Here is a 60948-nt window from a genome sequence, read left to right on the forward strand (position 1 = left end):
CCTTTTATCTCAAAATACTGGGACCAGATATATCCCAAAATTCAGAATTGTTCACTACTTAACACTCCTAGTAGTGTCTGGGGCAGAACCGTGTAATCAAATACATTAATAGCTTTGCAACAAGACATGTGAAGGGTCCTACAAAGTGTGATAAATAATGCTCAAGTAACCTTTTCTCTCAAGTGAGAGATAAATGTGAAGAGCGTGGGTTTTGGAATTGTGAATGAGGGCTGTAGACCTGTACTAACATGGGGAGGTCTGTGCCATATCTCTAATAAAATGGGCTCCCCACATTCCAGCAGGCTAAAAAAAAAAATCCCCGATTTAATGCATTAGTTTAAAACATCTATTTTCTTTTCAGTATGGCTGAAATTAACGAAGCTTTTATTATGTGTCAGCCCTTGTGCTAATCTCTTTAAATATGGACGTAAGAACTACCATTTGCCCCGGTTTTATGAGGGAGGAAACGAGGGTTTAGTGAGGCTTAGTGACTTGCCTGCAGAGCTAGTTAATGGCTGAGCTGGGTCCAAACTGAAGCTGTCTCGCAATCAGAAAACCATGCTCTGGACCCCCTGATCATATAGTTCAAGCTAAAAATTCTTCATTCTTCCTGACGTCAAGCCAAAGGAAAGTTCCTGTCATTCAAGTAAGGGGGAAAACCCCCAGGCTCCAAGCCCCTCATTGTATCAAAGAAGCTGGCTATCTGTAGCCAACATTGAACTGATATTTGTAGAACAGAATGAACTTATTTCCTCAGCTAAACCAATGTTTTAAACATTTGTAAGGAAGATCAAGTGATTCCAGGTAATTGAAAACAAAATTATTTAGTCACACCAACTTGCCCCAATTTCTTTTGCAGAACCATGATCCAAGGTGTGCTATTCCCTGACAGATGAGAGTAGGAATGGTAGAAAAGATCAAAAAAGGCACTATCATAGGTGATATGTAGTTTTCTTACACTTGTCTCTTTCAAGGACATCTTAGCTGTTTAAATTTCCAAAAGCCAGGTAGAAGTTAATCAAATGTATTTATGACTGAGTCCTGAAACTCTTTTGGAATTACCAAAATATAGTAGTGATATTTTGGGAATAAGGAGTTAATTATATATAAGAAAACTTTTTTTAAAGTACAATTCCTGCATAGAGCTACAGCTTCAATGGAAGACACAGTGTTTTGGACTTTTACCACACTTGTGTGACAGCTTCAAATTATGAAATGTAGAGCAGCAAAAAACACAACACATTCATTTTATGGTACAGAAGCAGATAATATGAACATAAAGGTCAGGAAATGAAAATAACAGATACACTAAAAATAAAAACATCACAACAGAAACGGGCTTTATTTCAACCAGACAGGTGAGTATTTCAATTAACATCAACTTCTTCAAGAATTGACGATATGGAAATTAAAGACGCTGCTCAGAATGCAGAGAAGGAAAGATTCGCCATGGAGCAATGTCCAGCCCTGACCAAATCCCCTTCAACAAAATGCTCAATTTCAAAAATGAATTCGTTCTAACTCATTAGATCTCATGGATTTCAATGATCACCTAAGATTCAGATTTGAAAGTTACCCATCAGTCCCAATGATGTCTTTTAAAAAGAAAAACTATACATAGAGATCAGTATCATAATTTTTTTAATTTTAGAAACGGAGATTGAAATAGTTTTTAGTTGAAAAGACTCCAAATGAAAAACTTTCTTATTATTTAAGATGACTTGCTACAAAGTTCCTAGGTATATACATGTACCAAAAAAAAAAGATATTACTACCTGACACCTCAAACGCGACTTCTCTTTAACCCTCACAATGTGAACAGTTCATCTACTGGGAGACGCTGTCCTAAACATTTTAATGTCCTGCACAAGGATTTGCTGCCATTGGTACTTTGTGCATGGCTGAGGACATTTCGGCATAGAATATTTCCATTTAATATAACCTAACATAAAATAAATCCGACAAGACACTGTGTATGACAAAATTGCATAATTTTCAACTTTTGCCAGACTCCTTGAATTCATTTACACTTTCAGAGTATCCCCTGCGAGGGCACTTTTGAGAGCTTTAGTCTCGTGTTTAACTTTGTATTGAGTTGGACAGCACCTTGATTAATATGAACAAATACAGCACAGGAAGGTCTGGTGGGGAGGGGGAGTCATCCGAGGACAGAAACGGGGGCAAAGACTCCTTTTCCATAAGACATTCAAACAGAGAAAACAAGACAATAAAAGGCAAACAGACAAACAAAATAGTGTTCACAGTAAAACATGCCAGATTGGTAGTTTCATTTGAAACCAAACAGCAAATCATGAAACGTCATGAAAAATATAAGTAAAGGTAAAATCTCCTAGAGTAATTACTAAACGAACTCAAAATTACCACACTGATCAGTAAACCCCAGAAGAAGTATAAACAACACTTACATTTCAGGTCCTTCTTTTAAACATAATATAACTTTACAAAGGTTAATGCATAAAATTGGTAGGTTTGGCCACACTGCACAAAATGGTGTTTTGTTTTCTTCTTCTTCTTCTTAAAAATACAGTATACAGAAAAAACTCTTGTATTCCCCATTTTGAATCATAAACTCAAAACCCAAGAGTAAAAGATCAGCTAGAAGGATTTTAAATTATTTACAAATCCAGCAGGTGTGTCTGCCGTGGATGGCTTGGCTTTCGTCTCACGGCGGCTTTCACCTCCTCCAGCAGCGGTTCCCAGGTCTCTGTTCTCATGTAAGGCTGTTCCATCACCTAGGGCTCCTCTCTACTGGTCATCAGTCACTTTGAATAGTTCCAACAGTGCCCCAACAGCTCCAAAGTAACCCTACAAAAACAATGGGAAAGCAGTATGATTACCTCTGAACTTAGCCACAAATACCTATTGCTGTTAATAACCTTAGGATTGCTGCCCCCTAACGTTGTAAGAGAAATTTAAAACCTTAACTCTGCTATGAAACATGGTGAAGTAAATAATAATAATTAATAATAAAATGTATTGGATATTGGCTTATTATACATATTAAATAAGTTGATGTAAAATGTTTAGAAAAATGTTTAGAAAAAGTGTGTGTTACAGAGGGCTGTGTATTGTTAGTATTTCATTTTTCATTCTTGCCATGCCAACATTTTTATGATTACCCCCATTTCACAGATGAGAAATGGAAGGTAATCAAGTAAATTACCCTAGCAGGATCACATGACATGTGCCTGGGCTCACCCTCAAATCTATCTGACTTCAAAGCTGTAATATCCCACTGCTTCCCTCAGTAGATCTTGGAAAGGCAGCTAAATCAGCCCAGTTTCACTTTGCTCATCTGTAAAAAAAAAAAAAAGAGTCCCACGTTTCTGTGAAAATGACAGAAACTGAAAAACGGAAACTTTTAGAGAAACTGATTTCCAAAAGGCACGAGACTCCCACTCCTCTGGTGTATGCCTGACTCATCAGCTACTGCAGAAGCACGTGCCAAAAAGCCAGAACGCTGTATGCATGGCAGGATCTTTGCCTCTGTTGCCGGTCACCAGCTAACACTTATTGAGGGCTCACTCATTGTTCTAAGCATTTTACATGGACTTAGTCATTTAATCTGCACAGTAACTTTAGGAGACGTACCATTACACCCCACTTCACAAGTGCGAACACAGAGATGGAGAGGTAGTCGCTGGCTAAGGTCTCCCCGTCACGAAGAGGCTGTGGTCTTAACTGCTCTGCTAGACTACTTTCTCTTAGGAAATGCTCACTAATACAAACTGAGAGACTGTGAGTGACGCCACTTAAGGCAGGGCAGGAAAGCCCCCCTACCAGGCAGTGCTCCCCCAAAAGTTCTCTCTCCATAGGAAGGCCTGCCTAAGCCAGAGTGAACTTAAGAATGTAGAGAATTTTCCGATACTTAAACGGGGTTATAAAATCATCCCAGTTTCATTAGCTCTAGAGGCTTGAGTTATGCGTGATCCACAGTAACAAACCAAAGCCATCGTGCACAGAGGCCGAAGGTTGTACAGAGTGACATGCATTTTTACCCAGAGAGTGGATTTCCCCAAAACGTTGGCTCGTGTTCCCTATCTGACCACCAGTGTGGCTTTGTAGATAGATGGCTTTTAACCCCTGGTGGCTTCCAGGTTTGTTTTCTGCTTTAGTCCAAGAGAACCTGCACTCAGGGTTGCCAGATAAATGCTGGATAAAATAACTGTGTCCTGTATTTTTAATGGCCAAATATGGCAACACTAGCTGGACTAGAACAGTGGTTTTCATTTTTAATTATTTTTAAAGCTGAGGTGATTTTTTCTTTTTCAGACAAAATCTATGTGGAAATCAATACATAAGCAGATAAAAAAGGGAGCTGCTCACCCTACCTAGTTTTGCTCAGTGGATAGAGCATTGGCCTGCGGACTGAAGGGTCCCAGGTTCAATTCTGATCAAGGGTACATGCCTGAGTTTGCAGGCTTGATCCCCAGTAGGGGGCGTGCAGGAGTCAGCCGATCAATGATTCTTTCTCATCATTGATGTTTCTATCTCTCTCTCCCTCTACCTTCTTCTCTGAAATCAATTTAAAAAAAATTTTTTTGTTTGTTTTAAAGGGAGCTGCTCTATCTGGGAAAGGGAAAGGGAAAATTCTGGGACTCTATTCCCATCACCCCTGCCCCCACCTCCAAAGTTATATCACTTCATACCTTAAGTGTGCTTTTTTTTTTTAAAAAAAAAAGAGGGGGATAAAAAACATTTTAAAGGGGGGGAGGGAGGAGGGGGCTTCCTATAGCATTAATTTCAATCATTGGGCCTTAACTATTTAGTATTTAAGTACCTTTTGTTTTATGCTCTTTTTTAAAAAATATATATTTCTTTATTGATTTCAGAGAGGAAGAGAGGAGAAAGAGACAGAAACATCAATGATGAGAGAGAATCATTGAGCAGCTGCCTCCTGCACACCCCCTACTGGGGATCAAGCCCGAAACCCAGGCATGTGCCCTCGGCTGGAATGGAACCTGGAACCCTTCAGTCCGCAGGCTGACGCTCTATCCACTGAGCCAAGCTGGCTAGGGCTGTTTTATGCTTTTATAGAAGCAAACTATGGGCTCAGCTCTAAAGAACTTACAAATGCATCAGCAACTTTTCAAATAAATAATTCAGTTCAGCGACCGAAATTTATACCAGTTCTCAGTATTTTTTCTGCAATATTCCCTTGGACTTAGGTACCTCCTGTGATAAATAGTTGCTCTTTATAGTACTGAACTTCAGTGCTGTAGCAAGAGAGGAGTGCCCCTCACTCACTCTCAGAAGTCTCTGGTTTGTACTAGTGTAGAAACTTGATGTAAGGGGCTCTGAATTAACTGCGGCTCTTCATTCCTCTGTAAACAGACTGCTTATGTCCTGGTACACCAACCGCTCAAGGTCATGAAGCTACTCTCACTGGCCAAACACTTGTTTTCTCACCAGCTGGCTATTTATTTACCAAAAGTCCATTGTGTTTTTCCCACAAATTTGTTTATGACAGTTTGATTGTTAGTGTAATAATCTAATTTAACTATACACAAACTCAAATAATAAAAGGAGTATAAAATGGTCACTTCTATAAAAATCTAGTTAAATTGTTGAAAATGGAAAAAGGCAGTTAATACTGAAAGGTGCTAAGTGAGTAAATCTTTTTTCTTTTTTAAAATATATTTTTATTTATTTCAGAGAGGAAGGGAGAGGGAGAGAAAGATAAACATCAATGATGAGAATCATTGATTGGCTGCCTCCTGCATGCCACACTGGGGATCAAGCCCGCAACCCAGGCTGTGCCCCAACTGGTAATCTAACTGTGACCTACTGGTTCATAGGTCCATGCTCAACCACTGAGCCATGCTGGCTGGGCACTAAATGAGTAATTCTTAAAATTTCTCATCACAAGTTAAAATAATCTTTAAAAATGTGTGGTGATGAATGATAACTAAACTGGTAATATTTTGCAATTATACATATATCAAACCTTTATGCTTTATATATAAAACTTATACGGTGATATATGTCAATTATATCTTAACAAAACTGGAACCAAAACAAAACAAAGGTCAAAAAAGCTAGTCACAAACATTGCTACTTAGGTGGGTGTCACATATGACAGATGGAGGGGAAAATCTACAATTCTACAACCAAATTGCTTTATAAGTGTCTTTAACTTCTTGATCCACTTTAAAGAAACAAACCAGACATCAAAGGTGCATAATATAAAAAAAACAGGATAATTACAGAGCTCCAATCAGCAGAACTCATGCTCAAAAATAGGCCTTGGTCTGACATAAAAAAATTGGTGCACAAAGGAACATGTATGCATTTCTCTTAAAATGGTTAAAGTAGGGAGATATTTTTTTAATGACTATGCATTTTAACTGATTTTTATTTTTATTAAACAACTACCAGTCCTGATTGTTGGATAAGAGAACTTCCATTTTGTATATTGTTCTTCATTATCCTCTGCATAAATACAAACGAAGGGACCCACTCATGCTATGTAAACCAAAAAACTTTCACATCATACAATGAAGCCCATGCAAGCTCAACCTACCTCATGTTCCAAAAACAGAGCTTTCAGCTGTCCCTTGGACCAAAAATCCATGGCGTACGCTAGCAGCTTCATGGAAACCATATTGATTCTGAGAAAATTCCCAACAAACACAACTCTGTCGATATTCTGAGGGGGGGGGGAAGAAAAAAAACACAGTTGAACCATAACATAAATAGCATTTAGCAAAAACCTAATGTTCCATACATCACTGTGATCCCAGAACCTCACAGAATACATTTTTATTAAAAATGGAATTATTCCAGCATTTCCAAGATGACTTTGAGCAGACCTCAAAGGAGAATCCACAAGAACAAGACGGTGAGATTTTGCTTGGACTAGGCAGAGACTGACATTGGGCTAATTTGCCGTCATGTTAGGTTGCCTTAAGTCTGATATGAAACCCAGCTGCCAACACTCATATATAAAATTGTAACTGGTGCTCAATGTCAGCTAAATTTGCTATTGCATTCCTTCAATCCTCCAAATTTCTGACCATAAAATATTATTATAAGCAACTCATACATAAAATGGCCATGGCATGGGTTAGTCATCTCATGTATTTGCTCAGTTCGCTCTGTGCCTAACACAGGGAATACAAAAAGAAACACTACTTACTACTTTTAGAATATCCTGTTTGGTCAACATGGGGGTTAAGAGATGGTAACAAAAAATACATTTATGTATTTTTGTTGTCATGGATACAGACTTGCATTCTGAACAACACACAGCACTGAGCTCGGCCTGTCTCCCATGCAGAGGCTGCTCACCACTCACTCACTCGCAGAGCCAGTTGCTATGGTCACTCATATCAAAGGGAAGAGAGCTTGGAAGCTGGCATTATTTTCTGTTCAGTCTATGAAGAGTAACAGGGTCTGGGAACATCACCTTTTAACCGTCTCGAGTTTTAACCATGCATCTTCATTAACCCATTAACCACTGTGAGAAATTTCCATGAGTAGAGGGACGGGAGGTGGTATTAATAAATTTCCACAAATAAGAACTGTAGCCACAAACCACCCAGACTGAGAGGTGGCAAGGAACACTCAAAATAAGAAACTCAGGTTAAAGAGGAATTTAATTAAATTTAGGAGTTTCACCTTCCCCCCCAAACGAGGGAGTCAATCGCTTAAAACCCCAGTCCTGCTTTACTCAGGTAGAAAGCAGAAGGAATAGAAGCGGCACTAAAAGCTGATGGATATTCCCTGTTTCAAACAAATTTCAAGTGGGTGAGAGATATGGATAGAGTGTTGGCCTGTGGACTAAAGGGTCCCAGGTTCAATTCCAGCCAAGGGCACATGCCCAGGTTGCAGGCACGATCCCCAGTAGGGGGCGTGCAGAAGGCAGCCGATCAATGATTCATTCTCATCATTGATGTTTCTATCTCTCTCCCCCTCTTCCTTTGTCTCTGAAATATATCACAATAAAAATAATGCTGAAGTAGTAAAGGTGTAATACCCATAATTCATGAAAAAGACACATTTACTTAAAAAAAATCAAATATTTATTCTGGAGAAAAACATTACCATTAACTAACCCAAATGGAAAGCAATAATCAGAAAATATTTTTAGTACATATAACATAAAATGTATTATTTTCCTTCAGATTAATAAGAAAAGAAGACCAACCATCCACTAGAAAAATGTGTGAACAGTAATGAGTTCTCCTTCAGGGCTATTAAATAGATTTGTAAAATGCTCAGCCTCACATAATAAAATACAATTTTGAAACCAAAATAAGGTAGCATTTCTTTTCTTATCTATTACATTGGAAAAAATAAAAAGATTTAATGACTCTCTGTGGAGAAACAAACTCTGCTGATGGGAAATTAATTAGAACCAACTCTATCTGTCAAAATTACAGTCAACACATTCTTGACTTGGCAATTTCCCTTCTAGGAATTTATCCTATAGTTATAATTCCATGTATGCAAAATGGTGTGTATGTGTATATGTAAAAAACAATTTTTTAATAGTGGCAAGGTCTAGAAAACCCTAAATATCATTATATCATTAGGAAAATGACCAAATCTAGAATAGCATATCTACATGTTAGGATGCTATATGGCCATTAATAAAATGAAGCAGTCTTAAGAGGTTTAGCTCAGTGGATAGAGCACCGGCCCGCAGACTAAATGGTCCCTGGTTCAATTCCAGAAAAGAGCATGTACCTCAGTTGTAGGCTTGATCCCTGTGCAGGAGGCACCCAATTGATGTGTCTCTCTCACATCTATGATTCTCTCTCTGTGTCTCTCCCCCTACACTCTCTCTAAAAATCAATGGAAAAATATCATCCAGTAAGGATTAAAACAAACAAAAAAAATGAAGCAATTATAAATATATGAACAATCTCAAGATGTATTATCATGTAAAAAAGCAAGAAGCAACATTTCCTGGAATGTATATTGAAGTATGTAGGTTAGGCTGATAATGTCTGGGGTTTGCTTTCTATTATTTTAGCAAAAAAGAGAGGAAGAGGAAGAAAAGAGATAGGTGAAACATGTATGGCAAAGTCTTAACTGTTGGGACTGAGTTGATGGCTACATGGAGGTTCTTTATTATTCCTCCCTCCTTTCTGTATCTTCACCAATTTTATACTAAAAGGTGGATAACAACTGAAGCAGGATGTAGAACAGTATGTACAAAGTGAATGGCATGGGCGTAGCATGTGATTCTATCTCAATAAAACTGTTGTTAAAAAAATGTTATATGGAGCTTGCTACCTTTCAAAAGATATGTTTGTCCTATAGTACATACAATATAGAGTTAAAAAAACACAAAACTAAACTAAAACAAATGGCTGCCTTAGTGAGATTAACACTGAGGGTCAGTGTGGACATGGTGACACCCTTCCCCGAATACCCACCTGGTGTCTCAGAATTCTGTATTATGTGTTTGCATTATTGTCTCTTCAATAAAATGACTGAAAATACTTTAAGTGGATGGAAAATGTCATGGCTTTCCAATAACCACAGCAAAGGTAATTTAGATTTAGTGCATGTGGTTGAAATCAAATATTCTCCCATCAGTGACTCCAGGGAGCAAAACCATAACAGAAGAACTTGCATCGCTGCTCTCACGGGGCACGTGGTGTGTCCACAGGGAGCCTGCCCTGGCAGGACACCAGCTAACAGAGCCCTTGCCTGAGGCAGTCGGCGATGCCTCTCATTCATTCAACTCCACAGAAACTTCTAAAACAGTTTCTCAGACGAGTGTGTGACACTTTCATACAGCATCTTTGGTATGGTTTTAAAATAAACTGAAACTGAAATCAGAAGTTGAAAATAAAATCAGTTGTCCTCCCTCTAGCCTAGAGTGATTACGCTACCTGTGAAAAAACCTGCTGGCTCACTCAAGCTCTGAGGAAAGCAGGGGAAAGGGCATCCATTGCTCTCTTCCCATTGAATTGACCTTTGAGAGTCTATGACTGCAGCCAACTACACACAGATTGGTCTTAGGGCTTGTTTGGCTCCTTGGAAAAACTCTCTTTAAAGGTTAATATAAAAAAAAAAATTCTCTGTTCCAGTGAATCCCATGACCAAAGTGGACTTTGAAAAGGCAGGACTCCAGAAAACATTCTTTCATTGGAATATCAGCTTTGCATTTAATATCCATCTGAAATGGGGAATCACAAAAAACCATGAACCTGACCAACAGGCCAGTGGCATATTCTACTCAATATGGTGAAAGGAGGGTGTCTCTTGTAACCCCAGAGATCAAAGGCAGGGCTGGCCCCTAACTGGCATAGAGGCAGCCTCACACCCTGGTTAACACTCCACTATTCAATAGGGATTAGAGGGGGTTTCTGCAGTACTTATAATGTGACTGTACCTGAGTGGTGACTGTACAGGTGTGTGTGTGATAATTCAACAGGCTATACACTTATGATTTGAACCTGCTTCTGCATGTATGTCATATTTATTAAAAATAATATTTTAGACCGAGCCAGTTTGACTCAGTGGGTAGAGCATCGACCTGTGAACCGAAGGGTCCCGGGTTTGATACTGGTCAAGGGGGTGTACCTTGGTTGCAGGCTCCTCCCTGGCCCAGGCCCTGGTCGGAGCTCGTGCAAGAGGCAACCAATCGATGTGTTTCTCTCACACCGATATTTCTCTCTGTCATTCCCTCTCTCTCCCACTCTCTCTAAAAAAATCAATCGAAAAATATCCTCGGGTGAGGATTTTAAAAAATAAAAATTATACTTTAAGAAACTCTATTACTGATGCTACTATGATTATTTAATACTTCTCCTATTACCTGTTCCATGCCCAACCCCCCTTTCTTGTTCTTCCTAACACTGCTCAGTAAGAGCCAGTCCACTTTACACATCTTACATTTCAGAAAAAAGGTTCCTTATTTTTCCCCAAAGGAAATTTACAATATTTTGTACATTTTGTCTGTGACCAGCTCTACCTCTTCCTGCGCCTGGGGCCTGGCTGGCCTTAGCTGTAGCAAGCTCTCTGTGCTTTGATAGCCCTGTACAATGCTGCTTGAACTCCATGCCACAAGGCAACACTGTAAAGAAGCTGAAAGCAGAGAGAATATCAAATATTGCAAGTGGAACGCTTTACCCACGAATATTTGCAAGGGTGCACAGAGCTTTTCCTCACACTTCAGTAGGTACATGGTACTAATGATGGGTAGAGAGGCTAAGGCATGGTTTGTCATTTTACCATGTTTCTCCCATGGATGGTTTTGTTATCATCCAATGCCTACTTAAAAATAAAACACATATTCTTTTGTCCTCCCCCCCACCCACCCCAACATATACCCTTCTAGTTCTACAAGGTGTGAGTACAACAAAGGACAGGTTTCTCGAAGACTGTAATTTGTAAGGGTCAATAGTCATTGCACTGCCAAAGGTGATGTATATGAATGACACACGGCTTTCCCCAGGTGAAGGCCTTACCTCATTCAGTGCACACATCCGAGCAATGGAACCAATGTTGTTGGTGATGGTGACCAGCGTGGCTCGGGCGAGGTCTTCCTTGCTGATGGACTCTCGCTTTTCTTTACTCATCATGTTGCCAAAGCTACGTTGGAAATATTAGCGAGAGTGTTCAAAATCATCCTCAGGCAGACCCCATGCTTCCACCAAAGTACTGTGGCAAGCTGTATGAATAACTCCGCTCAAACTCAAATGACCTGATTTCGCTGCCATGGTTTACAAGCAGACAAGATTACAATATGAATGGTTGGCTGCCCTTTTCTTAATAGGAACAAAATAGCATGGCTATTAATGGGGGAGAATTTTTTTTTTTTTTATGCCTCTAGATATCTGGACAAGAATGAAACAGGAAACTGTTGCCATTTTCCAGAACCTTCTTTCAAAGCTGCCCTATTTTAAGCACAAGCATCAAGAGCTAAACATCTTGGTGCATCATGACGGGCAGGAGATCAAATCTGAACTCCAATCCCATAGGTAGTTGCACCTGGTGGGTTAAAATATTTAAAATTAACTAAATGAATAGCCAGGGTGGAGAGGTTGCCTTGTGTTTAATCATGACTGTTCCTAGCCACTTCGTCTCTACCTTGATGCTACGGCAGATCCTTGAAGGCCAAATCGCTCATAGTCTCCTCCGTAAATGTCCTTCACCAGCTTATCAACATTGGTGCTGTCGCCTTTAGCTGCCATTTCCATAGCTTCTTCAAAGGTCTCACAACCAGTCAGCAAGCAACATAGACCTAGGAATGTTCCACCTCCAAGACTGAAGGAACAATAATGTTTATTTTTAAATTTTACTTAAAGATATGCCCATCCAACTCCCCAACGACATCAAGACCACTAATATAGGTTAATAAAAACAGAAGAAAAACAAAGAGGCACTTGCATGAAAGTGCTAGGGTACAAAGGAGCTTTAGGGTGGACTGAATAAAAAAAAGAGGAAAAGAAACATCAAGGGAAAGTTGTCCCTGAATTCAAGAGCAAAACCAGGGGCATTCTCACTGATTTCTGTTGTGAGACCTTCACCTTAGCCACTAATGTCTCAGTCTCCCCACCTATAAAAGGAAGCCAAATCGATTGCTTTTATTTGGGTGGTCTGAACGTAGTAGATAACTAGCAGAGAAATAATGGAGCCAAACTCTGATGGCAGATATGAGCTGGTACTCAGGCAGGAACAGCCAGCCCCAAAGCTGTACCTTTCACCTGACCTCGCTTGACTCTAGCTGAGATCATCTCATGTAACCTCCTTGGAAATTTCTGAAAGGAAGCCACTAGTTGATCTCATATTATATTTGTTTCTAGGAGACTCTGGAAAAAGTTTTTAATATTTTACTTACCACCAAGAGTCAAAACTAGTTTTTAAAAAAAGGGGGCGGGGGGGGGGGGGGGGGTGGCACAAAATGGTTCCAAAGCTCAAACTATGTGCTAAAATAGTGTGTTAATAACAAAGTTACCTGAGGGAAAAAACAGCAGATTCCAAGTAGAGCTGACTAGTGAACTCCAGGTAGCACAAGGAGCACTGACATGGCCGTGAGCATTACTCCCTATTCACCTCACAGAACGCTAAAGGTGAAGAGTTAATTGCTCACATCAATTTGTTCTGAAGCTCCAAGAGCTGTTAGCCCTGGAAACCCCTTATGTGTTTGGATACTAGCTTCTAAAAGAAAATTCAGGTTGAGATTAAGGTTATTTCTAACTTAAATTTGAAATAAGAAAACTTAAGGTACTGTAAATTTACTGTCCATAACTACTAACCAGGAGGTATCAGATTGTAGATAGGCACTTTAAATCACAGCTAACGCAAACTGTATGTAGTATTTTATAACTACTGGTTCTTAGAAAAATACATACTGGATGAAAATTAAGGGTCCTCATGGAAAAGCTGTAGCTAGGCACCAGCAGTGGCAGCTATCCAACTGTAGGTGCAGTGCCATCAGGATATAAAGAGCTCCATGGACACTGTTGCCTTGACAACCCAGTCACAGTGGAAATTTTGGATTTCCTCTGAGAAAGTTTACCTTCATTTACATTTAACATGGCGGGTTATGCTCTGGTGTCAGTTTCAGTCTAACCTGCAAAGCTACTGTGTTTTAATGGGAACACTGTTTTTTTGGTTGTTTTGTTTTGTTTGGGGGGGTTTTTTGCTTGCCCGATGGATTTGTCTTGTTTTCTCTCTGCATATATTAAGTGTTTGCTCCTATTTCTTTTTAGCTTTATCTTTCATCGATACAACCTTTCTTTGAACATCAGAGACTGGTATTCATCAAGGCATTCAACAACCTACTCCAAGCATAGGCAACTGAAGTTACTGGCTGACTTAGAAAGAAGGCAACTCATCAACTGATGTGTTGGTATGAGTGAAAGAGAACAAGTGCTTTGTATGACTGGGAAATGACAGGTGACTCCAGACAAGACTCGGAGCTGAATGGGAGAGCGAGCATGCGTTTGCACAGCTGGCACACTGCAGATAGCAGGGAAGAATGCACAGTCGTAGAAGAGCACTTTATTAATATCCCCAGCCTGCTAAGCGTTACTTAATCAAGTGATTCTCTTGTTCATAGTGACACATCTGGTTGTTTCGGCAGGCACACAATAAGACTCTCAGCAAAGGATAGACAAAAACATATCGCTAGAAACAGCTGTTGATTTTAAAAAAACAAACCAAGCAACCTTGAAAGTAAGAGATTTTAGGGAAAAGTAGAAGAAACCTTCAATTACCAAGTGCTTGTGCTCTTAAAATAGATTCCAGAATAATGAGATAAGCTGCACTACAACTTTCACAGAAGTTTCAAAATTCTTTACATTCCTCTTTTAATAGGCCACAAATTCTAACAATGTCAATTGTAAAGTCCTGCGGTTTTGGCTTTTCACTGACTCCAATAGTAAAATTGGAATGTGTTGATAGAAAAAAACACATTGGCTACCTAATTTAAGATGCATTAGACTGCACAGAACACTGAAGCAAACCATTAGAAAGCATATTTAAAATAAAACTGTTATTCTGTAATGACGTGACTTCCTAAAAATAAAAATGCTTAATGAGGAAATAGGATAGTAAAACAACCTGGAATTACAGCTATGGGCTCACAACATTTGCTTAGATCAATGACTGCCAAAATCTGTTCCACACACTGATGGTCACTGCTGACCACAATTGTTTTATATCAGTGGCTTCCTAACTTGGATCAAAAGAAAACATTGGTATAACAACTCCAGTTGGACAAGAAGGATCTGAGGCCCAGACTGGTGTCTCGTTCGCCTGCCCTACCTGTGGCAGCCCCTGGGAGGGCTGTTTATTAACAGTTATTCTCCTGTAGCCATTCCCACAATGACTGGTTAGAGAGAGCTTGTAGCTAAGCTCGGACATCCAGGCGGGATTTGCTGATGACTGCAAAGCGCTGGTCATTAATGGAGCATTTACCAGTAACTGAAATTTACAGGCATTATTACACATGGACTAGAAGGCAGGCACCACCATTACTTCATTAGTAGCTATTCAAGAAGATGACCCCAAGTCCCTGGATGTCCCAAGTTTGAGAAAGTTTACCTGTAATTCATGAATTTAAGTGTTAACAATATTTTATAAATATCTCTAATTGTGGAGAATGTTTAGCTTGTTGTTACCTTAGGAGTCAACAACTCCTGGGAGGAAGTCTGTAGTTTCTTAAGAATTGTGCCTTTGTCAGAAAATCACTCTGAGGTAAAACCAGCTCAGCTGAAATATTCATTTGCCTCTAATGGGCCTGACGGTCCAACTGAGGCCCTGGGGTCAGTGTGATTATTGTGGAGGCAGGAAGGCTTAGTTCTGTATTCTCAGCTAGAAAATGTATGCCTCGCGGCAACTAACTTACACACCAAAACCTATGTTCTGGACACAAGCAGAATTCAGTCAGAACATGTATGTACTAGTGTGTGTGTGCACGTGCGCGTGTGTGTAAGCCAGGGTTTCTCAACACCAGCACTATTGATTTTTAGGGCTTAGTACTCTTTTCTTTTTTGTTGTAGGGAGCCCCCTAACCCCTAGCCACTAGTTGCCAGTAATATCCCACCTCCAGTTGGGAAAACTAAAAAAAAGTCTCCAGAAATTGCCAAGATGCCCTCGGGGCATTAATCTTCCTTTCCCCAATGAGAACCACTGATTTTTATAGATCCATCACAAGTCATGGAAATGGTGTAGAAAGCAGTGCTCTCGTCCTAATGGGTGAATAATACTACAGAATTCCAGTACTGGAAAAGCCTGTACAAACTCTCTAAGAAACATCCCCCTTCACGGTACAAATGAGGATAACTGAGGCCCAGAGAAGTTACACACTATCTTCATCCATCAAAAACAATGGTTTCAATATCATGTCCCAAACCATATATCATACAGCACTAGTTCCTTAAGTTGTTCCTCCAAAAATGGGTTCTGTGGTCCAAGAACGTGGAGCAACATTCATACCAAATTCTTCTCTTAGAAGAAAAACCTTACTTAATTTTGTTTCTGCCAGGATCTCAGGTTTCTGACCCCAGATCCTTTTCCCAGGTTGAATTCCCATTAAGAAGAAGCTGAGCCCTAGCCGGGTTGGCTCAGTGGACAGAGGATCGGCCTGTGGACTGAAGAGTCCCGTGTTCGATTCTGGTCAAGGGCACATGCCTGGGTTGCAGGCTCGATCCCCGCAGGGGGCATACAGGAGGCAGCCAATCAATGACTCTCTCTCATCATTGATGCTTCTATCTCTCCCTCTCCCTTCCTCTCTGAAATTTACATATATATATATAAAGGCTGAGCCATTTGCCCTTGGGTATGTAAGCTGTATGCACTAAAAAACAAGGCACTCTACCCAACTGTGGTGACAGGGCTGCTTTCCTGTCTATTACATTCCAAAATTCCCTGCGAGGTATGCCGACTAATCCAGTTTTCGGCTGGAGCATGTACCTGAGGGTAACAGACATGCCTTATAATCCAGTTTGGTTTACTGGTTGCAATGACCTATTATTTCAAGCAATTCATCCCAAGCTAGGCACCAAGGTGGTTCCACAAGATGGTGTATGACCCTTCTTCCCTCAACCTGATCAGTTTCCAACAGGACAAGGACTGTGTTTTATTACCTTTATATAAATCACCCTCATAATGTACCCAATAAACCCTTTTTGGTTGACAGAGGGTAAGAACTTTCTTTTGAAAATGCATTCACTGTAAATAACGTTTTTATAAGCTGGTCTTCAAGGAAGAGACCTGGGTTTAAGTATAAAAAGGTTTCCTAGTGACAGCACATTTACCTGGTCCCTGTAACTCTTTTATAGTTGTCCTTGGAGTACACTGCTAGGATGCTGACCCCTGAGCCCATGTTCACCAGCAGCATAGGGTACGGGTTATCAAGGCAGTACGGCTTTTTTTGACACAATTCAGGATTTGTGGGATTTTCAAAATAGTAACATTCTGGCTTGCCATTGAAGCCGACGGAGTCGACGTAGAGCAGGCCCTGAATCAGACAATCCAGTTCGTCCAGTTTATGGAGCTGCAGGTCTGCGATCTAAAAGAGAACAAAATCTTGTGATAAAGGCTGCCATGGCCTTAGGGGAGGTGCCAGAGACATTTAGGGGGACTTAAAATGTGTCACTGAAACACCAAGTTGTAAATCTTGATGATCAGTAGCCTTGGCCAGACTTTAGACTTCCTCTCTGCCCACAGTTCGAGCTGAGGGGAGGTAGCTTGACTGGCTGCTAGAAAAGCATCTCGCTACTGTGTAGTGTGGGTTGAAGGGTGGCCCCTGAAAGATAATGTCCATGTCCTAATTCTCAGAACCTGTGAATGTTACCCTATATGGAAAAGGGGGCTTTCTGCAGGTGTTATTAAGTGAAGGATGTTGCATCCTGGGTTATCGAATGGGACTCCAATGAGACACTCAGGAAAGGTCTGATAGACACCGAGAAGGCCTTGCCAAGATGAAGAGATTGGAGAGTTGCACCACAAGCCACGGAAAGCCAGCAGCCGCCAGGAGCTGAAAGAGGCAAGGAATGGCATCTGTCCCAAAGCCTCTGCAGGAAGTGTGGTCCTGTCAATCAACCCCTGGGTTCATTCTGGCCACCAGAACTACAACTGAATAGATTCCTGTTGTTTGAAGACACTAAGGCGGCGGTGACTTGTTACCGTAGCCACAGGAAACAAGTAGAGCATACCGCTGAGATAGGAGCTCTCCCCCAAGGTGAAGAGGGTGAGAATGTTCCAAAAGCAGCAAGAATCCTACACTTCATTGGCAGGACTTGAGGCCCCCAGGGTGGCACGCTGAGCCTGGAAGTGGGGGATAATCTCCTGAGCCCACAAAGTCCGATTCCCATTTTCTCAGGCCTGGCTTTACAGGTAGGCAGACCTGGCTTTGAATTCTGAGTCTAATACTTAACTCCTGAAGCCTCATCTCCTCATCTGTAAAATGAGGATAGTAACACCCAATGCATAGAGTTGTTGTGAAGATTACATGATAATAATATATGAAAAACGCTTGCACGGGGCTTGGCATACACAAGGGACTCAACAAATATGGGCTCTTTTATTAATAGCTGGTGCGGCCTCAGAGTCCTTTCATGCTCTTATGAGACAAACACTCCTATTCTCCTAGGACAGTGGTCAGCAAACCATGGCTCACGAGCCACATGTGGCTCTCTGGCCCCTTGAGTGTGGCTCTTCCACAAAATACCATGTGCGGGCGTGCACGTACAGTGTGAAGTTGACTTAAAACTTTAAGTTTATCAAGTTAATTTTAGGGAACGTTGTAGAGTGAAAGAAGATGTAGTGTCGAGGATTGAGAAAGGTATGTTGAGATGGTTTGGACATACAGAGAGGATGAACGAAAGGAGATAGACGAAACAAGTATACAAGATGAGTGTGAATGGGAGGGTTGGGAGGGGTCGACCTCAACGAACATATTGAGGACGTTTTGTTTGTTTGTTTTTTAATATATTTTATTGACGTTTTACAGAGAGAAAGGGAGAGGAATAGAGAGTTAGAAACATCGATGAAAGAGAAACATCGACCAGCTGCCTCCTGCATACCCCCCACTGGGGATGTGCCCACAACCAAGGTACATGCCCTCGACCGGAATCGAACTTGGGACCCTTCGGTCTGCAGGCTGATGCTCCATCCACTGAGCCAAACTGGCTAGGGCAAGGACGTTTTTTAGCAAAGGCCAGCTTAGGAGTAGCCTAATTAAGTTAATAACAATGTACCTACTTATATAGTTTAAGTTTAAAAAATTTGGCTCTCAAAAGAAATTGCAATCATTGTACTGTTGATATTTGGCTCTACTGACTAATGAGTTTGCCGACCATTGCCCTAGGTACAGAGGGAAAAAAGTAAAGGGGAATGATTTGGCCAGGAGCGAGTGGCCACTTTGCATCCTAAAAGTTTAACTCATTCTCTTTATTATTACTGGTCCTGAGGTCTGGGTTGATGATAATTTTCCATGACCAAAAAGAAAAAATCTAGCAATCGCCAACCTGAAACTGAACCAATTAATGAAGATAATTTATACAGTCTAAATTAAATGTTTTTTAAAATCTATTTAAGAAAGTAATAACTGGTATTTGTCAATTACTACATGCCAAGCACCTGTACTAGATCATTTAATTCTCAAAAAACCCTACAATTAGGTACTATTATCCTTATTCTATGGTTAAGGCTCATAGAGCTTAATAACTTTCCCTACGTGACACAACTTGCAAATATCTCCCACAGCTTTGCTGTCTTCTCTCATCTTCATTCTTTTTTAATATTTATATATATAATATATTTATATTATAATATATATATATATATATATATATATATATATATGATTTTTTACAGAGAGGAAGGGAGAGGGATAGAGAGTTAGAAGCATCAATGAGTGAGAAACATCGACCAGCTGCCTCCTGCACAACCCCCCCTGGGGATGTGCCAGCAACCAAGGTACATGCCCTTGACCGGAATCGAACCTGGGACCTTTCAGTCCACAGGCCGACGCTCTATCCACTGAGCCAAACAGGTTAGGGCTGTCATCTTCATTCTTAATGGGTACTGCTTCTGGGTTCTGGAAACAACCTATAAAAGTACTAAGCTATTTTTCCAAAAAGGGCATCATCTTCACTACAAAAGTTAACAGCTAGAAGAAAACGTTTGACTTTGTGTCACTCATCTGAACTTCCCAATCAACAAAACCCACTGAAGCTGTCGCTGCAGAACGGAATTAGTTAGAACAGGTTATTGACAAGGTGGTGCACCCAAACAATCATTCTAAGTGATACCTGGCAATAAATTAAGTCTATCTCATAAAAGGTTCCAAGCATTTTCTTTTTTCCCAAGTGAAACTTTTGTGTGAGATGTATACAATTATATACATTTTAAGGGGGTAATGCTGGAAATATAAACCCATCTGGAGCTCTAGCTCATCTGGCTCAATGGATAGAGCATTGGCCTGCAGACTACAGAGTCCTGGGTTCGATTCCAGTCAAGGGCACATGCCCGGAGTTGTGGACTCAGTCCCCAGTAGGGGGCATGCAGGAGGCAGCTGATCAATGATTCTCTCATCATTGATGTTTCTCTCTCTCCCTCTCCCTTCTCTCTGAAATCAATATATATTTTTTAAAAAACATCCATCTGGAGACCTAAGACTATAGTGAGACATAGCAGTGCAAATGCTACTCTCTCAGTCCTGGATTCCTCAGCCTCCTCTATGACGCTCAGAGCATCTGTCACATTCTGGTTTGTTTTCTGGTCCAGTGGATGCCCCTGAGCACCATGATCAAAGGCCTGTCCATAATAGACACTCAATAAACATTTGTTAATTTGAAACAGGAAAGTTATCACTTCCTGGATCACCCAAATGGAAAAGTAGAAATTTCATCAGTCTTGGGATCATAGGTTAAGCTGCTTAAAAATTAATCAGAAGTCTGTTGACAATATCGATAGCCATGTCCAGAGACAACATCACAAACATGGACAGAGACACAATCTGTCCAGCTGGACATCCTGAAACTATGCTAGGGAAAAAGGAAAACCTGTTAGGGCAAATAATCTAAGCAAAGCAAACACTACTATCTCAACTTTTCCCTCAAAATCATTTCAAAGTAAGTGCTAGCAACAAACAAACATCTCCTCTACACATTGTACTAAATATTCTACACAGAGGTCTAATTTAATATTGTCTCATGGTTTATAGCTATTTCTTATTCCTTCTAAATTGGATGAAGAATATGAACTTTAAGTGCATTTACCATATATGAACAGGATACAGTCATCAGACATACTGCTAATTATTCGGGGTCTGCTGAACATCTTTAGTGAGTCCTAATTACTCAGATTTTTAAAAACACCTATCTGGCCCTACCTGGTTTGGCTTAGTGAATAGAGTGTCAGCCTGTGGACTGAAGGGTCCCAGGTTCGATTCTGGTCAAGGGAACATGCCCAGGTTGCGGGTTCAATCCCCAGTAGGGGGCGTGCAGGAGTTAGCCGATCAATGATTCTCTCTCATCATAGATGTTTCTATTTCTCTCTCCCTCTCCTTTCCTCTCTGAAATCAATAAAAAATGTATTTAAAAAAAAACAAAAAACAATAAGTTTAATGAACAACATAAACTGATGAACAAAAATAGAACCAGAGTCATAGAAGCATCGAACAGACTGTCCAAACTATGAGGGAAGGTGGGAGTAAGAGATCAACCAAAGGACTCGGTTGCTCGTATGCATGCATATGAGCATAACCAATGTACACAGACAGGAGGGGGGTGAGGGCATATGCTGGGGGCGGTTAAGGAGAGGTCAATGGGGGAAAAAGGAGACTTATGTAATGCTTTAAACAATAAAGATTTTAAAAATAAATAAATAAACAAACAATAAGTTTGCTGTAAAACAGTATGCCATGTTACGCCAGCAGCAGCCTCATGAGTCTGGTGCTTACCACATCTCGTGATTGTATCATTTTCTTCTGTGTTTTAATCTCATGTTGTTTTTTACAGTAACATGCATACAGGCTTGTAGTCTAGGAGCAATATGTTATTATATTGTATGGTGGCTATTGCATTGTATGGCTATAGCCTGTAGATTTGTGTAAGTGGACTCTGTGTTTGCATAGCAATGAAGTTTCTCAGAACATTTCCCGTCGTTAAGTGGCACATTGCTGGCACATAACCCTGCTCCCTTAGGCACCAACAGCTTGCCTGCAGGCTTCACCTTGGTTGTAATAAGTTGTGTCCTTTCCCAGTTCAGAATCTTGAGAAACACACTTGCTCACGGCCAACAACCATTGAGTAACTTCCTCCTAGAACACACATTACCCCAGAGGAGAGATGGAGGCACTGATGGATGTTGCTTAAACGCTCCAGGTCACCTTGGTTCATTTCAGGCTCTCCAGGGAAGAAGGACAAATAGTGAGAAAACTAGTGAGCTTGACAGCAATAGGGTTGGGTCAGCATTCCTTTCGCCTGAATCAGAATGTTGGTGATGCCCCACCTCTTATCAAGGGGGCACTCCTAGAAACTCTTAATTCTACTGCTGGGTAGGGAAAGGGGGCACAAAAGAAAAAAGCCAAAACCTGAAGATAATTAATCTCAGGATACTGTGGTAGGACTCCATTGCCAGCTCTTCTAGACACTATTTAGATACAGTGGTTCTCAACCTTCTGGCCCTTTAAATACAGTTTCTCATGTTGTGACCCAACCATAAAATTATTTTTGTTGCTACTTCATAACTGTTATGTTGCTACTGTTATGAATCGTAATGTGAATATCTGATATGCAGGATGGTCTTAGGTGACCCCTGTGAAAGGGTCATTCGACCGCCAACGGGGTCGCGACCCACAGGTTGAGAACTGCTGATTTAGAACAATCAATGAGATAAACGATGTTACCTTTGATGATACTAATGCAGTTTTCATTATGGCTTAATACCATGAGTAACGCACTGCCTCATTAATTTATTAATAATAGACTTTATGACAAGACAGGATTATATTAGTTCCATGGCAGTGCTTGCCTCAGCAGCACATGTCCATTACTTCCATGACAAAATGCCAGTGATCTGTACTCTAGGCTTACCTCACTGTATTTTATTTCTTACCCTCACTATATTTTCAGCTTTCTGGCAGGACTATCCCCAAATCTCCCAACCCTTCCTTCTCCTATGTTCCATCACTTCTGTTAGTCTCGTTTCCTTTCTTTTCTCCACCTATTATTCATTTTCTTCTCACTTTATTCCCTGTGAGATGAGGCTGGACAGTACAAAGATTACCTTGACTGTAAAGACGGGCAAATGGGAACATTTAGGTGTTAAGGGATTGCTAAATAAAGGCAAAGTTTGGGCTCCATGTCATTTATTCATACCTTCCAGTGAGCTAAATTTGTCAAATCTAAATGAGCAACAGAGAGTTGGAATGTACCTCCAGTCAGGATACAGCACTATTCTTACTATGTAGCACCTCCTACATCGTGTTCATTAATAAAGGAACTCACCTATCAAAGATTTCATTTTTTTGTTTGTGAGCAAAACTTTTGAATGGCATTCATAAAACAAAAAGACAGTGCAAATGGGTAGACAGAATAATTTTTAGTAAGATTTCTAGATAGTAAGATTTCCAGAGAACCTTTCCTGTGGGCCTCAGTCTACATACCTATAAAACTGACTCAGTGATTATGTTTTTCAAGAAATTGTGCAGTAAGTGTCTGAGGAAAACTCGAGAGGGAGTTTTACATCATATTGTCTTTAGCATACTGTGCAGCACTAATTATAACAAAAGTTGAGAATGGCAACACATTTTTTGAGCATTAATGAAGTGCTAGGTACATATTACCTCATCTAATCCTCCATGTAACAACCCTAGGAGGTAGTAACTATTCAATAGATGAGGTAACTGAGGCACAGAGAGGTGAAGTGCACTTGTTCAAACTCCCAAGGCTAGTTAGTAGTCGTCTAGTCCTTTGGTATGAGATGCCATGCTTATGAATATATCAGAGGTTTTCTTTCTCTAAGAGGTGGTGCGGCTGTTTTAACAAGGACAAACCCACTTACCATTCTGAAGTCCTCTTCAAACTTGAAAGCCCCGCCTCCCGTGGCACAGAGGGTGGTATGAAGGCTGGAGAAGTTCTTTTCGCTGCCCATCTGAATGAACATGTGCATGGCACAGCTGGGGAAGCGGATGAAGTGCAGGTTCCCTTTGCGTCCACACATGGTCAAGTTTTTTAATTCCAGGTGGACATCTCGGATCCCGGTTTTCCCATAAGCAACGTTGGAAGTCAAATACTTCCGGATGCTCTTCAGGTTCTCCACTTCCTCTTGTTCCTCTTCAGCTGTAATATCCTTTGGCTCAAAGTAGACCAATTTGACCAGGGTTCCACCGATATCCATGCCAAACCATGGGAATGCTAGGACAGAAAGACAGTGCCCCTGAATTCTATGCATGCAAATAAATGATTTTTTAATCTTCAGTCACGAAATGCTATGGTGCCACATCTGCATGTGCATTTAACATTCCGTTTACTCGATTTCAAATATATGCACCAAAAGAAAAGACAGGCAAGGAGAAATTCACCATTTAAATGGTGCCCATGATTCTGCCCATACTCCACTCAATTAGAGTCTGCGTCGGGATTGACTCTGAGCTGAGAAACAGGGTCTGCAGTTCCCTAAGCCAGTCTCAATACTCATGTGCTACTCAGGGCTCGAAATCTCACCAAGATGGGTGCAGTTCCAATACTTAAAAAATACGTATTTTGCATAGAGCATGGCTCCCAAATGCTAACTATTTTATCAGAACTTTAGCCAAAGAAAAATGGCCTCTTCTGATGCCAGAGGAAAACCCAGCTGTGCTAGGTGTGTCAGTAGATGGCATATGGACAGCTAATCCTCACGGTACCTCCCAGGGCACTTTTCAATGATAATTTTTACAGCATTTGCTTTTTGCCTCCATGAACTGACTTTCTAAGGTGTGACTCCACTGCTTTAAATAAATAGGAAGCAGAAGGGGAGAAAATGTGGAATATCAGAGGTGATGGGCAGACATAATGACCCCTATGGTGGCGGGATTCTAAGGAGAACAGCTTCTGTTACATCTCCTTTCTTTCTTCCTTTCTGTTAGAGAAAACAAAAGATTCAGAAAGTATAATATATGTATGTATGTATGTATGTATGTATCCTACCTGGTTTGAAAAGAAAAAAAGGTGAGTGTGAGAGAGGGGAAGGAGCAGAGACAGAAGAAAGACCCCTATGTTTGTGATTATATGAGACCACAGAAATGTTGTTACTATTTTTAGGGGGGTAGCAAGATGAGCAGGTTGTTTGGGTGGAGGCTAGAGATGGGGAGGAGATGGAGAAAATTCTACACTTAGAACTTTCAGCACACACCGAAGTAAAAAAAAAAAAAAAAAAGAATTCAGTATTCAGTGATAATGAGAATTAGGAACCATCTCAGGACAGAATGGACAGAACAGCAGTGTGAAACCCAGAAAATAATCTAGTTATGCACCAGAAATCCATCTTCATCCAGCCACGCCTGTCACCGGGCCTCTGGGATGAAGCATTGTTACATGGCCTTTTGTTTGGTAGGGATAGGCAACTGCACAAAGTCTCACTTTTCAAAATGCAACAGGGGCACCTAAAATTATGTTACTTAAGAGTCCAGGTTTCTTCTTCCTGCTTCACCTCCAGCTCATTTTTCAGCCATTTCAAAGCTTTTGTGGGCAACTCAACAAAACAGTGAGAAAAAGTGTGTCAGGTTCTGAAAATTCAGGCAAATGTTTTATCAGTAGTTTTGGTTAAGGCAAAAGGGAACAGGATTGGAATACTGTATTAGTTTACCTTCATGAAAAACTGGGGGTTTTTGTATTCGTATTTTAATGCTTTTATAGAACACTGTCATATTTCAAATGTAGTTTTATTTTATCTTCCTGATATCAAGGTCTCCCTAAAGTGACACTCCCCCTACACAAGCTGCAGAAGAGATAGAAAAGAAGAGGAAGGAAGGACTTCCCAACGCAGTCACCACTATGATTCACTAGCTCGCTAATCCAGGATACCCAGATGTTTAGATAGATTCAGCTGAACCACTGATAAGAATCTGTTTCATGTCTGCCAGAAGTGATGGTGGGTCCAGATACAGGATGTTTGCCTTCATCCTTCACTCCTCCGTCTTACACCAGATGTCATTTTCAAAAATTTCTAGACTATTCATCAAGAATGTTCAGCAGATGAGGTTCAAATTGCCCAAGAAGACTTATGCAACAAGTGAACTGATCTGCTCATTCAAAATGGTTCCTACCATAGTGAGGTGTGTCCAAAATAGAAGCTTAATGCTCATAAAACCAGGTGCTATAGATAAGTAGTTAAATCAGCTAGATGTATAGGTTTCAACATGAATACAGCTCAAAAACAATGCTGAAGGAAACCTGCTTTAAAAGCAAGAACTGATGAGTAGGTCATTGCTTCCAGGCCAGGCATGAGACCCTCTAGATAGAACTTTCCCATAGCAATCGGAAGTATTCCAGGTAGTGGCTGATCTGTCAGCCTAGGTCCTGGAGTGAGGATGCAGACAATCCTCAGTGACAGCATGAGCATGAAATAAATATTTGTTCTTTAAACCACTGAGATATGGGAATTGTCTGTTACTGCAATAGAACCTGGCCTATTCAACAGCAACAAAAAGTGTGATGCTGGCCTAGAGGCAGGCATCAGGGAGTGAGGAAACAAATTCTGGAGGCTGGCAAAGCATTTGGTGAAACTATCATGTATGAGAACTTGGAAAGCAGATATATATACCTAAATAATTAGGAGATCTCGTGTAAGAGGTTCAAGGGCAAATATTCGTAGCAAGTGTTGGTGACTATTGGCTACTGTTGGCTGAGCTTTCTTTGTTTTTAGAATATCATTCAGCTTTAATTTTTGTTTTATTGATTGCAGAGAGAGGAAGAGAGAAGAGGGAGAAACATCAATTGATTGCCTCTTGCACACACCCCAACCTGAGATCAAACCTGCTACCTGGGTAGGTGCCCTGACCGAGAATTGAGCCTACCATCTTTGGGTGCAAGGGATGACACTCCAACCAACTAAGGCCACACCCGTCAGGGCCTGTTGGCTGAATTTTAAAAGGGGTAACCAAAACAAGAGCGAGAGATGGGCTCAAAAAGTAACCAACTGGTTTACAAACAAAAAGGAAAGGGAACAGAATCCATCAAGCCAGACTTGTAAGGCTGGAAAAAAGCAGCTGCTTCTCTTCCCCAACATGTAAACGATAAAAGTGAGAAAGCCTCAATAAAACTGAGAAAGCCTCTGAGTGAAAAAGCTCACTTAGCACTTAGCTTTAGGGTGAGGTTGGGAGAAAGAAAATGACTATCACACTTACTCTTAGCACTCTGAAAGAGTTAAGGTGTCCCCAACTGAACATGCAGTTAAGGTTATGGCTCCTTAGTTAATTCTTTCCATTAGAATAGCTCAGGGGGAAAGACACTAGTTGTGTGGCTTTCCCACCTGAGCCTGACAGGTTCTGAGTATCACTGACCAAGTCAATAAAGAGAGGCTGGGAGCACAACACAAAGGCACACAGTGAATATAAGGATGATGCCAAGAACAGAGAGCTGGGCATATGGAAATAAAGCATATAGTGAAATAGTTAAGAAGCCTATTTCCTTTTCTAAAAAATATTTTTATTTATTTTTTAGAGAGAGAGAGGAAAGGGGAGGGAGGGAGGGAGGAAGAGAAACACCAATCGGCCGCCTCTTACATGACCCCTCCTGGGGATCGAGCCTGCAACCAGGGCATATGCCTTGACTGGGAATCAAACCAGCAACCCTTTGGTGCATAAGACAACGCCCAACCAACTATTAATACATTCATATACAATGTATGGGGGTGGTGAAAAGCAGGTAACTTGCCTCTTTTAGTTCAGAAGTTTCTAGATCCGAGCTGATGTCAAAATGACTTTGTATCACCCCTAATTTAGAGCCTGCTGTGCATCATGCAGACACTGTGACTGGGAAGGACTTCAGGGTTGTTTCCTTTGGGGAGGGGATGACCGTATCTCACTTGCAGGCGGGAGAGCGAGCCAAATATCTAGCCATCAGAAACACAAACTGTGGCTGCTGGCCAAATGCTTCTGGTTCTCTTCCTTCAGGCCCATGGGGCAGGCTGTAACTCCTGGCCATTTTATAACAGCGATAGTGAGTCAGAATGGAGCCCCCAGCCACCTCTCAATGGGCAAACCTTGGTGAATGAGACAAACCTTTGCTGTTTTAAGCCACTGACATTTGGAGGTTATTCATCACTGCAGAGTGATCCAGGCTAATACATCTTCCATCAGAATCTTTGGCTGCTTTCTTTTCCCTGAAACCCTCCCTCCTCTCCTGCAGACCAGACCCAGGGACTGCCAGTATCGCTGGTAAACATGTGGTAGCTGAGCGCTAACAAAAAGGTATGTAGGCCCTGCTGCATTTTTTTCTGTCTAAAAATGTCTCTCGACACAATCCTCCAAGACTGGCAATCTGGTAGTCATTAAAACCTTGAAATGAATCTGTATTCCAAATATTGTGGTGAAAATAATAAAAGGGTTTATTGGTAGTCGGTGGCTTTAAGACAAAGCCTGTTTCCTAAAGACCTTTTCAGAACACTAGAATAGTCTCTGTGGGACACTTACGCTTCCTGCAGTAAGTTTCAAAGGTTACAGAGTGAACGCCAAATAGCAAAAATGAGGAAAAGTTTTTCTACCGAAGAAGCAATTTTAAAGAGCTAAGGGAGCCTGGCATTAGAAAATCTACCTCCCCTTGAACAACCAGCCACAAAGCTTTAAGAGGTGCTCCTGGTGAGGTGAAGGCCCCTAACACCAATATTTCTTCCTGTATATAAATTAGGCACGGAGTGCTCAAGATCAACTCCTTTGGGCACTGATGTGACTCAGCAACCAGCTGTTGACACAGCTTAACAGACCTCTCGAGGGTCCACCGAGATGTCATTTATTTCTGCCGTAATTCCTTCTGAGTAGGGAGTAGCAGGACTGAATTGCTTTTCCCACTATTTGGAAATAGATTTGTCCAGCACACTAATAGGTGGGAAAGATGTCTGAGGATTGTGTTACCAACAGGAAAAAAAAGACCCTTAAAGCATCTCGGAGATATTTTTGCACTACATAAATGCTAGTTACGCTGCAGCCGCCTAAGGACCGCTACAAGTTAAAAACAAACAAAAAACCCGACCTTGTTAACTTAGATTCTGTTGTGTGATATGATTGTGTTTCTTTAAAAGTTTGTGGTTCTCCTTCCCTTCACTACGCCTACTTTTGGCTGATAGTATAATGTAATTCTTTGCAAATATATTCATAGCCATATTTAACTTTAAGAACTGGACTATCCTGTTTACAGATTAAGAAAAGTAAGGCTTAGAAAGATCAAGGACTTGCCCAAGATCAGTCACACTAGGTATCTACAGAGTCCGTTTTCAGTTTCATGAGCCAATACCCCCCGTTTTGCAAGGCTAGTCAGAGTTGAGTTGCTTGTTGATTGTTAATTGAGAACACCCCCTGACCTCTAAGGGATCCCAGGAGACTTGCAACCAGGGGAGCAATGGGCAGCGGCAGGTCGTCCCATGCTAACCCTCCGAACCTGTCTCCAAGGCCTCCTTCTCTCTGACTTCCCAGGGAGCCAAGGCAGCCCAGCCCGGGCTCTCCTGTTGCTCCTTCTATGTTAAGCCCTTCCTTGTTTCCTTGTCCTAAGTATATTTTTAATGCAGTCAAGAAATTCTTGTTTGCTTTTTCACACTTCCTCTCTTCACTGAAATCTTTCCCTCAAGAAGACAAGAATTGAGGCCTCTTCATCTCACTGGTAACACAAGGATCTTGAAAAAAGTGGTAAATGTAAAATGTAATAAAAGGGTTTCTATAACACTGTAAGGAAACCCATACTTATTGCACACAGCCCAATATGCTAAACATTAAATACTCAGTGCAGAGAAACTTGAGTCTTGGTTTCTATCAAATTAATGCATACCAGATTTCTTTAGTTTGAATTTTAGTCACATGGCAATACCAGTGTTGGCCAGGGTACAAGGATTCAAGCACTTAACAGAGTACTGATGGCAATGTAAACTCGTGTAGCCTTTCCATGGGCTACTTGAAAATATATGTTTAAATGCTCCAGATTGCTATACCCTAATACATTTAGTTCCACTTTACACTAAGTAAATAATTATGTATGCATTCAAAAATTTACCTTAAAAAATCATTAAAGGTTTGGTAATAATGAGAAAAATAATTTGTTGTCCCAAAATAAAGGGAAGGTTAAATAAATGATTATCCATTTTGCAGGGTGGCACTTAATGACGTGAGAATGTTCATTATGTATTATTAAATGAACAGGTCAGGTGATTAAATTGTACACTTCATATGACTACAATTTTGTATAAACATTAAAAAGAAAATACAGGAAACTTTAGGCAAAATGTTAATAGCCGTTATCTCTGTATCATGAATTAGGGTGACTTTTTCTCTTCTGGCTTTTCTGATGATGCTTTCCAAATTTTTACAATCAATACATTTAACCTTCATAATCAGTTATTTTAGAATTCTTAATAAAAAAAAATTTCTCTGCAATGAGGCAAAAGAAAAAGTAATTGTGTTAACTTGGCTTCAATGAGCAGATAGCTGATTTCTGGCCCTGCCCATGGAAAAGAGCAAGCCAGCATTCCCACCTCACCATTTCCTTCCCTTCTCAGGCAAGACCCTACCCACATCAAACCTGCTATCCCTTAGACACAAGCATCAAGAATGACAAGGAAAACCGGTTTGGCTCAGTGGATGGAGTGTCGGTCTGCAGACTGAAGGGTCCCAGGTTTGATTCCAGTCAAGGGCATGTACCTTGGTTGTGGGCACATCCCCAGCAGGGGGTGTGCAGGAGGCAGCTGATTGATGTTTCTCTTTCATCAATGTTTCTGACTCTCTATCCTTCTCCCTTCCTCTCTGTAAAAAAAAAATCAATAAAATATATATTTTTAAAAAAGAATGATACGGAAGGGCAGGGCGGGGCAAGAGGTCTGTACTTATCCTCAGGGTGCTGGGAAGAAGGTAGAATTAGAATATCATGTGATGTTGGAGTAGGAGGACTTATCTTAGGCTGCTGGTTCCATTGTAGGGATAATCATGCAAAACCAAGAATCCAAGAAAAAAGTGCTAGAGAAGGAATTAAAAGTAAGATTTTATATTCAAGTGCCCACCTTGATCCTAAAAGAAAACAAACCAATGGCAACAGCAGTAATTGAAAACCCAAATACAACTCACTGAATTCAGTATGAACAAGCTGAGATCAACTATATAAGACATCATACATACCATAAGATGGCTTTCAATCAATAACATAAAAGTTCTGTTGTTGTTTTTTAAAAGGGGGTGGGGGGGGGGGGCTGGCCATTGTGGCTCAGTTGGTTGGGCATGGTCCCATGCACTGAAAGGTTTCAGGTTTGATTCCTGGTTGCATGCTCAAGCCCCAGTAGGAGACGTTCAGGAGGCTCAATGTTTCACTCTCACATCAATGTTTCGCTCTCCCTTTTCTTCCTCTCTCACTCTCTCTAAAAATCAATTTTAAAATCTTAAGAAGGAAGGAAGGAAGGAAAGAAGGAAGGAAGGAAGGAAGAGAAAGAAAGAGAGAGAGAAAGGAAGAAAGAAAAAGAAAGAGAGAGAGAAAGGAAGAAAAGGAAAGTCTGCCACTCCAGAGTTGTTTAGCCAGTTAGGCAGCTGACATGACCAGGTCTCAGGTAGGAATGTAGGATGGGAGAGGCCTGATTTATCCACCTACATACTAGTATACTATTGTCAGGGAAAAACCCTTCTGTTGAATGTAGCATTTTAAAATACACTTAAAGGGACAAGGATATGTTTTCAGGAAAGGATCACTGCGGGAAAGACCACACGCCCGCGTGGCAGTAGCCCTTCTCTCACTGACACAGCCTTCGCCCTCTCACCCACACAGGTGGGAACAAAAGGGCTGATCAGATGCTCACATTCCCGAAGAAGAAAGAATAGTGAGGGCTGCTTTCAGGACTTCTGAGGCAAGAAATATCATCACATCAGCCACCAGGCCTGAAGTCTGGGTTTCCTCACCTTCACCATGCAGTCCCGAACTGCCTGTGAGCACAATGGGCTCAGTGCCTAGGACCTGTGGTGTTTTTTTAACAAGCACAAACATTTTAATTTCTTTTAAAATCAGGGGGGAAAATTCAGCTAAAAAAAAAAACCCAAAACATTGTACTATACCATATCAATGCATTAATCTTTATACCAACATAGTAGTAAAATATTTTTATTTAATTTTTATGGAAGGGGTTCCTGAAGGCAAAATTGCCTGGGGTTCATGAAAGCTGGCCTCTTCCAGTTTGCTCCACAACCAAACCCAGGTTAGAAGAAACAGGATGCCATACCAGAGTTTACTTTGCATTTGCAATTTGAACTGAACCTTTACGGTTTGTTTCCTGTTGTATTTCCTTAACGCAACTTTACTTTTAGTATTGTTAAAATACAAGTCCCCGGCCACGCCTGCATATTCTGACACAGTCCAACTGAAGAAAACGTTTTTCATTGAGGGACCTCTGTAACTCTCACTGGTCAAGTTCAAAACCACCGTTCCAGTGGAATCAAAATGAGTATTTTAAGCAGCCGGACCACAAATTAAAAGTGAGAAATCGGGAGTCTGAATGAGCTGTCCTTGCTAGAAACTCTAAGGGACTCCGGCTGGCAGCCGAGGGCCAGGCGCAGTAATGGCCCGGTAGACATTCCTGTTCCCATGAGGGCCTTGAACACATCTAATTGCTTGTTAATGAAATTACTTATGGACAATTTATTACATGAGTACTGCAGGTGCCTTTCCAATTTTAAATACAGCTTTTGAGTGGATGATACAGTTATCATCCATCTCGTATTAATTAAATTTTGTCATCGCGCTCCTCTCTCCAGTGGCTCCTGTTTTAAAGGTAACCGGGCATTCCTCCAGAAAGAATTTAGCTCCCACACCCTGACCGGTTTGGCTCCGTGGATAGAGCATCGGCCTGGGGACTCAAGGGTCCCGGGTTCGATTCCGGTCAAGGGCATGTACCTTGGTTGCGGGCATGTCCCCAGTGGGGGGGTGTGCAGGAGGCAGCTGATGTTCCTCTCTCATCGATGTTTCTAACTCTCTAGTCTATCCCTCTCCCTTCCTTGCTGTAAAAAAAATCAATAAAATATATTTTTTAAAAAAAGAATTGAGCTCCCTCACTTCTATGTAGACTCTAACAAACAAAATAAACTGACAAAGTAGAAACAGAGGCATGAATACATAGAACAGACTGACAGTTGTCAGAAGGGAGGGAGGGGGCTTAGGGGACTGTATGAAAGAAGGTAAAGGGATTAGGAGATATATATATCCATATATCCATCCCTCCATCCACCACACAGACACAGACAACAGTGTGGTGATAGCCAGAGGGAAAGGAGGGGTGGGGTAGGTGGAGGTGGGCGAAGATGGGAAAATGGGGAAAGAGACTTTGCTTGGGTTGATGGGCACACACTGCAGTGTGCGGATGATGTTTCATTGAATTGTACATTTGAAACATGTACCCCAACAAATTAAAAAAAGAGAGAGAGAGAGTAAAAAAGAAGTTAGCTCTGGGAACAGCACTCATGTATTTAGGTCAGGCAGGCAGACATTCTTTGATTTACAAACCATGTGGTTGGTCTTGATACCGACAGAAACACCAACATAAAAGTTATGTTACTTTCTCTGGTTTTTCAAGGTTAAGATTTGAGAAAGAAAAAAATAGATAAATAAAAAACTCTTGCAGGGCGCCATTCTGGTGGCACCAGTAAATGCATTCTTAGCTTGCAGCTGGACCAGGGGGAAGCAGGGCAAGATGGAGCTGGAGCTGAGACGATCCAAAATGTCAAATCCCTGGAGTTAGAAATTTGTTTCCTTGGTTTTCTTCCTCAAGTTCATGAGCAGCTCCGTGAAATATACTTTCCCAAGGTCCTGGGGCCTCTCCCTGCCACCCAGTAGAAAGAGGGGTGTCACTCTAGTGACCAGCGAGCTCATTTTCTCCCCATTGTCCCTACAGTCAGCCCTATGTTTCTGCTCCAGGACTTAAGGAGAGGAAGTGAACCGCAGATGAAATGTGTTTCCCATGCCAAAGTAACGTTCTCAGGCTGAGGAGATGGGGAAAAAAAAACAACTGCAGACATTTATGGTCATCATCCCTTTTTCCACCAAGCAGCAGCCTGTCCTACAGAATCTAGAGGCAAGGGAAGGTGAACAGCAACCTTCCCAGTGGCCCTGACCTTAATCACACCACCTTCTTCAGCAGAAATAGAGTCCCTGGACTAAAGAAGATTCCACAGGTTTCACTATGCAGACATGTGCCAAGGGGCATGAGTGCACCTGTGTGACCATCTCCAATGAAATTTTTTCAGCAACCAGAGCTGATCACAGCTTCTACCCAGAATGGCTCCTCCAACCATCCACTGCCCCTCCTTGTGGCTCAGGACGGTAATCTCATTACTTGCTTAAACAAATCCCAGTTTAAATCACCAAGGGGTTTAGCTTGCTGTCCTGACAAGCCACCAGAGCATGCTTATTGACTTCAGGGATGCTCCTGACAATTTAACACCAGAGAGTGGCTAATTATGGAGAGAACAGCACTGCTAGTCGGCACCACCAGGGAGAACAACAGGTCTACTGGAAATAGAGTTTTTTCGTTTATTTTAGCTCAACTGTTTACGTCTGGCAAATCTCTAAAGTTGAGCTGAGTGGGGATGGAGGAAGGATGTGCCAAATGCTCACCTGCAATGCAAACTGAAATAAAGAGGTCACAAGCACCCTCGCCAAGTAATCCGAGAACAACTACGTGCTTATGCATCCACATCTCGCTGAACAGATCTGTATTTTGTTCCTAGACAGTGTGAGGCACTGTGGCATGGAGTTGGGGAGGTGGCAATGCACCTGCCCTGTTGGCACTTACATTCTAGGCTGCAAGGACTTACTGTTGATCAAGAACAGACTGGAAAGGGGGGCAAACTCTGCTGAGTGAAACTCACATTGTCCTAGTGCCAGACACGACTTGATTAAAGCAATCCTTTAATATTTACCAATGGCAGCTCTATGCATGGTTCCCCCATAAGCACAGTAACGATAACAAAGTAAAACCTGACACCTCCTAGCCATTCAAGGATCTTATTTAACTGGAGATGACATTCAAACCCAAAAAAACGTTTAAAATCACAGGATGTCAGTGTTGGAGAGGCGTGAGAGCTTTTAGGGAAACACACATCTAAACCACAATAAGATACCACTTCAAACCCACCAGGATGGCTATAATCTAAAAAAATGGAAAACAACAAGTGTTGGGTTAGGATGTGGAGAAAGTGGAACCCTCCTACCCCCCTTGTGGGAAAATAAAATAGTGCAGTCACTTTGGAAAACAGGCTGGCAGTTCTGCAAGAGGTTAAACATAAGTTAGTTTAGTATCTGTAAGTCCACTCTTAGGCATATACCCAGGAGAACTAAAAACACTTGACCACACAAAAACTGGTATGCGAAAGTCCATGGAAGCATTACTCATAATAGCAAAAAGTGGAAGTCCATCAAGCAATGAGTAAGTCACATGTGATATCACCGTACAATGAAATATTATTTGGAAATAAATAGGAACAAAACACTGATATAATTTAGACAGGGTGGACCTTGAAAACACTAAGCTAAGTGAAAGGAGCCAACAAAGGACTATCTTCTTTAGTCCAGGGACTCTATCTCTGCTGAAGAAGGTGGTGTGATTAAGGTCGGGGCCACTGGGAAGGTTGCTATTATAAATTGCATTTATATGAAATGTCTACAATAGGCCAACCTATGGAGACAGAAAGATTAGCGGTTGCCTAGGTTTTGAAGTTGTAGGGGGGGAAAGGAGCGTGACTGCTAGTAAGATGTTTTGGGGTGATGAAGTGTTCTACAGTTGTAAGGTACGGTATAGGGAAGAGTCTTAATTCTATAATAATAAAAGAGTAATATGCTAATTAGACTGGATGACCTTCCAGATGAAGCCGGGGCTGCAAGGGAAGCCCAGGGCCTGGGTGCCAGAGGGAAGCCGGTGCTGGCAGCTGTGGGGAAAGAAGGCCTACTCTTACATGAATTTTGTGCATCAGGCCTCTAGTAACTATAACTATATGTGGATGGATGGTTGCTGGACTTATGGTAGTGGCCACTTTGTAAGGCATATAAATGCTGAAACACTATGTTGTACACCTAAAATTAATATAACACTGTATGTCAATTTTAATTAAAAATAACTGAATTAAAAAATAAAATTATGCCGATGATTGCACTTGACATGCTGAAAACACTGAACTGTACACTTTAAATGTTATATCTCAATAAAGCAGATTTTATACATGTGCACAGCTCTGGTCTTCATTTTATAGATAACACTTAAAATATAAATGCCCAATTATAATAGTTTTAGAAAGAAATCTTTCTAAAATCTTTCCCACATTCTTAAAAAAAACTGTAGCTCTTGCTGATGATTCCAGGTCATATAAGAATTCGTTAGTGTGCCTACTATATACTGTTGTCCTCAGAAACCTCTGCTTCCCAGGTTGCTACGGTTTAAGTTTAAGTATTCTTTTGTCTTTATTACAGCTTTCTATGTCCTGCTATTGGACTAACTGTTCATTTCTTGCTGCTGCTGGTCGGTTTTACTGCAGCATGTCTGTCCTGAACCTGCAATGAATGCAGAGGAACCAGAACAATCAAGTCTGTTAGAAGTGTGACTGTGGTAAGAGTCATAGAGACTCAGAGAGAGCACAGGAAGTACTCCAGGTGTAAAACACACGAGTATCTCCAATGTTATCTACTCTGCAACACTGATTTTGGTTGTTCAGAAGTGTTCACTTCCTTCCAGGATCTCAGTTGGCCTCTGGGTTATTGCTGGCAAGTTACCAGAAGTGATGATCACTGTAATTAGTAATAAATTGTTTTTTTACGATAACAATCTTTATCAGAGGCACAGCTAGATGTAAAATCTCATTGAGAAATGAGATTAAAATGTAAAAGTGTACAAATGAACTTTAACATTTTATTTATCTGGTGCCATTTAGTTTGGGGGCATAGTGCCCTTCTATATCATTAAGGTGAGATTTTTCAAACTCTTTGGCATTGGCACTTTTTTTGTTCTATTACATCTTAACTCTGGACCTCACATACGAAAGCAATAGAAAGAATCTTATTTGCATGGTTTAGTTTACAAAAAATACCACATTGAATGTAAAGTTAGTGAGAACGATGCAGTTTTGATGAACATAAAGGCTGGAAAACTGTCACTGGAAAACAGCTGCAGTTTCATGAACTTCAGCATCCAATGTGTTTCTGCACTTTGTGTGGATGGCACGGCGGGGGCTGGGGGGGAGGAAAGCCTGCTTCACAGAGAGGAGGCGCACATCCTAACTGGTTTTCAAACAGCTTTGCTTGCAGTCTCAGGGATTTCTTGAATCAAAACTGATTCCGTCGCTTGAAAAGACTCGCTGAAAATGTTTCACAAAAAGCTGAATACTAAAAATATCTAACAACTGTTCACTTTGCTTGGAATAGATATAAAAATAAGACTAAAAGCATCTACACCTTATAATAAGTGTTAAAAATCTAAGAACAGCATTACCAGGACTTGACAGGTTACCCATTTATTTGTTATTACGTAACTGACCTAAGCCAGAGTGAGAGCATCTGCCAAGCAAATATGCCTAAGCATGGCCTCAATGTAACCGAGTTTGGTACACGTGGGCTGAAGTGGTGTACTGGCTTACGCAATTTTGTGTGGACATATATGCACAGGCCAAACTTTTTAAACGACTTCGGAGCTACAAACTTGCCAATAAATGGCCTGTTTATAAAAATTCAGAAGCTTATTCCAATGTCTATAATGAGTTAACCCAACAGCAGCATTGTACCTACTAACATTAAGGGCTTACTATATGCCAGGTGCTGTGCTTTATATCCAATATTTAACTTAATTCTCATAACCCAATGAGGAGGGCAGGCACTATTATTATACCCATTTTACAGATGAAGAAACTAAGGCTCGGAGAGGTTAACAAACCCGCTCAAACATTAGTTAGATGGACTCCGCATGCTTTTTAATTACAGCTTTTAAACAGACAAAAATATTTTTAAAGAACAATTTTAAATATATTATTTGGACCCCTTAGAAATTCTATACTGTACATGACTTCAGAGGAAAGGAGAGGGCTAGAATTCTTTTAATACTGTTCCTAATCTCTCAATCTCAAACCAGAAACTACAGAAGGGATACTAATCATTCTAGTCCAGCGATTTGGAGTGATACCAAAGCACTATTTTTTAAGTTGATTTCAGAGAGAGGAAGGGAGAGGGAGAGATGGAAACATCAATGATGAGAGAGAATCATTCTGCTACCTCCTTGCATATCTCCTACTAGAGATTGAGTCTACAACCCAGGCATGTGCCCTGACCAAGAATCAAACTGTGACCTCCTGGTTCATAGGACGACGCTCAACCACTGAGCCACATCGGCCGAGCAAAGCACCTTTCTCTAGCAGCCTACTATTTAGCACCAAGAATAAGGTTTCTAATCACAGCCGAAGAAAAAAATGGTTAAAAATCAATCATAAAAAATAATAACAGGTACTGGCAAACAAATGAATCCTCACAGGCAACACATTATTAGATTATCATCTATCTATCAAACAGAATCCTATAAGAGAAACATGCAAATTAACCATCACTCCACCACACCCGCCAGCCCATCAGAGTGACTATGTAAATCAACCCAACAAAGATGGCAGTTAATTTGCATAAGTAGGCACGGAGCGAAGACTAAGATGACTGAAGATGGCGGCGGTCACAGAGCTGGAGCAAGCAGGAGGCTTGGGTTGCTCCCCGCGATGGAGGAAGCCAAGTTTCCCGCTGGCTCTGGGCTCCGCTCAAGGAGGGGCTGGGGGCCTGGGTCGCCGGGGGAGAAGCCAAGCCTCGCTGCTGCGGCCGGACCAAAGGCCTGGGTCCCGGGTGCTGGAGGAAAACCGGTGCCGGCAGCCAGGGGAAGGAAGGCCTATTGCTCGAATCTTCATGCAATGGGCCACTAGTGTAACAATATGCACGTGGTTAGATACGTGAACTTATCTATTGTGCATCATAAAATACTATATGTAGTCTCTCAACTAGGTATAATAAATTGTTAACTTCTTTTTAGCAAGTAACAGAGTACAGTTGGGTTTTTTAGAGTTCTTGCCCTGGCCTGCGTGACTCAGTTGTCACAGTGTCAGCCTATGCACAGAAGGGTTGGCAGTTTGATTCCAGTCAAAGGCATGTACCTGGCCTTGATTGGTCTCACACTGATGTTTCTCTCTCCCCACCTTCCTTTCCACTATCTCTGAAAATCAATGGGAAAATATCCTTGGTGAGGATTTTTAAAAGCGTTCTTATCTTTTAGAGATACATGTGAAAACATTTACCACTGAAATGATCTGATATCTGAGATTTGCTTCAACAGCACTTAGTTTGGGAGGGGAAAGTTCCCTTGTAATAGATAAAATAAGATTGAACATGAGTTGATAATGATAGAAGCTGAGTGATGAGTAATTAGCAGTTAATTATACTCTACACTCTGGTTTTTTAAATAATTTTGAAATTTTCCTAAATAAAAAGACTATTTAAATCTCAACATTCTCCAAATACTCCTTTAGGACAGTGAGAGGACAAATGAAGCAGCAGTTTACCTTTGGAATAAAATTCAAATGGGTATAAAGGGAAAAGTCCCTTTTTTTTACCTCACAAATTTTGTTTATGGAAACAAACATTCCAAGTGTCTTTCCCTCTTGGCTAGGACAAATTTCAACCTGCCCGCCCTAGTCAGAATCATGAAATAAAGCTATTCTGGCAACTCCACCCTGCCATTTCTGCAGCAATAAATACACTAGAAAGGTGCCAGTCTCCAGTGGGGCCAGAGATTTTCTCCTAGTTAAAGAAAAAAAAATGTTGGTGTTCCCAAACCATAAGTCATGAACGCGAAACTCAAAATATTCCAAGTCACTCAAAATTAAAACAGTGAATCATAAAATAAGGATAAAGAAGTCCAAAGTTATTATTTTCCTTTGTTTAACACTAAAAAGACTGAAATTTAGTATATACCTATATTGCCCAAAAGCAGTCAAAATGACTGCATTGTGAAAGAATAATATCGGAGCACTCTGCACTTATGTTCCTTAACTTTTCCAATAACTCACTTCTATTCGACATTTCTTTCATGAATTTAGGGCGCAAAAGAAATAAAATAAACAACTTATTAGAACAAGTATCACTGCATAAAGATTCGAATAACAAGTACTAGTTTAGCTTATTGAGCAACTGCAACTTATCAAGTATCGACAATTTATCATGTACTTGTATGTTATCATGTGACGGTAATCGAAAAAAAAATGAAAACTGTTATTTCAATACAGAGCCGAACTGGTCATAAGAAATTTACTCAATTCAATAATAAGAGTTAAAATTTCCCCAAGCAGTCAAAATGACTGCTTTGGGGCAATATAGGTATAACACACATATATATACCGGAAATGAAGGAGGGGGAGGTAACTACAATTATTAATAAACGCATTTATATGTTGTACAAAAAGTCACAAAATTCTAAGACATTGTGTCCTTATACACATAATTGTTTTTCTAATTGAAATTAAAAAGCAGTCAAAATGACTTCCTTGGGCAATCTAGTGTTAATACTTTACTGCATGCATATCTATATCTATAATATCTATATCTCTATATCCGTATCTATATCTGTATCTATCATAAAGACATGAAGACATGTAGTATATTCGTTTTTTCTCCTTTCCTTTGTCCCCCTGCTGGTGCACATTGCTGGTGCACATTGCTGGTGCACTAACCCCTGCTTATACAGCTTACTGGGTAATTCAGCACTGAGCCCAACTATATTTGAGGTAGTAATTTAAGAGGGAAAATGGGGGTGCGGATAACAATGTGATTCCAAAGTCTACCCTCATACCATAGAAGGCCCACAAATATTTGTAGAATACTTTCCTGAGAATAAGGCTCCCTCAACTAGCTCGTCTTCTGGCATTGTCCTACTTAGCAGAGGCCCTGCTGACCTGTTCTTCCCATTCTCTGCCTCAAATGCTTTAATAATTCAGTTTGTACTACTGATGCTCTCTGGGACTTTTCTCTTGAGTGACATGTGACCTGAATCCTAGTCAGTGGTGTGCCGGTAAATGTTTAACAACTGGCTCTCTGAAAATAAAGCCCTGATTTTCAGCGTTTGCCAGTTTTCATTGTGTAAATACTCCCACGATGGCCATTTTCAAGCTACTAACACAAGGACATTGAATGCAGAGTTAGGAATTAATGCATACAACCAGCTCCCAGAGCCTGTAGGAGTCAACTCTAGCATACTGCTGGGACTCCTGTGGTACTCCCCTACTACTCTTTAGAAATATGTGGTCACCCCAAAGAATAAATCACATTTGGGCCACTTCCTCATAGTAAGAACCTTCCTTAAAAGGTAAGATGTGATTATCTCCTTGGCCAAACTGATATTACCTTCCTCCCCCTAAATATATAGGATCTCTTTAGATATTTTTCATCGAACATAGGCAGTTGGGCAAGTGTTAATAGTAAGCAGCCTCAACTAGGTTCCAGTCCTCTGGCTCAAATACCCACAGAATAGTGACACGGAACTACCACAGTATTTGAGTGAAATCAAGCCAGGCAACTGGCTTCAGGCTGCACTCCAGCTTAGAACCACATGAAACCGAGTATGTCATCCAGAGTTGAGCACAGTGCCTGGCCCAAAGGAAAAAACAAAACAAAAACAACTAGTTTGTCCCTGTGGGACCCATAGGGATTATTAAATCTCAGTGTTCAAGGCCACTCCAGATCAACACTTGCCTGATCCCTTTATGACAACCCCACAAAGCCACCCTCCAGTCTAAAGCTTTAATACTTTCTGGCAACCTAATACAACCTGCTCTGAATCTCATGGGTGATCAAATCTGGCAGATGAAGGTTTGGGTCTTGGTCCTTCAGAGGGTAGGACCCCAAGAAACAGCCAAGATAAAATGACTGTCTTTAAATATCTAATGAGCATCACGTAGAAGACAGATGCTATACTGTCTTGTCAAGGAACACAGGTCAAAGTGATGGGGAGGCAGATTTTGACTTAATATAAGGAAAGACATCTAACACCATCACCCATAATAACAGCTAACCCTTACTGAGTGCTTGTGCTTTGCTGGAAGTCTCACCACACTGCTTACACATACAGAGCTTGAACTTAACTAAGTCCGCGTCTGCCTCTGTCACTCCTGGACAGCCTACTTCAGGCTACACAGGAGTTGTTTGTCCAGGAGCCCCAGGAGGTTCCTAGTAACTGGCACTGCCCAGTCTGGTCACAGGTCACAGAGGTTCAGGAAGGTCCAGACTGTCCTGAGCTGCTATCTAAAGTCCCTGCGGCCTCAGGTTCAGCATAGGGTCAAGGTCAGGCATACCAAAGAGTTCACAGGCTGGTTTCAAAGGCAACAGGTGCCCAGAAATATCCATCCTCTCATTTACCAGAAGGAAGTTTGCTGGGCTGGGGTTAAAATGAAGTTCCAAGAACCGAATGCAGCAGTTCTGAATTCTGAAGCCTTGTTCAATTCATGCAGCTAAAAGCTGAATTTATAAAGGAAAAATGCTCACTCTCCTAATCCTTCTCATATCTTTTGTGCATGCATATCTGACTCCTTCAAGGCCTGAGATAACTTTTTTAAAAAAGGAACTTTCTTAGGCCCTGACTGGTTTGGCTCAGTGGATAGAGTGGCAGCCTTCGGACTGAAGGGTCCTGGGTTCGATTCCTGTCAAGGGCATTACCTTGGTTTCAGGCACATCTCCAGTGGGGGGTGTGCAGGAGGCAGCTGATCAATGTTGCTCTCTCATCGATGTTTCTAACTCTTTGTCCCTCTCCCTTCCTCTCTGTGAAAAATCAATAAAATATATATATATATATTTTTAAAAACATTGAAGGAAAAAAATAAAAGGAACTTTCTCCTGAAACTAGATTAGCAGTAAATGACACATTCTTACAAAATTGCCAACATCAGCCCAGCCTGTGTGGCCCAGTGGTTGAGTATCCATTGACCTATGAACGAGGAGGTCATGGTTTGATTCCCAGTTAGGGCACATGTCCGGGTTGCAAGCTGGATCCCCAGTAGGGAGTGTGCAGGAGTCAGCCCATCAAGAAATCATTGATGTTTCTATCTCTCTCCCTTCCTCTCTGAAATCAATAAAAATATATTTTTGAAAACAATAACAACAAAATGTCACCAACATCACTCTCCCACAGGGTACACCATACTCGATCTCAGCAGTTGATATGAGGAAATCTATGAAAGTGACAATGAGGTCAAGACTTGTGACACAGGTCGGGTGTCCTTCTAGAAATGTCAGAGGGAATTAGGGGAGCTTCCATTCAGGTGATGTCAGCTCAAGTTGGAGCATACCCTGAAACCCAGTTCCCAAAAGGATCTCAGTTGGAACAAGATGAGTTCACAGAAATCCTGAGGTTTCAGAAAGTTTAAAAGCCTCTGTGCCTAACAGCATTAATATTAATATTAAATGCCCTTTATTAATAGTAGCTAGCATTAATAATAAAATATTTTTTACTAAGCACGTACCAGGGTCCAGGCATTCTACTATACACTTTATTTATGTTTACTACAATTGGTCCTCACAACTGATTAAAAAAAAAATAGGCACCATTATCTCTATTCAAAGCAAGCTTCTAAGAAGTTAAGAATTTCACACTTATTAGTAAAATGAGGATCTGATGGCTCCCAAGGTCTAGAAGGCTCCACCCCAGAAACTGTCCACACTTCTTTGAAACCCACTACTATCCTGAGTGGTCCAGTGGCCCAACAGGTCAAAATCTGGACTTAGATGGTTTTACCCAGAGTATGCGGGCCCTCCCTCAGTTTCTTCACCTGTAAAGGAAGATCGTGATAGTACCTGTCTTACTCCATTCGGGCAGCTCTAACAGAAATACCACACGCTGGGAGCGTATATACATCAAATTATTTCTCACGGTTCTGGAATCCAAGATCAGGTGCTGGCAGATTTGGTGTCTGGTTAGGGCCCACTTCCGTTATTGCTGTCTTTTTGCTGCAACCTCACATGGCAGAAAGGGTTGGCTAGCTCTCCGCGGTCTCTTTTACAAGGACACTAATCCCAATCATAAGGTTCAAACATCATGACCTAATCATCACCTCCTAAAGGCCCTCCCTACCTCTTAATACCATCACCTGTGGTCAGGATGTCACTATATGGATTTGGGGACACACACATTCAATCTACAGCAACACCTATCTCACAGGGTGTTTGTTGGGAGTGTCTGATGCTGTTACTTCTACAAGCACATAGATGAGCTTTTTGCCAAAGGTGTAAAAAGTGCACACACTTAACTTTTCTGAAAGTTTTACAGAACATACTTCTTTCACCCCCACCCCCGCAACCCGACATAAATACACAATAGGCTTATTGTGGCAGAAGAGAAGGTCAGCTAGCTGGCAATGGAGTTAGACTTGGGTTTGAATTTTGACCCTGCAATTCACTAACTACAGGGTTAGGGCAGGTTTCTTCACTTCTCTGAGCCTCCCCTTCCACATCTGTCATATGAAGAGTGGGAGTGGTCAGTGCGTATTTTTGTAAAAACACATACAAAACAATAGGCACATAGTTGTTGCTCAATAAAAGCTACTCGAATTACTCAGTCAACCAACCCGACTACTGTAGGTACCCACTATTGTCGTAAGTTCTTCCATCCTCTTTCCAAACTTTAAAGACATCTGTAGAGGTCCAGATCATTTTGATGTAACTGCCTCTAAAAACAAAATTTCCCTGACCCCTTGAATCATCTACTTCTTTCCAAGGAAAAACACAGACACACACACGTGCATGCACATGATTAGCCAACTCTAAGCATCCAAAGATGTCATCAATTGAGTAATGAGATACCGAGCTTGACACCTGCATGATCTAGAGAAAAGGTCTACTTAAGAATTCTGCGAACCACACTGGGTACATTGAACAGTTTCCATATCTGACTCAGAATGCTGTCATCCCAGGGTGAATGCTGGCTTACAAATGAAAGCTAAAGCACGTGTAATTAAATATAACAGAAGTCAAACCTTGATTTATTTTTATTTCATGGTATTTGGTCAGTATTAAAACACACACTCAATTAAAAGGCATGCTATCACACACACACAAAAGAAAACCAAAAACCTGTCAATTAAAACCAGTACTCCTTTGTTTCCCTACTAATTTTGTCTCTAAAACCATAATGGATTTTGTTTTATTGACTTGCTTAATTTAATGTCCCACATGTTAAAAATTAACAGCACTCTTTCCATCTTTGATTACTATGCCAAACAAAATATGCTTTGTATTAATGTTGAAATCCGCTTCCTGATCTTTTGGGGGAAAGTGGTATTCATATGTCCACCAGATCCTGATACCTGGCCCAACCACTTTGACGGTGGCTGCTTGAGCCTTACATTCTTAATCTTCAGTTCAAATGTGCACTGGACAAACTTCACTGACAAACTTGGGAATCTGACCATATCCCAGAAGGTAGCAACGCTGGAGTAGGCTCCTGCTTTCCATTTTGCCCTTTTGTTTTAAATTACAAAGCTTCCCATCCATCTAGAATTACTGATTTTTCTTTAATATATTTTATTGATTTTTTACAGAGAGGAAGGGAGAGAGATAGAGAGTTAGAAACATCGATGAGAGAGAAACATCGATCAGCTGCCTCCTGCACACCCCCCATGGGGGGTGTGCCCGCAACCCAGGTACATGCCCTTGACCGGAATCGAACCCAGGACCCTTCAGTCCGCAGGCTGACGCTCTAGCCACTGAGCCAAACCGGTTTCGGCACTGATTGTTTTTTAATACGCATGTATCCACACTAGATGCAGATTCAACCAAAAAAATTCTACCAATATATCTTTTATCCTGCTTTTTCTGATTAGCCAGATCCTGAGGTAGTGGAAAGCCCAAGGGTCAAAGCTAAATGTCCCGAAATTTAGAAAATTGAAGCCTTGTATTCTCACAACGGTGGCTCACTAAAACTGTTACGGATCTGGGTTTATTTGTTTGTACACAATGAACTCTCACCTATTTTCTGCTAGTGTTTACCTAGATGATCTGAGAAGTCAGAACTTCCCCTCCGGGAAGCCGCCACACTGATCCAGCACTTATTCCAGCCTGTTCCAGTGCCCTGGGAAGGAAGGAGGCAGCTCACATCCTCCTGCCTCCTGGTGATGCTCAAATACATGTCTTTCTGCAGCGTCGTGTTCAGTGACTCAAACCGTTCTCTCCTTTACAATGTTTTCCTCTGTCCTCCAGTGGGGCTTATCTAGCACTGTCCTTGGGGTCTAAAATATCCAGGATTTCAAGGCAACATCTATATACTACTTTGTGCCATTTCTGTTCCTCCTCCAAAAAGTACACACATAAACCAATTTTATCGAAAATAACTTATTGGGTAGAAAAGTTATGTACAAAAGTGGTGCTGCAGCACTAGTCATGCCAGACCCGAGCTGCAGCCTAAAGCTACGCGACAAACTAAGCAAATTATGGATATACTCATATAATGGACTATTGAGAAAACAATAACATCGTTAAAAAGGACGTTTTAATGCTAAAAAGAGAATTCCAAATGTCATTTTAGTACTACCTTTCAGATATGGCACATTTTAAGCTGATGTTTTCTTTGAATGATGGGACCGTGGGTACTTTTTCCTGCTTTTGGGGTGTATTTTTGTATTATCTAATTGGAGGGGGAAGGCAAAATAAGGCAATTATGGGACTACAAGTGTTACACCTAATCAAACAACTTTGTGGTCTTTTTTATCCTAGGCCTTTTTTGTTTGTTTGTTTTAATCCTCCACCAGAGGATTATTTTTTTCATTGATTTTTAGAGAGTGGAAGGGAAGGAGGGAAGAGGAAAAAGAGAAACATTGATGTGAGAAAGACACATCGATTGTTTACCTTCCACATACGTCCCAACCAGAGCAGGGGCATGGGGCCTGCAACCCAGGCACATGCCTCTGTCCAGGAACCAAACCCATAGCCCTTCGGTCTGAGGGCCAACGCTCCAACCACTGAGCAAACTGGCCAGGGCAAGGCCTTTTTGTTAAAACTAAGAAAGTCAGTCTGAGGTGGTCTGTCAGCTCAGTTTTCTTGTCCTATGGATTAATGGTGGACAGTGTTCTGTATGGTGAAGACAGCTGGCATTTACTGAATGACTGCTATGTATCAAGCAGGAATCTAAGTTCTTCATATTCAATCCTCACATCAACCCAATGAAGTAGTATGATGATCTCCATCCTACCGATACTAAAACTGAAGCACAGAAGTTAAATTACCAGCTCCCGGAAGCAATTCAAACTCAAGCCCTCGGGGTTCAAATGACTACACCATTTGGGACATCAGGCACTTGTTGCATCTTATTAGGACTATGTATCATTCATTTCAAAATATTTGGGAGGTGAGCTGCCTCCATAAGGTGCTATTTATATATAACTTTCAAATAATCAGAGCACCCAGCAGACCCAAGGAATCTCCCTATTGACACCATATGGAAACTCTAGTGAAGGACTTTGCCAAAGTCTATGGCAGAGATGGAAACAACTACCTCAATGAGGTGGTGATGCCACTTACACCTTTTCCTGTGTAACATCAAACATTCATGTGCAAGGAATAAGACAAGAAAATATATTTCTATAATCACTCTTCCATCTTAACTGGGGAGATAAGACAAATAACATAAAACAACTGGCACAAGGTAAAAAGGCATAATGAAATACTAAGGCACAGAAGTCAGGTCCAAAGTATCATAGTATTTTTTAAAAAAATATATTTTTATAGAATTCAGAGAGGAAGGGAGAGGGAGAGAGAGATAAAAACATCAATGATGAGAGAGGATCATTGATCGGATGTCTCCTGCAACACCCCTACTGGGGATGGAGCCCGCAACCCAGGCATGTGCCCTTGACTGGAATCAAACCTGGGATCCTTTAGTCCGCAGGCCGAGGCTCTATCCACTGAGCCAAACCAGTTGGGGCAAAAAGTATCATGGTATTCTTGAAGGTACAAGAAACAACGATTGGAGATCACCTAGCCACACCCAGCATTTCAGGATGAGTGCTAGTAACCTGAGGTCACACAGCTGCTAAGTAGCAGAGGCAGGTAAAGTAGCCAAGGAAGACTGAGGAAGCAGTTTTGGAAAAGCTTTGCAAGAATAATGTAGGGTGAGGTGATGGTCCTTTAGGTGAAGACAGCGAATAATATTCCCCCTTCCTGGTTTAGTGAAATCAATCTGCCACTGGTCTGATTTTTAGATTACAAGATTGTGAACAGTCCCTGCACTGAGGGCTCAGATTTAAATTTTGTAAATCATTGAAAACTACTGACCTGTTTATTTTGTTCCATTTATTATTTTAAACATTAGGCATTTGAATGTGCTATCATATTCAACTCAAAATATTACCAAATAGAAACACAGCTTCCCACACATGCATTCCAGGTGCCTGCCTGAGAAGTGATCATCTGACTGTCCTACCATACAGTTGTTCAGACAGAAGTAGGTGTCTGATGTTGTAAACTGGTAAGTAGAAATTACTTGTCCGGCTTTGGTGCTTCCACCACTAACACACTCTTAAATACTCTTTGTAATAAAATAGAGACATGCTTAACTCTCAGTAGAGTCATCATAGAGTACCTAAATATCAACTGATTGAGCAGTATTTTTATAAACACAGCATATGTGACTCAGAACATGTAAAATTTATCTCTGAAATGCTTGTTCAAATCTGAGAAAAGAAAACATGGTAGGAGAATAAAGTTAATTTTGACAAATCCTTTTTAACAGTTTGTAAGTAAATATGGTTGCTAAGTTTAAAATAAACTAAAATGCTTATTTTTGTAAAAAATACAAACCACTTTACTTTTCGACACAAAGCACAGACATAATGTTGTATTTTCTTGTATTCTAAAATAATTCCTGTGGGTTTGCAAGTACAAGTTAAGGCAAAGTTATTTTTACTTTGTCTCCAAGCCATTAAGAGTATATTTTCAATTCCTCAAAATTATTTTAAGAAGTGTTATATCCTCAAACATAGATCATTCAAGCTAGCAATACTAAACAAAAACTCAGTACAGTTCTTCATTATATTTTAGCTATTTACATTGCAAACTCTCATACTATTTGCTAATGTGGATGAGAGAAATAACTAAAATGTAGTTTCCAAAGACATAAAACAGATTAATAAGACAAAAGTAATCAATATTTAGTCCATAAATAATCATTTTCTAAAAAGTCTCAAAAAAATAAAAACAGAAAAGAAAGAAAATATAAATTCAGGTGCTAAATGTCTTACAACCACGGCCAAATATGCTGTGTGGCTTCCAAGTTCCAGACAAGATCTAACTTTCAACCTAAATATTTCTGACCTACAAAACACAATATCAGAGCCACCACGTCCCACAGTCAGGTTAAAATACTTTGCAAAGTCTCGGAGACTTTAATTGAATGCAAGAAAGCTAAGAGTCTAAATGGATCAACAGAGAGAAACAAACTGAAGATGTTAGACAAATATTAAGCTTTTACAGAAAAATCCAAAACTTATCTAGCAATATCCCTATAACAGAATAACCTATATGCAAAAGGTGCATGTTTTAATGCAATCACTTTTTAGCATGCATCTTACTTACTTTGTTTTTTGCCATTTTTAAGCTTCATTAAAGACACCCAGAAAGATGTAACTAGTTGAATGAGGTTCGGCTCAGATAGGAAAAACCAGTTCTAAAATCGACCCACAAATTTACATCCCAGAACGCCCTGCTGGGAAGGTACTCTGCAAACTAACATTACATCTACAAGCTTTAGATTGTGAAATAGTGCGTTACAGCTTTCTGCGCTGTATATTAATTAGCATTAGAAACCCTCAACTCCAGTTTCCACTACCGAAAAAAAAAAAAAAAATCCACCTCCAATCCTCATTGGCCCACATAGTTCCGGCCCACATGGTATCAGTGGGTGTGTCTGGCCCAACAGGTCCTTTCATTGGCTGCGAAAAAACAGCGTTTAATAGGCTGTGATTTGGAGGGTTGTCAAACTCCACGCCTCCAGCTCTCGAGCTCACCAATGGACCCAAGGTGCTGGCTGCTACTTTACGATTCAAAGGGCAAGCTGGCTGCTGGAGCGCCAAACCCAGCCAGACGAGCTCCGATAAGGCAAAGGGGAGCTCCGACAGTCCTTCTAGTTCTACCCTTGCTCCCAGACCCCATCAAAGGTCAAAGCCGAGCACCCGAGGCTCCGTGTCCAATCGGCCCATTCTACAGGTGGAAGCAGGCAAGGCTCGGGCTCAGACAGCGAGCTTTAGCTCAGCGCTCCTTGGGAAAATAAATCAGTTCGCGGCGTCCCTCCGATCAGTGCCCCCGACCCCCACCCCCGACGCCGGGCGCTGGAGCGCACGGGGCGCGCGCCCTGGCGTTCCCGGGTGCCTGGCCCCGCGCGCTGCCTTCTGCCTCCCGCCGGCGCCCCCGACCCAGCGGACTTACGCGGCCGGTTCTTCTTCCCGGAGTCCGTCCTCCTCCGGAGGCGGCATTTCTTGGCCGGGGAGTCGTGCTGAGGGGGCGGCGGCTGCGGCTGGAGCTCGGGCAGGAGCGGGAGGCGCGAGGGCGCCGCATCGCCGCCGCCCGCAGGCCCCCGGCTGCAGAGACGCGACGGCTGGACGGGCGGCGGGTGGAAGCCGTTGTGCAGCAGCCCGTTCGCCGCAGCATTGCCGGCGCCCGCGGGGGCTCCCGGGGCGTGCAGGGCCGAGCGCTCGGATTGCCCGCTGTGAGCGTCCATGGCAGAGGCTGGCGGGGCGGCGCGCGGGCCCCGCCTCAGGCGGCCTCGCTGGAGGTCATTCTCGGGCGTCTTTATTTCCCCGGATCCTCCCTGCGGCTTCCGATTCAGCAGCCGCAGAGCCGGCGCCGGGGGATGGCGAGCTGGGTGCTCCTCCCCTCCTCCCACCCTCTCCCCCAGCTCCTCCGCGTCCTGCCCCCCGCGCGCGGGCTCTGCGGCGCCGGCCTGAAGCATGCTCTCCCCGGGCGCGGAATCGGGGATCCCAGCGCCACCCCAGCTGGGGCCCCCGCAGCCCGCCTCCTCCGGATCCCGGGGCCCTGCGACTTCAAACGCGGCTTCCTCACTTCCCAGACCTGTCCCCGCTACTGAGCATGCCCAGTCCTGCCCGCCGCCGCCGCCACCGACGACTCTCAACATGGGGACTGAAGTTCTCCGGGTCCTCAAAGAAGGGATAGGCGGGTTGGGCTTTGTGCAGCGAAGAGAGCCGAGGAGAGACTGAGCGAGCGCGCAGCTCCCGGAGGAATGCACGGGGAAGACGTTAAAGACTGGTATCTGTAGAGGTTTCAGGTTTGCTACTCCTCTCGCCTGTGGGCTAGATACCTTCGCAAGGTCATTCACGTTGTTCCCTCCTCCCTGAAACGTTTGTGAGTGTGGTTGTGTTTAAGTGATCCAACTGCTCACAGGCCTGAGGGGAGGGAGGAAAAGGGATTATTTTTAGAAAGGTAGGCTGATTTGAGAGGGTGGGGAGTGCTGGCGCAAACACGAGCACCACGTGGTCTCGTGGAGTTGTCTTTTGCGGGGAGGAAACCTAGGAATACAGTGTAAGGACAGTGAAGGGCACAGCTGTAGGCAGGATTAACCAGAGCTGGAAGAGCCCGAGTAAACAGAAGCAGCCCCGGCTATAAAAAGCACTTTCCTCACCCAGAAAGGACTTCAAGAGACAATGTCGTGCTGTTTGTGGAGTGAAGGAGTTGCCTGTGTTTTAATGAGGTGGGATAGCGTCAGCATCAAGTGGTGGTCGACACCAGAAACTTTGGAGTCAAAACTGGGCTCAAATTTCAACTTAGCCAACGAAGCAAGCCCAAGACAATCAATTGCTCAAGTTAACACACCTGGCCATAGGAAACAGGACTGGGCATGCTCAGTAGGCAGGACAAATTTGGATGGTGATGATCTTCTCCAAGTTGTGTAATCCCTGAGGCCTCAGCATTTGAATCTACCTGAACGTACCTGGTACAGTCTGTCACACTGTAAGTGCTCAAAAGAGATTGTTAGGGGCAGAAATGGAATAGCAGAGAGTAGCTATAGTTATTAGAAATATTAAACATGCTCTGTTAACCGTGATTGTTTTGTTCTGATTAAAGAAAGCAGCATATTTTCATCTGGCTGGGAGTTGTACACCCTGGGACCTAACCTTGGAATGCCTTCCATTCTCATCCAAGAAATGCCTATCATTACGGAGAGATTAACAACCTTGTTACCAAAACAATGGAGTCCCAGAGGCACCCACTCTTTGCAACCCCCCAGCCCACATTTCCTATAATCTGTAACCATTTTACCCGTTTTTATTACTTTTGCATACCCATTCTTATTCCTTTTGCCTACTTCCCCTTGTAATCCTTGTCTTTCTACCCAATATAAGCAGTTGGTTTATTGGGGGTAGGGGATGCAGAGTAGATTTTCGTGGATGACCTGTTGCTCTCCCAAATTGGCTGCCATTATTGTAATAAAACCTCACATATGGCCCTAGCCGGTTTGGCTCAGTGGATAGAGCATTGGCCTGTGAACTCAAGAGTCCTGGGTTCGATTCTGGTCAAGGGCACATGCTCGAGTTGTGGGCTCAATTCCCAGAAGGGGGCGTGCAGGAGACATCCGATCAATGATTCTCTCTCATCATTGATGTTTCGATTTCCCTCTCCCTTCTTCTCTGATATCAATAAAAATATATGTTAAAAAAAAAATAAAAACCACCCTGGCTGGTTTGGCTCAGTGGATAGAGCATTGGCCTGGGGACTGAAGGGTCCTGGGTTCGATTCCAGTCAAGGGCACATGCCCAGGTTGTGGGCTGGATCCCTGATGGGGGGTGTGCAGGAGGCGGCCAATCAGTGATTCTCTCTCATCATTGATGTTTCTATCTCTCTCTCCCTCTCCCTTCTTCTCTGGAATCAATAAAAATATATTAAAAAACAAAACAAAAGCAAAAAAACCTTACATATGAACCAACCCTGTCTGCTTAATTGGCTTAAGTAGTGACAGGCAGCCCAGACCCATTAGTTGTCTGGTTTCAAGGTCATTATTCTAATGTTATTATTAGTTCACCCTTCATTTCAAACAACCGGAGCAAACCATGCTCGCAGCCATATTTATTGTGTGGTGTATTGTGTGTGATGTTCTCCATTATTTGTACTTAATCCATGGAGGGGTCAGAGGCTTCCCTGCATTCAGCAGCAGCCAGATTGGCAATGCCTTCAGCAGAACCCACTTGAGCGCTCGGGTCCTGTGGTAGGCAGTTAGACAGACAGGAGCAGAGCAAGGATGACGGTCCAGGTATAGACGGTCACCTGGGTGCCTAGCAAAGGACAATTGTAAAGTGGGACCTCACCCCCAGGGTGACCTTTCCTCCCTTAGCAGTTTGGACCCCCTGACCTTTCCTCCCTAGAGATAACATCTAGGCCTCAGTTGTATTTCTGCTCCAGGCCCAGAAAAGCAAAACCAGCCACAGCTGACCTCAGGACCAACTGCTTTGAATAATGACCCCATGCCCAGGTGTCAGCCAGCCAATCAGTGGAGACCACAACCCTGAAATGACACACCTGGAAAAAGGCTGAATATTCTATTGACACCTTCTGCTGGAATCTTCCCCAAAATCTCCACCTTTAAAACCTGTAGGACATGGACCGTGTGTGCTCTCACTCCCGAGAGCAACCTGAACCTTTTCTGTCCTTGTCCCCTCTCCCCAGGCTCCTTACCATTAGCTTCCTCACTCCCTAGCTCTAAGGGCCCTCCCTTTAACTCTATAACTTGTTTCCTAAGCCTGTTTCTTCTAGGAATTACTTTTTCTACTTCTGTGATTTACCAAATAAATGTTTTATAGTTTGGGTCTTGGCACTGAATTCTTTCCTAGCCAGAACTCAAGTACCGAGGTTGCTGACCCAGGAATGGTCTGATCCCACTGGTCTACCACCCAATGCTGTTCCAGCCTCCTACAACCGTCCATCCAATCTTTCTTTTCAGATAAGGAAACTGAGCCACAGAGAGGTAGCTGAGGTTATTAAGAGCAAAGCTAGGGCTAAATCCTAAATCTTCTAATTACCTCTGCTTCCCTGACCTTATCATATTTGAAGACAGAAAAACACCTAGGTTATCTTCTTATAGAGTAGTAAGAAGCTAGGAAAATTCCAGGACCAGTGGAATGGGGAAGCTAAAACTAATAGCTAAAAAGCAGTTTGCAGCCACCTAGTAAATCCTATCTTCCCTAAAACAAGGACACACGAGGAAATGGTTTGCACTTCTCCTCCCCAACTAGAGGGTGAATAGCTTAAATCACCCTACTCCAGGAGACAGATAACAGAAATCCAATTAGTGCCATTTGCCCACCACACCCAAGGATGACAAATTAAGAGAATAAATCTCCTTAGGTACATCTGCATAGAGCTGATGAATATTCTACTGATACTCCCTAAAAGCCCAGCCTTTAAAGCCCCGAAGACAGAGGTCCCAACGTATCCCCTGAACTCTAAGGGACCCCATAAGGCTTGCAACTGGGGGAACCAGGGGCTGTGGCAGCTAACCCCCTGAACTTTTCTCTGACTCTCCAGTGAGCCAAGGCAGCCTGAGCTCCCTCTACAAAGCAGCCTTTCAGTCCCTCAAATGATTATCTCTTTGCTGTTTCCATTGCTTGAAATTCTCTTCCCCCAGACCTCTTTGCCTACCAGATTCCAACTCAATCCTCGGATCTCCGCTTCAGTCTCTTACATTTAGAGAGAACTTCCTGATCCTTAAAACTAGATTCCCTACTTCCTTCACTTTACCTTCCTGACTCTACCAGTTTTAACTCTACAATGGGAATAATAATATAACATTACTGAGTTGTTACAATGATGAAATGAATATATCTGGAAAGGGCCCAGCACATCATAAATACTATGAAAAAGTTAAATATTATTCTTTCATTGTATGTCTCCCCCCACTAAGTTTCCTTAATGATTCCTGTTCTTAATGACTCTTGTTCATCATTGTATCTCTAGGAAGCTCTTGGTAATTATTTGTGACTGAATAAATGACAGGTGATATTTCACCCAGGGTGTCTCACTTTCTACTGTAAGATTGCTAAAACACACACACACACACACACACACACACACACACACACACACACAACAACAACAAACCTTCATTGCTACTCCTAAATATTCAAATACATAGTTTTCAAATTCCTACATAATTTAAGCTGAGTAGTTAAGGTAGCAGTTTACATCACAGATGGAAATAAAAGCTTTAGCAATGCAGAATCTCCAAGGACATAATCTGTCCAGTTTGATTCCCAGACCTGGGGAGGAAGGCCTGAGCCAGGTGGCTCAGCCCCAAGCAGGGCAGAAGTGCTGGTCCTGGGGACAGAACGTTCTCCACCTGCTTCCTTTCTCCTGCCCTTGTCAGGCTGGTGCCCTGGATCAGTTACACCCAACATGTGGTAGGGAGGAAGATGGGTGGCATCTCACAGGTTTCAAAAGGGGGGAGGGTTTCAGAGGTGTAACTTTGAGGCATGAGCTGTCATGTGCTCCAGAAGGGGCAAGGAACAATAATGTCTGGGAGAGAGTGAGGGAAGAAGAAACCCACAAGCCCCTTCTCTCCCTTTGTTCATTCATTCATTTATTTGCCAATTATTTATTAAGTGTATATACTATACTGCAGACCCTAAAACAGATGCCTTCACTGGCCTCTAGGTCCTTACAATTCTTTGGGAGAGAGGTAAGTCAAGGGTTCTCCAGCATCAGTATACATAAGACTAAACCAGGGAGTTGTTCCTGGCTAACTTTTTGGTAAAAATATTATACACAGAGATATGTACACATATCCTAAGGGTAAAGCTCAATGAATTTTGTACAAGTAAACCCCTGTGCAACCTGCACCTGATAAAGAAACAGAATATTACCAGTAACCTAGGAGATTTTTTTTTTAAAGCAGATTTGGGCTCAGCCAGTGTGGCTCAGTGGTTGAGCATCAACCTATGAATCAGGAGGTCATGGTTCAATTTCTGGTCAGGGCACATGCCTGGCTTGCAGGCTCCATCTCCGGTAGGGGGAGTGCAGAACACAGCCAATCAATGATTCTCTCTCATCACTGATGTTTCTCACTTTTTTCAGTCAACAGAGATGGAAAAATATAGCATCAGTAGCTGCCATTACTAGTAATAACTGTGTGTACATGAATGAACTTGCTCCACAAGAACAATCTTCCTATCAGTCACTAATACTTTTTGAGCACCTATCCTATATAATAAAAGGCCAACATGCAAATTGTCCCCTCCACAGGGAGTTCGACCAGGGGGCGGGGCTGGCCTACCGACTGCCCTCAGCTCCTCCACCCCTGCCGGCCCCACCCCATTGGCCCCTATGGGGTGTGCCAGCTGGACCCAACCTGCCCACAAAGTCTAGTTAATTATGCACCAGGCCTCTAGTTAATTATGACTTTGGGAAGAGGGATGGAGTGTGACTACCTAGATATTTGATAAGATATGATCAGAGTAAGTATTAGGCATAATTTCAGGAATGGAGCTGGGTTTAGCAAAATTATAAATCTTATTATCGAATATTTATTGAGTTGTCATATGCCATGCACTGTACTAAGCACACTCTAAGTGTTTTGTTTTTTAAATTGATTTCAGAGAGGGGGGGGGGGAGAGAGAGAGAGAGAGAGAGAGAGAGAGAGAGAGAGAGAGAGACATCAATGATGAGAGAGGTTCATTGATAGGTTGCCTCCTGCACACTTCCTACTGGGGATCGAGCCCACAACCTGGGCATGTGCCCTGACCGGGAATCAAACCATCCAACTGTGACCTCCTGGTTCATAGGTCGATGCTCAACCACTGAGCCATGCTGACTGGGCTCTAAGTGTCTTTTTAATCATAATAGTCATGTGAGTTGGGTACTGTTATTATTCTCATATTCCAAATGAGGCCACTGAAGCTTAGAGAGATTAACTGGCGCAAGTTCACACAGCAAAAAGCATATAATTCACATTTGAACTCAGGTCTGTTTGGTTCTAGGACCTGCACAATTCATAACTCAACTGTAGTAGCTCCCTAAAGGTGGTGTTTTCCCCATTACCTGCAGATTTTGCACCATGGTCGCAATCACCTGATATAGTATTCCACTGCCTGCATAGCATTGCCTTTCATAACAATTATTGGGTCCCTTTATTTCTCACTAACTTTTTTTTGCAGTTCTAATATCTTAGATTCTTCCAAAAGAGCTTTTTTTCCCCCTTTAAAAAATGTTCTAGGTATAACAATCTCTACTATAGCTATCTCTATTTTGTATATCTATTCAACAAATATTTTTAAATGATGTTACCATGTGCAAGCTACTATTTCAAGTACTAAGCTTACAGTGATGAGCAAGGCAAAAACATCTCTGCCAACATACACTCTTGGAGGGGTGGGCAGGGGATGACAGAAAATAAGTAAGTAGATGTAAATCAATACAGACTATGTTAAGTGACATGAAAAAATTAAACAAAATGACGTGAAAGAGAATAACTAGAAGGGAGGGGGCAATTGAGGAAGCCATATTGATGCTGGTACCTGGCGGTTGAGAAATTGACATGAAAACTGTCATGCAAAGAGATTTGAAAGATCCCTGGCCAGTGTGGCTCAGTTGGTTGGAGCATTATTTCATGCATTATTTCCTGGTCAGGGCACATGCCTAAGTTGTGGGGAATTTCAAAAACAATTCAAAAAATAAATAAAATAAAATGTCTTTGTTTTATATTTCCTTTAATTCTTAACTTTTCTTTTGGTAATAGCTTAATGGAGATATAATTCATATACCATACAATTCGCCCATTAAAAGGATACAATTCAATGCTTTTAGTATATTCACAGATTTGTGCAACCATCACCAAAATCAATTTTAGAACGTATTCTTCACTTTTTTCTATAGATTTGCCTATTCTAGACATTTCATATAAATGAAATCATACAATATGTGGTCTTTTGTAACTGGCTTCTTTTACTTAACATAATGTTTTCAAGATTCATCTATGTTGTAGAATGCAGCCGTACTTCATTCCTTTTCATGGCTGAATAATATTCCACAGCATGGATATAGCAATTTACTTATCCATTCATCAGTCAATGGACATTAGGGATGTTTCCACTTTTGAACTATTATGAATAATAGTGCTATGGACATTTGTGTACAAATTTTTGTGTGACTGTATGTTTTCATTTATCTTGGGTGTATACTAACTTTTAAAGTATAAAAATGCAAAGGGAGCCCGGCAGGCGTGGCTCAGTGGTTGAGTATTGACCTATGAACCAGGTGGTCACAGTTCAATTCCCGGTCAGGGCATTATGCCCAGGTCATGGGCTCGATCCCCAGTGGAGAGCATGCAGGGGGCAGCCAATCAATTATTCTCTCTGATCATTGATATTTCTATCTCTCTCTCCCTCTCTGAAATCAATAAAAATATATTAAAAGTAAATAAATAAAAATAAAAAATCAATGGAAAAATATCCTCTGGTGAGGATTAACAAATAAAAATTGCAAAGGGACCTGAGAGATACTATTGGGGGCAATGATAGATTATATTATGATTGCAGTAGTAGTTACATAGCTCTAAATATTAGCCAAAACTCATTGAATTGTGCACTTACATTGATGAAATTAATTGTATTTAGGTTATATCTTAGTAAAGCTAACCCCCCAACAATAAAGGTTGGAATTGTAGGGAGATGAATTTGGAGATATATTAATACATATGATGTTTTAACATTATGTAATGCTTTTCTATATGCCAATATTTTTGCATAGTCTCACTAAAACAGAGAAAAACTATGATCATTTCAATAAGCCAGTGAGATAAATAAGATACTGTGTCCATTTTAGATATGAGGAAAAGAGACCCGCAGAAGTTGCTTAAGTGATTTGGCCAACAGCATAGAACTGCTAAGTAGCCGAGGCAGAGTTTCTTCCACCTTTCACCTTTGTGATTTTCAAATACTTAAAGTTGCTTACAAAAATTGGAGAAAAAAAAGCTACACCTGCAGAGATTTCATATTTGAACACAGAATAAAGAAGTTCCCCCACATGCTGGCTCTTCTATGACCTAGAATAAAATGAAAAAAGTGATAAATCACAATGATGAAAACAGAAGCTCCAAAAAAGCAAGAGAAGTTTTAAAATAGCCCACCTTTGACTGCAATGCTCTTTTAAGTTGCTCTAACACTTGAGCTTTGACTTTGTTGCGAATAGAATGTTCTACAGCTCCTCCTGTTTTTACCAGTTTCTGTGATTCCCATTCATATGTGTTCACATCTCCGGCCTGCTGTCCCCTTGCCGTGCTCAGAAGGCCAGAAGGCTGGCTTCTGCATGCTGTCTTTCTCAGGTTCCAGTGTCAGTTGTCTCCCTGCTGGCTTTAGTCCATGAGAAGCACTAGTGAGAGAATGGCAGGGTCTTCCTCTTCTGAGATATGTCTGCCTTGACTCTGTCTTTTACTGGGCGGTCTTATCTCTGGGGCTCCAATTACACCACCTTTTCCCTGTGCACAGTGGTGGCGGCTTCCTGCATTGCCCCACTGTCTTCTGATTACCTCTCTGCTTCTTCCTCTTTCCTGCACCACAGTCCCTCTCTTTGAGCATCCAGGGTGGTTTCTCACCTAGTTGGACCTTGAATGATAGATCAACTGTGATGTTGACTCAGGAACAGATCTAAGACCATCCCTAAAAACAATTTTAAGGCTTTAACCACTTCACTTTGCATCTCTCCCTCTCCTTTAAAATTCTCACCCAAGGTTATTTTTCCATTGATTTTTAGAGAGACTGAGAGAGAGAAGGAAAGACAGAAATATCGATGTGAGAGAAACACATCAATTGGTTGTCTCCTGCACACGCCCCAACCAGGGCCTGGGCTGGGGAAGAGCCTGCAACCGAGGAATGTGCCCTTGACCGGAATTGAACCCAGGACCCTTCGGTCCACAGGCTGATACTCTATCCACTAAGCCAAACCGGCTAGGGCCACTTTGCATCTCTTTATGGCCCACCCCGCAGGCACATTTAGACGTGACATCCATTATTCCATTATGGGTGGGTCAGAAATTTCATTATATTGGTATCAGAAAGGCAATCCTTAGAAAATTAAAATTGATCAAATCGGCTATTCTGTGTACATTCCACAGCAGAAATAATATATTTATTAGGTCTGGGATCACTTAAGTAAACATTTAGCTACCCATTTGTCATATAACTTTCAGCATGTTAAATTAGTATAGTGGAGATTTAATCAGCATAATTAACACTAGTTTCTGTGATAAATAATTCTAAAAGCTGAGTGGCTTAACACATGAAAAGTTTATTTGTGACTCACAAAGAGTTCCGTGTAGACAGCTGGGGCTTTCTGCTCTGTACAGTCCCTTGGGAACCTAGTCTTGTCCTAGATGTTGACATCCAGCTAGCAGATGAGGAACAAAAGAAAAGAGAGCATAGAGGGTTGTGAGGCATATTTTAGGCAATAAGCCTGGGAGCAACATTTATCAACTTGATCTACACCTCATCGGCCAGAGCTCAATCCTGTGGACCCACCTAACTGAAGGAGAGGCTGACAAATGTAGTTTAACTTAAAGCCTAGAAGAAAAAAGAAATGACCTTAGAAAACACATGGTCAGTCTCTGCCACTGTTTGCCCTTCGGTTGATAAATAAATTTGTTTCACTCTTCCTCCCATATACAAAATGAAGTTCTCCCCTCCCCTCTCTAAAAACAGAAGAGAAGTCCCAAAGAGTGGAACCAGGGGTAAAAGAAAAATATGGACAAAATAATTCCTATCACAGAGGAGAAACACAGTCCAATTAAGACATTTCCCAAAGCTTCCAGGTCAGGAAAATCTTACCTTTTGTGACAGCATGGACGGAGGATGGACCTGGAGAGTATTATGCTAATGAAATAAGCCAGTAAGAGTAAGACAAATACCATGTGATCTCACTTACATGTGAATGTAATGAACAAATAAACTAACAAACAAAACAGAAACAGACTCATAAGTACAGAGAACAGCCTGACAGCTGTCAGAGGGGCTGGGTGAGAAAGGGGAAGGGATCAAATAAGAAAACCAACAAAACCAACTCATAGACACACAACACTACAGTGATTATAAGAGAGACAGGAGGTTGTTGGGAAGAGGTAGCTGAAAGGTAGCAAAGGGTAAAGGTTGGGGGGAATAAATGGTGAAGGAAAGAGACTTGACTTTGGGTGATGAATACACAATACAATATACAGATGATGAACACTTGAAACATACAATTTTTAAAATTTATTAATTTT

At 41.7% G+C, this 60948-nt stretch overlaps 1 protein-coding gene across 4 annotated transcripts; it reads right to left on the reverse strand.

Annotated features, from left to right (window-relative positions):
* Positions 1 to 1323: 1323 nt before the first annotated feature.
* Positions 1324 to 51076, reverse strand: PANK1 (pantothenate kinase 1). Of its 4 annotated transcripts, none has more exons than XM_059662792.1 (7): positions 50124 to 51076; positions 23506 to 23858; positions 16749 to 17002; positions 12073 to 12249; positions 11451 to 11574; positions 6545 to 6670; positions 1324 to 2826 (listed from the first exon to the last, which is right to left on the reverse strand). In XM_059662792.1, the coding sequence occupies exons 1-7, from the start codon at positions 50827 to 50829 to the stop codon at positions 2767 to 2769; spliced, it is 1800 nt and encodes a 599-aa protein (XP_059518775.1). In that variant the 5' UTR covers positions 50830 to 51076; the 3' UTR covers positions 1324 to 2766. The 4 variants fall into 4 exon arrangements, with proteins under 4 accessions (XP_059518775.1, XP_059518779.1, XP_059518778.1 ...); XM_059662796.1 differs by lacking the exon at positions 50124 to 51076 and adding an exon at positions 49275 to 49506; XM_059662795.1 differs by lacking the exon at positions 12073 to 12249.
* Between the last annotated feature and the right edge of the window lie 9872 nt (positions 51077 to 60948).

The sequence above is a fragment of the Myotis daubentonii genome, chromosome 13 (assembly GCF_963259705.1).
Source record: "Myotis daubentonii chromosome 13, mMyoDau2.1, whole genome shotgun sequence".
NCBI lineage: Eukaryota > Metazoa > Chordata > Mammalia > Chiroptera > Vespertilionidae > Myotis > Myotis daubentonii.

Excerpts from the sequence above, each read along its gene's own strand:
- PANK1 (XM_059662792.1), bottom strand. The coding sequence starts at position 50,829 with ATGTTGAGAGTCGTCGGTGGCGGCGGCGGCGGGCAGGACTGGGCATGC. Across the intron at positions 6,671-11,450 it reads GGATGTGTGCACTGAATGAG|AATATCGACAGAGTTGTGTT; the intron begins GTAAGGCCTTCA and ends CCCCCCCCTCAG. Across the intron at positions 2,827-6,544 it reads CTCTGTTTTTGGAACATGAG|GGTTACTTTGGAGCTGTTGG; the intron begins GTAGGTTGAGCT and ends TTGTTTTTGTAG.